We start from the raw sequence: 72,089 nt of genomic DNA, 5'->3' as shown, positions 1-72,089 counted from the left end.
AGGGTGGCATTGCGGGTTTTCTTTTAGGAACTCAAGCGTTGCTATTACGACTGGGGAAAAAACTTGCGTAGCCCTTGACACTTTCATCTTTTCTAAGTGGTTCGGTTAACGTGTGACTGTGTTAGGAACCTCACTGGCTTTACGAGTAGCTGTGACTGAATGCTGAGTAGCTTCTTCAAGTACAGTCCACCTTGAATTAGATTATCTCCATCCATCATCTCTCTTTCCACAAGATTATTTCTGAGGTTCTTGATGAGGTGATTCGAATCAAAAGACAAAAAAAGAGGAGCACCTTGTCGCAATGGATGCGGCACTACATGCGCAAGCATTCCGTCCTCGGAAAGGCTCTTGAAGAGCGCAACATTTGACTGGTGATTGTCGGTAACAATCTTCGTTACACGGAAACCCACATCTTCGACTGCCTTCATGACATTCATTGTCATAGAGCGAAGTTGCTCACTCCTGAGGCATTAGGTAAAGAAGTACCCAACTGTTATTACATAGGCAGTTGATAGCCCTCGCAGGACGAAGCACAACAACCTGTTCACCACTTCAGGCGTTGCACATGATTGCTGCTCAGGACCCATGTCAACGAGACCGAAAACCTTATAAAGTTGGCGATCGTACATAACTTTCTGCTGTATCGCCATTTCATCGATGATTAGGGAGCAGAAGATTTCTTGTTCGACTTGTAGCGCTTGAAACTCTGCGCGGAAGCGTTCTGTTATGAGTGATGTACGCCAATTTCGTCTGTTGAGTGCCCGATGTACTTCTGTAGTGTGGCACGACAAGGCAACTTGAACAGGCCTCTTGTTCTCACATACTCGTAACCTTTGTTGGAGCACGCTTTCCAGAGGACGCACTCCCTCAGAATTGATGCAGTGTACGCTGGCTTCTTGGAAGTGAAATTCTACACTTGATTCTTGATAAATTCGGCGGTTTTATGGCCTTCGTCTGCGGCTCTTAGTACACTCACAAAACAGGCGATTTCTTTGTTGCTTTCGAAAGCTTGAAGCCGTTCACGAACCGTATCGTGCTGGCTTTGGAGCGTCTGCAGTGACTTATTGAGGCGGGAAATTTTCCGCTGCAGGCAGCTCATCGTTTTCTTCGCATCCTCTATCATCCGCTTAAGGTCACGGTCTGTTTGAGACATTTTATTAGTACATGAACTGGTTTGGCACATACTATCAGCAGGCAATGAACAGTCCCACGTTCCGTCCGAAGACCCGCTTGGTGCAACATGTTCTTGATCGCCGAAAAGATCAGGCTCGACATCTTCATGTCTGCTCTCATCTGGGCCATTTCGTGCACTCTTTTTCGCGCAAGCTGATGAACCACCATCTGGTACTTCTCTTCGAGGCCACTTTCTTATCCTTGGAGCCCTTGGCTTTTGCATATAGGACGCGTAATTGGGGAACACCGTCGAAATAGCAGTTGGCAGGAGCATTCGCAGTTTGGTGCCTTTCTTATAGTCATTTTCAGTGAAGTGAAAGGAACAAACCGAAGAGCGGTCACTGGGTACCCACCTCGTTTCTTTTCTGCCAGATCCCTGCCGGGAGATGTTGGTGAGCCATGCTTGTCGTCGTTCAGCGCTCGATGGAAATTCATGGTAGCTCAAACCGGGATTTTTCTTTGCGTTCGACGCACACAGTGGAACACAGCAGTTTTTTGGCATACTAACTGGCCACTCTAACTACCTAGCTGGACTGTGAGGCAGATCGCATCAAGCTGAACACGACTATATTTGTTTGGAGTGTCACGCAGTTTATTCACGTACAGACCTACTGGAAGGCCGAGGAACGCCAGAAGAGCGAGGAACGCCAACAGGCCGAAAATACAAAACAAACGCAAGCTCGGGTCGCGCGTGCACCACCGCTGTGGCTTGCCGTTTCATGCTGCTTCTTCGTCGTTCGCATAGTTCCCTACATTGGCCCCCGGTGAATAGCGTAGCCAACCTGGCGACTTAAGGCGTAGTCACTATAGCGGGGTCGTAATACGGCTTCAGGCGACTCACATGCACAATTTCTTGGCCACGACGGCGTAAGTCATGAGACTGTGTCAATGGCTCAATCTCATAATTGACGGGTGACGTACGGGCGAGAATGCGGTAGGGCCCGTGGTATCGTGCCAGTAATTTCGACGAAAGGCCAGGAGTGCTCGGTGGAACCCAGAGCCAAACGAGAGCACCAGTCGTGAAAGTAGAGAGATGTCGGCCGGTGTCAAGCCGTAGCTTCTGGTGGCCTTGGTCCTCGGTTGTCAGAGAACGGGCCAATCGTCTGCAATCTTCTGCGTACCTGGCAACATCAGAAATTTCAGTGTACTCAGAGGAGTCGGGCGTGTATGGGAGGATAGTGTCTAGCGTGCACGATGGTTCGCGTCCGTACAACAGAAAGAAAGGGGAGAATCCTGTTGTCGCGTGCGTAGCGGTGTTATACGCATACGTGACGAATGGAAGGACAGTATCCCAATTAGTCTGGTCTGAAGCTGTGTACATCGTCAACATATCACCGAGAGTGCGATTAAATCGTTCTGTGAGGCCATTCGTCTGCGGGTGATATGCTGTCGTCAGGCGATGAACCATGTTGCACTGAGCGAGCAACGCTTGAATGGCGTCAGACAAGAAAACACGCCCCCGGTCACTCAAAAGTTCGCGGGGAGCACCATGGCGAAGAACAAAGTTGCGCAAGATGAAAAACGCAACTTCCCTCGCGGTTGCTGCGGGTAGTGCTGCTGTCTCCGCGTAACGCGTGAGGTGGTCCACGCCGACAATTATCCACCTATTTCCAGAAGACGACGTGGGAAGTGGTCCGTATAAGTCGATACCAACGCGGTCAAACGGACGCGCTGGACAAGGCAGAGGCTCAAGTGTACCGGCAGGGCGTTGAGGTGGGACTTTACGTCGCTGGCATGCAGTACAAGCACGTACGTACTTGCGGACAAATGTGTACATTCCGCGCCAGTAGTACCGCTGACGTAGACGGTTGTACGTTTTGAGAGCGCCAGCGTGAGCGCTTTGCGGGTCGTTGTGGAAAGCAGTACAGATTTCCGAGCGCATGTGGTTGGGTATCACTAACAGCCACTTCCTACCTTCAGACGTGTAATTCCGCCGATAGAGTAGGTCGTCTCGAATAGCGAAATGTGTGGCTTGACGGCGGATAGTTCTTGACACTAAATTAGCTAACGGATCAGTCAAAAAGGCGAGGAGTTGGGAAATCCACACATCTTTGCGTTGTTCCGATGCCATGTCTGTGAAGTCGATTGGTGTTATGACAGCTGAAGAAGGTGACGAGGAGGCTGGGTCAGCCGGTAGCGGCGAGCGGGATAGCGCATCAGCGTCGGAGTGCTTGCGGCCGGATCGGTATACAATACGAATGTCGTATTCCTGTAGGCGAAGCGCCCAACGACCAAGGCGCCCCGACGGGTCTTTGAGCGATGATAGCCAGCATAGAGCGTGGTGGTCCGTAACGACTTCGAAAGGGCGGCCATAAAGGTATGGGCGGAACTTCGTCAAAGCCCAGACAATTGCGAGGCACTCTTTCTCCGTGACGGAATAATTACACTCGGCTTTCTTGAGGGTTCGACTCGCGTAAGCGACCACGTATTCTTGGTGCCCTGGTTTTCGTTGAGCCAATACAGCACCAAGACCGACACCACTGGCGTCGGTGTGGACCTCCGTAGGCGCATCAGGGTCAAAATGTCGTAGAATTGGAGGTGATAATAATAACCGCCGAAGCGCGGTGAAGGATTCGTCGCACTCTTTTGACCAAGCAGAAATGCCTTTGGAAGTTGTCAACAGGTTGGTAAGAGGCGCGATGATGGAAGAGAAGTTGCGCACAAATCGACGAAAGTATGAGCACAGGCCGATAAAACTTCGAAGCGTCTTAATGGAATTGGGCTTCGGATAGTCGGCCACGGCGCGGAGTTTCGCCGGATCCGGGAGAACACCTTCTTTGCAGACGACGTGACCCAGTATGGTGAGCTGACGTGCGGCAAAATGGCACTTCTTGATGTTAAGTTGAAGGCCAGCAGAGGTGAGACACGTGAGAATAGCACGAAGACGAACAAGGTGAGTGGAAAAGTCGCGAGAAAAAACGACGATATCGTCTAGGTAGCAAAGGCACGTGTTCCACTTGTAGCCGCGAAGGATGGTGTCCATCATCCGTTCGAAGGTAGCTGGGGCGTTGCAGAGTCCAAACGGCATGACGTTAAACTCATACAGCCCATCAGGTGTTACAAATGCAGTCTTCGATCGGTCAGGATCAGCCATTGGAACTTGCCAATATCCTGAGCGTAAATCTAAGGAGGAGAAATATTCTGCCCCTTGCAAGCAATCGAGAGCGTCGTCGATGCGTGGCAACGGGTACACATCCTTCCGAGTTATCTTATTGAGCCGGCGGTAGTCGACACAGAATCGGATAGACCCATCCTTTTTGCGCACAAGTACAACAGGGGACGACCAAGGGCTCTGCGATGGCTGGATGACACCACGCTTGAGCATATTGTCGACTTGTTCGTTGATAATACGGCGCTCTTCCGCTGAAACTCGATATGGTCGTTGGCGTAAGGGAGCATGAGTACCGGTGTCAATGTGGTGCGTGAAGTTCGCTGTGCGACCCAAAGATGGTTGAGCGCAATCGAAGACAGAACAGAACTCTCGAAGAAGGGACAAGAGTTCGCTTCTTTGTGTCGGCGATAGCTCAGCGGCAACAGAGGGCTGGAATGAGTCTGGCGCGGGCACTGTGGCCACAGGTGGCGTCATAGCATTGAGCTGGAGGTGAGGTGCGTGTTCGGCGAACTCTAGAGGGCGCAAGAAGTCAACGTCTTGTATGTTACCCAAACATTCTCCGCGAAGTAAGGTAACTGGCGACGATAGCGAGTTCGCTACGAGCATGGTGGTAGCACCGGATTCCACGGTGAGTACGGCAAAGGGCAGGTGTAGGCTACGGCGGCGGGTAAATACGTCAGACGGAGTGAACAAAACAGTTCCGGCTGGAGCGGCCGTACAGGTCAGGGCTACAAGGGCGGATGTTCTCGGTGCTATTTGCGTGTCTGCAACAACGACAAGTTTGTAAGGTTCAGGAAGAGAATCCACAAAACAAGAGGTTGGCAGTGGTGTAAGGGCAACTTCTGCACGTGAGCAATCTATGATGGCCCGGTGACGCGAAAGAAAGTCCCATCCAAGAATGACTTCGTGGGAGCAGGATGCCAGCACAAAAAATTCAATGGCATAAAGTTCACCTTGGATAATGACACGTGCAGTGCACACAGCTGTAGGTTCTATGCACTGCGAGTTGGCCGTGTGGAGCATCAGGCCCGAAAGAGGCGTCGTCACCTTTTTCAACTTGCGGCATAAGGGCTCACAGATTATGGAAACGGCGGCCCCTGTGTCGATAAGCGCTTGTGCGGCGGTCCCTTCAACATTGACGTCAATAACGTTTTGCGGCGAGAAAGATGGAGGCCTTAAGCAGTTCGAATTGTATGCAGCTGTTGCCTCCGGAGCTGCAGCGATCAGTTTCCCTCTTCCGTAGCAGGTCGGTGACGCATAGGTGACAGGGAGCGTCGTCGTGGCGATGGTGACCGTTGGTTTGCGCAGGGTCGAGGACCGTCAGTGGTGTACCTTGATGGCGTCCTAGACGACGACGCCATTGGCCGGCCCACGGCATCGACTGGAGGGGGATCTCGGCGACAGTGGCGGGCGACGTGTCCAGCGATACCACAGGTAAAACAGATGGGCCTAATATCTGGCGTCCTCCAAGCGTCTGAGCGACGATAAAATGGAGCTGGAGATCTCGCGTAGGGATACGGCGCCGCGATTGGGGTTGTAGGCACGACATAGGGTGGCGTGGCAGGTTGAGCATACGGCATACGCTGTTGCGTAGGCCGAGCAGCGACGGCGGCGTACGTGAGAGGCGTTGTGACTGGTGGTTGCTGATGCACCGGCGGAAGGGCTTCAGCGACTTGGGTCCGAATGACGTGTTGGAGGTCCGGTGCCAAAGCTTGCGTGGGCTCATGTGTCAGTGGCAGCAGTGACAGCTGGCGCGCTACCTCTTCGCGGACGAAGTCCTTGATTGTCGAAAGCAGCGGCTGCTGGTCGGTAGGATGGGCAGCCAGGTGCAAGCTTGCGAGCGTGTCTGGCGTCGTGATGGCTTGACGAGCAATTGCGCGCTGCCTACGCAATTCATCGAAGCTTTGACAGAGGGAAACGAGGACAGCAATGGTGGGGGGATATCTCGCGAGCAACATCTGACAGGCGCCGTCGTCAATGCCTTTCAATATGTGCCTGATTTTTTCTTCCTCAGGCATGGTAGAGTTGATGCGGTTGCATAGATGCAACACATCTTCAATGTAGCCCGTGTAGGTCTCGCCTAGTTGCTGTGCACGGTGACGTAAACGGTGCTCGGCTTGAAGCTTGCGTGCCGCAGGTCGTCCAAAGATGTCCGTAATAGCCGTCTTGAATGCAGACCACGTAGTAATGTCAGCTGCGTGGTTATTAAACCACAGCTGCGCGGTGTGCGCAAGGTAGAATGTGACGTAGCCAAGCTTACTTGGGTCGTCCCATTTGTTACTTGCGCCGACTTTGTCGTACCTCGCCAACCAATCTTCAACGTCCGACTCAGTGGAGCCCGTGAAGATAGGAGGGTCTCGTTGAGGATACACGGCACCGCAAGTGACATGAACGGTCGAAGGTCCCACCTGGAGAGGCGTCTCGGTGGCCATGTTCGTGTCACGTAGAGGGGGAAGCTTACGGGAGCGAAGTTCCAGGTTTGTACGGGAGTCCACACACCTCCACCAGATGTCACGCAGTTTATTCACGTACAGACCTACTGGAAGGCCGAGGAACGCCAGAAGAGCGAGGAACGCCAACAGGCCGAAAATACAAAACAAGCGCAAGCTCGGGTCGCGCGTGCACCACCGCTGTGGCTTGCCGTTTCATGCTGCTTCTTCGTCGTTCGCATAGTTCCCTACAGGAGCATGTAACCTCATTCCGCGGTCAGAAAATGGCGCGAAAATGCCGCATTCGCCGTAGCGCACCCGCGCGTCTCTTCGGTGTGTCCCCTACTACTAGAGCCCCCCGCGAAACTTGCGGCCGCAATTGTCAACAACGCTCGTCCTCCCTCACCAATGCGCGGCGGCTCCACGCAGCAGGCCGCACCCTGTGCGCTTTGATCCAGCGGCCGTGATTGTGGTATACTTAGCCCTTTCAGGATCTCTCTGCCAGACCGTGCTTTGCTTAGATGGTTTTCTTGGGAGATGATAACTGCGGCCATTATCATGGCGGAGGTATTGTGCACGCCGAGCTCAAGTAATTCACTGGTTGGCGTAAAACAGGTACCACCTAGGCCGCCTTCTGACCACTTAAGATTATGGAATCCAGTTGTTCTTCGCTTTTCTTTTGCGTGTGAAAAAGCAGACCGTATGTTATCTTGCTCATTACGAGCGCCTGTACTGGTCGTAATGTGTCTTTTTCTTCAAATTTTGACGGTGAAATGTTGGCCTTTGGTTGATTCTTGCAATCTGTATTGGTTGTGGTTTTGAATGTAGTGATGGTGTAGCTTGCTCTGCCATTGTTTGAATACCGAATCCCAAGATTCTTGCTATGCTAACCTTCCGAATGTTGTTCCCTTTAACTTGAATTTTTACACTCCCATTACTTTTATATTGTTTGCCACGTAATCGCATAATTTATTTTCTCCAGGGCCCAATCGCACAAGCAAATTTTAGGACAGCTGTGACGACTTCCTGCCGAGTTTCCTCTTTCGCTACCAAATATGCTCATGTGGCCCAAAGAGTTATGGCATTCACCTATAAGGTGTACGACACTCGGGGCATCTTCTCTAAAGAACGGGCGAGTGTTCGCATTGCAATAACAAAAAGGAAAGAAGAAACGATCATTCTTTGGGGGGTGCCATTGTTGAGAATTTGAATTGTTCGGGTTTTGACTTGACCAATGCTCATTGTAGCCTTCGTTCTAGCTAAAAAAGCCTTCATATAGTTGAATGTTATCTCGCAACAACCTATTTCATTCAGTTCACGGAGGATGGCGTCGTGAATAGATGTTGTCAAGAGCTCCTTTTAAATATAGCACTGTAGTTAGGTGGTAAATGCCTTTAGGAATTCTCTGGAGCACTTCCTCCTGCAGGAGAAGAAATACATCCTGCGTGGAGAGACCACAACGGAAGCCCAGCATTGTGACATTGGAGAAGTTTTCTTTTTCAGTGTAATTCTGTAACCGTACTTGAGCAACCTGTTCAGAGAGCTTTCCCATGAATGATGTCACCGACTTGGGTCTTCATGCATCTAGGGTAGGCTTTTTCCAGGGTTTGGTATAGTAATTAAATTTGCTTCTTTCTAATCACCTGGAACTTTTCCTTCGTTCCAATATTGTTCAATGATATGTTCAATGAGACCTTCTATCTGTTTCTCCTTTCGTGGACAACGAAACGACAATTCCTTTGAAGGCTGCACGCAAGCTACAAATGACTTATTCGCTTTTTACATAAGCTTTATTGGTTAAATATGTTCCTTCGAAAGAATGTGCATCGTTGTTTTCAAGGGTGGTATATAGGTAGTATTATATTTCATAGATCCGCCTATAACAAAGAAAGCATTACCTGGCTTTGAAACTCTGGTATGTTTGTGCTTCAAAATAATGGCATCACAGCGCACGAGGTAAAAAGAGTAAGATGTAATTATTGGGTAATTACTGTTTTTATGGGTCTACGATGTCTATTAGTCTAATGCTGCTAGAATTCAAAAATGTCGCTACACCGCTTTTCTTATGGCCAAAAAGAATCGTGTTTGTGTTTTGACTGGAAAAAGAATTTTTCCTTAGTGTGTTCTTTTGGACACACTGCACTGTGCAGAAGTGCCGTCATGAGATTAGTCGTCCGGTGAATTGCAAGGGCAACTTGGGAGGAGCTGGTCAACTACGCGTGCTAGCACTTGACTCTGACGCAGAGCAACACTTCCAGATATGCGATAGAAACAGAACTCACGCCTCTGCAGCGAAGTGGAAGCGGAAGGTCTATATTTCGAGTGACAAGTTACCCCGAGTACCTCACATACGATTATTTCATTCAGCTGTAAAATTATGTTCCTCCTCAGTGTGTGCGGTAATTTTGTCATCGCTGTGCCTTCAGACGTACATAAACAGCAATGCTGGCAGTGTAGCACTTTCTTCCCGCCCTCACACTGACAAGGGAACCACCACAAATACTTGCTGCGACACTGCCATTGGAAGTGAGTGATATGCTGACGGAATTTTTTCCCGGCAATTTCACGTTGCTTTTATTCAACACAACACTGCACGTGCTGGCGGTTTCATTCAATAACTTCCATAGTAACGTTATACACATTCGTTACGATACTAATTACCCTTGACTATATTTTAGTATTCCAGCTTACCACATATCGAGTAACAAGTAAGTGAGAAACTGAATGTTCTGAGTGAAGCAATGATAGAAAACGTTTTGTGTGGCACAGTGTGTTTCCAATTTTAATAATAAGACGTCCTTGTCAGTTTGTGAAGCATGATATAAAAATACTGCATTAATGTTTAAAAGAAAGTTGGCAGAATTATCACAAACCTAATACGTTGAGTGCCTTTCAAGGATGGTCAACTTTGGCGTATGATAAATTTTTCGAGGCACGTCATCCATATTGCCAGTTGCATGCACCCGTCGATGTGACAGGTGCACCATGCGCGGCATGGTGCGCCTGTCATATCGCGCCGAAATCTCGCTTCATTCAGCCGATTCACTTGAAGGTGAAAACATGTGACCTCACACGGAAATGACCTCTTGAATGATCCTCCTGTGTTTCAGTCCCTGAATGGAGGGCCAGCCGAAATGCTTGTGATTGTGACCTCTATTGCTTAAAACATTCATAGCTCCTGTCCTAAGCAAATGTGATGGTTCGTGGGGCGAGGAAATCAGACGCGTAAAGCCATGACAGTGAACATAGAAAATTACTTTATAAAGCCAGACAGAGCACAACTGAATGACATAAACAACTGACACTATACATGTAAACTGAATACTTCTAACTATGATATTGTTTTGCCTTTGACGATATACCAAGGGCGTCCATACGCGGCATGCATGGCACCGCACGCTATTTGCCAAAGCTTAAGCCGACGACCACTTACTCATGCCGTTAGACGAACACAGACGTCGGGCAGCACGACGAATTAGGCCAGTAAAACTAGGAAGCATCGACGTCCTGAAGACGCCGACAATCATGCCGTTGTGACGAACACAGACGCCGAGCAGCATAATCATCTGCTTCAAATGGTCGTGCAAGATGCCACATCGCAGATGCTCATGATGGTTACTTCTCCTCCGGACACGGCAGTGGTGTGGCACCATTGCGTCATTGTTGACGCTTGGTGACGCCCACTTAGCGCGACTGAGATAGAACACCGAGTTCGCCATCCCGAACCACCCGATCGAGAGCGCTGATGGCCGTCCGCCCAGCTTCTTCTCAACAGCATGAATGCTTGTCTTTGGAATATTATGAGAGGATCAAGTTTATACGCAGCCACCCGAGCAAATCATACGCAGTAGATGTAATATGCAGTGAAACAATGATGAGTGAAGTATTACGAAATATCGTGCAGCGAAAGTAGCTTATGCTTTACAAACCCACGTGCCCTGTAAAGATTCCTCACAATGCAACATGTCACATCGTAGTAACAATGCGTGGCACAAGCTTAAATTCCCATCGGTTCTTTGGTTGTTCCTCAAACTCTTGGCGCAACCCACCACAGGGGACCGGCCATGAAAAGGACGGTACCATATTTTTTAAATAAAATTGATATACGCAAGCTCCAAAACCAAGTTCCTTGAGTACGTGGCACCCATACACGATGATGAATTGGCCAAGAACCAGATTGTTTTTTATGAAAGACTTTTTCACTACAAGTTAGGGTTGGTTTACTTACAGGAAAGAAAAATAAACAGGGCAAATCTGATTATGGAGTAATAAAGTGTAGTGGAATACGAAGCAGCGCATTTGACTAAAAATGAATCTTGAAATGTAACAAAAATTTCAGTGAGGATCGATTTCAAAACTTCAACAACTTTGCACTTTTGACCAACTCATGCAATGCGTCAACCATCTTCCTGTGACTGTGGACAAGGAACAATGCGCGGAAAGAAAGCTCCGAGCATATAAATCTATTTGTAGGAGACGAAAACGGCACCTAAAGTGCTTTTGCGTAAAGAAGAGTATCCAATACACGAAATAAGGTAATTTTTGGTTGACTCATTCACTCCGCAAAAACAACAATTATGCGAGGCTGCCAGACCAGCTCTGTTTAAATACAAGTTTACCTGCGGAGTCTGACAACGCATTCCAGTGATTGCGACTTCAATTACTCGAGTTTTACATACTTTACAAATGCAGTGTTATGAAGAGTCAGAACAGCTGGATATCATAATGACTTCAAAGTTTGAAGCCAAAGACCTACCAAAAAAGGTGCACGTGTTACGGCACTTATTCTCTTTAGGTCACACAGTAGAGGCACCGCTAGTTCAAAACGATTTTACACCCGTGGCTTTAAATATAGCCTAAAGCCCATGGTATAAAACATGCTACCAGACGCACCGAAAGCTGCATTGTGCGTAAGCTTCACCGACGTAAGCCACTTTCAAGTTATCGATTGCATTGTAGGAATCCACAAGTGAAAGAGCTCGAGTAAAATCATACAATAGAGAGTATGCAACAAGTGGTTCCAGTATAAACTAAGGACAAGGTTCCGCTGTAGCTTTCAATTAAAAAATGCGGAAGGTAATGATCCCCCCGTTTTAGGGTCGAAGCTTTTTAGGCCAGCGGTCGTCCTCTCTTCCGTATCTATGTATGTACTCACATCTAGTTGATGACTTGCTCTATAGATTACGTTGTGTGTATATGTCTTTGGGAATATTATAAGTAAATGGCGTTAATGGTTTTTACAGCATATCCACGGAGTGGTTGATGACTAGTGGGGCGAAGGATTCATCCGTCCGTCCATGTGATTTGATTGATAGGTATGTGGGGTTTAACGTCCCAAAACCATCATATGATTGTGAGAGACGCCGTAGTGAAGGGGCTCCAGAACATTCGACCACCTGAGTTTTTTAAAGTGCACCCAAATTGCCCGTCTGTGTGTCCAACCGTCCAACCGTCCATGCGTCCGCCCGTTCGTCCATTCTTCCTTGCTTCCATCCGTACGTTCATGCTTCTCTTAATTCGTCCATCTGTCCGTGCGTCCGTTCTTTTTTTCGTTCAGGCTTCCGTCCGCACTTCCGCCAGTCCATGCTTCAGTCCGTCTGTGCTTTATTTAGTCAGTTCGTCTGTACTTCTGTCGGCCCGACCGTGCTTCCGTTCATCTGTGGACCTGTCCTCCGTGCTTCCATTCATGCTTCCATCCGTCTATCTGTGAGTCCACCCATTTGTCCGTCCGTGTGTTCACTCGTCTGTCGAACCGTGCTTCCGTCCGTGCCTCTGTCCGTCCTTCTGTCAGGACGCATGAACAAATAAACACACGGATGAATGGATGGACGCTTCACCCCACTCATTATTATTCACTCTGTGGATATGCTGTGACTTTTCACTTTTCGGACACAAGTTAATCCAAAAAAGTTTCTGTATTTCCCAGCTTATAGCTTTGTGACATGGCTATTGTAATTCAGTTACTGTGAATATCGATCGTTTATAATGTCATTTGTTTGCTGTCACGTGGGGAAACGAATTCCACTTGAGGAAAATGACATTTCCTGTCGAATGAGTTTCCGGAACTCAGTCGCATATTATTTCAGACTGAATGAGTAATCTCCATACCAGAAACTTTCGGGGAGATGAAGTTTGACTTACGTATACGTTAACTACTATCATTTGTAATGTGTTATTTTGTACTAGATCAACTTTTACTGGTTTGATGACATACTAGCATGCGCGAAAGTTGAAAAAACCACTCTACACTATATGGCGACAGGACACGTGCCATGTGTCTTTTTAGTCTTTTGTCGTTGCTGCATGTATCACGGATGTTGATCGTCTAAATGCACGTGTTGTATTGATCAATATCGTTGCCACACAAAAACGTGGCAGCCATCTCATTTCTGCCGCCATGAAGTTAGTCATGCGTCCCATTTCAGTTCATTGCACTATAACTGCCTGGTCATGTCGTCAGCCATTTTGGTTTTCGAGCATGTTTTCGATAGTGTCGTGCAGCGGCAGCTAGTTGTGTATTCTGGGAGCTACTGGGAGCATTGTGTCTTCTGGGAGCATTTGTATTCTGGGAGCATCTTTTTGCCCATAAAATTTATTTTTTGTGGATGCACGCATGTGACATGCAGGTTTTCATATAGATTTTTTCCCGAAATCTTGGGCTCAGGAGGGCTATGGTCATGGCCATTATTTCAAATTGACATTTGTTTTCATCGTGTGGTAGCACGCAGGTGAAAAGACACTAGTTCTGTTTATTATCATTTGTTGTAAATGACATTAACTTTGTTGTGTCACAGGGTTATTAGCTCTCGCCTGCCTACAGTGCCAACCACGTGGAAATATTCAGCATGTCAATATGCCCTGTTTCATAGACTGTGGACGAGCAGTGTCCCTAGATGGGCCTGACCATGAACTCTCCATGCACGGTTTCTGTAAACCCGCTGTACAGACTTAGGACACGTATATGAAACCCAGGATTTTAAATCATCACTGTTCGAAAGAAGGGCGAAAAACGCGCATGTCAGCCTCTCAATTGAGTTGAGCCCTTATTAGGGGCGAAGCTCCTTAGGGCGTGGGCTGTGCGTCCCCTGTAGCCTGTATGTAGCCACCTCTCGTTTAGTTCTTGCAGTGTCCACTAAATGGCGGTACCGTCTCCTGTATGTCGCCTCTTCTCGTTTTGTTCTTGCAGTGTTCACTAGATGGCGGCTCCGTCTCCTGCATGTAGCCACTTCTCGTTTAGTCCTTTCAGTCCTCACTAGATGGCGGGACTTGTAGCTGATGATGAAAAGATTCAAGATGTTATAAACTAGACGGCGGTACTTGTAGTTGATGATGAAAGATGCGAGATGTTATAAAATAGGAATGATGTCACATATGGCACGTGTCATTGGTGGAAGGCAATCGTTCGATTTAGTGCGGCGACGTACGCTAGGGGGAGCATTGTAATAAAATCGAGTAGGCAAAATGTACGGAAGATTCATGGTACACCAGGTTTTCCTCCAGAGCTTCGCCCACTCATCATCATTCACTTCGTGGATATGGCGGCACTTTTTTTCATTCAAGTTCAAGAGCGCTATGAAAAGTATTTGTTTTTCTGTATTGTGAGCGTTTGCAATCGCGAGACCCTAGTGGGTGAAAATTCACTACTACCACACACTCACATAAAAAACTTTCTTTTTTCTGGCATGATATTCAGAAGGATTCAAGATGTGCAAATCTTGGTGAAGTTTCATTTGAAAATTCAATCTTTTCTAATGTTCGAACACACACTCACATGCACGCGGAGAATACATGTGTCGTACAAAAAATGGTACCATGAGTGAAAAGAGTTGCTGCGTTTTTTTTACCGAATTGCCAACGTTATCAAGTATGGGTGCACCACGAAATCTTATATGTCAACCCATTGGACAGACAGGCCAGCTGTGTCGTTTTTATAAACGCAATAAGTAAAAGGTGTACGTCACATTATTCATATCTGATTTTCTTACTCAAGCCCAGTGAAATGTTTCAACAGCTGTGGCATTGTAGTAAGAAAAAGACATGCTTACCGGCCGTAAGAACTATATATTCACTTAAAGAAAAGCAATGGTGTGACTCACCTCAACTATGAGTGACAGAAATCATTGCCGACAGGCTAGTTAGCTTAAAAAGAGACTAACTATCCTCCCTTACCCTCGTATATCTGTAACAGGAAGTTCATCGGACGGTTTGCTTAATGTATAGAGGGCTCGGAGCAAATCCTACAATATTCATTCTCGTAACAAAATGAATCATTTCCTGAGCGTAGTTTTAGGTGCAGAGGCTGTCGTGCTTCTAACGAGATGTGACGCTGGCAAAGGACCCGATGTTCTGCCACGCGAAACACCAGACGCTTTCAAGGCAAGTATTCACTTTGACGTTTTCTAATGGCACAAATGGAGGTTTATGGTATTGGGTCACTACTCCGCACTGAACTAGTACGAAACTCTGCGCTACCAGTGGTTCCTGATAGAATAAAATACATGCGATATTTACTCTACAGAAGAATGAGTATCAAAAGGATCACTTATTTGAGCAAAAAAGTGTTGCAGCAGGCTCTGTACATACTGAAGCTCCTGAGTTAGAACAAAAAGTGCAAATAGACACAACCTTTCCTGCAAGTACTATAAATGTCACATAAAATCCAAACAGCTGCAAGCCTTGGAAACGGTACAGTGCGCGCCGTTCAGTTATGACCATTGATAGGCGCGCGCATTCTGTTCGGCAGCTATTTGAATTTATGTATGGTTGTCCATGGTCAGTGGGTGGCGCGCACTGTACCATCACAAATGCTCGTCGCTGTTCCGGATTCATTTGACACAGATAGAAGATCTTAATTTATGTCCGAAGAACGCTTCGACATGTTGCATTTTTGTTGGCCCATGATACCAACATTTACGCAAGTCTAATAACCAAGAACCTTCCGAAACTGTTTTTGAAATGGCTGCAGCACATACAGTATGTAAAAGTTTCTGATAACAACATGGTTCCAGAGTTTCTATCAGAACTAAACAAACGCACCCACATAGAAATGGTCTTTAAAAAATTTCTTGGTAATCACGCTTTCTTGCGTGTTTGATTCTTTGAAAACTTCAAGAAATACAAATATCTACAATGAAATTGGGTTCTTTACCTGCACTTATGTAGAGAATATTTAAAGGCAGTAATGCACATACAGTCAGGCATGGTGTCTACAACTTGCCCTGTGGCCACATAGTGCCTACTTTTAGCACAAAGAAAGAAGGGGTTTCAATGATGTGAAGACGCCATTGCTTATGCTCCTCAACATTCCGTTTCCTAGACATAAATCCATATATCAAGATTGATAGACAGGTACAAAGTACAAAAATCTGTGTTTTTCTTACATTCAGGTCTTCACTGCATTTCCTTACGCCGTCGGTATCTCGGACGCTGACAATGATGTCATTTTCCAATGTCTCACAGCTACGCGCAAAGACTTTGATCCGGAAGCCAAAACGGTAACGCACGTGTGGTCTCTCAGTGACAGTCCTGGGAAGAGGTAAGCCCTGCTTCATGTTGTTTCAACTTATGCAGAAGAATCACAGTTTCAGTGCAAGGACTAAACAATGAATACAAGAAACATGCTTGTAAGTGATACGAAAGAGCTACCTCCCTTCTGATTCACCCCAAGGGAGTTACCAGTGTGCTGGCCTCAGGAAGCGAAGCTGCTGCTGCTGCGGCCAGCCACGACTTCAGTAGTGGTGTCATCGCCCCCAAACAGTGACTTATCTTATATCACTTGCGCGCAAACCAAGTGGCGAGAAGAGTACGTGCAAAACTATATGAGCTGTCTACAGGCCTCCATTGAGATTGCATTTTCCGCCAGACTACAGATACTGCCAGAGCGAAGAAGCTCCCTTTCCACCGACCTCGAATCATGCACCCTAATGCGACGAAGATTTACGGCGCAGGCCATATCTTCGTAACAGTGAGTGGTGAAAGCCCTTAAAAGATTGCGTTCGCCCGTGGAACATAAGGAGCGATCCGGACCGTTGTTGATAGGGCATTATGTGCAACGTCATGGGGAAAGCAGCAGTGTTCCTTTTTTGTACACCATCCTGAAACAGGGTGTATAAGCTCTCTCACATCCGAGCGTGGTTGTGAGAAAGATGCGGCGAGGTGGCTGATTCCAGAAACCACAATAGGCAACAGTTTCACAGCATGACCACAACATGGATGCTTCGCTGTCCAGCTCGTGCTGCTTCTACCAATTCGAGCTTCAATTGTACATCAACGCAGCACGCGACGAAATCATGTTGCATGTTTTTACGACTATGAGGAAAGAAGAAACTTCTCTCTGCTGAGATGAGGTGATTTGGATGCACTACTAAGGGTCATGGAGCAAAAAACTGCTGGCGTAGAATGGTATGCTCATGATGCAGAGGTCATTGTGCATCTAGTTTGTGCAATCCATAAAAGCTGAAACCAAGGGTACGTGAAGACGTCAACATGAGTGGTGAACTCTTCAAAACTGGAAATGAGAACGAACTAACTACCATAAAAAGTTTGAGGGGAAGTTCTAAGGGAGCACCGCACCCTCATCATCAACAAAGTTTGACTCCCTATCTATGAAGATGACCGTACCAGAAAAGGTCAAACACAAATAATTGTGTAAAATAATTTGCAAGCCAAAAAGAAGCCTCCAGTTCAAAGAGACGCAATTCGAAGAGCATATTCCTACAAGAAAAAGTTAGAGGCTGGAGACTGCCTTCCACTCTAACCGTAGGCGACTTCTCCAGAAGAGAAGCGCGAGTGAGCCAGGAGTTCAAAGAAGCATGAGGGAGTAGAGAACATCTTAGGAAACCAGTATGACCGAGTCATAACCGAATTACAAGGGCAAACTAGATAGATTGACTTGGAGGTGGAAAGAGGTGCGCAAGCGGCCACTTGAGCCAGAGGAGTTGTTCAGACTCATTTTTCATCTGCTGCTCACGATGCAACAGTTAGGTGTTGAACAGTGTCAGGCTTGGTTGGAGCAAAAGAACAAACAAATATAACATGGTGTGATACATTGGCGCCAGCAAAAGAGAAATGAAGAACTAGATAGCCTTAGGAATTATCCGAAAGAAACGTCTGAAAGAGCAAAAATTTGCGTTTGCGTGTGCATGCAAGCGTGTGCGACCATTCAGAGGCGGCAAGACCATGTTTTACAGATGTATCATGAAAACTGATTCTCAACAAGTAGTATTGGAACCAGATCACACAACACAAGGGCCTTATTCACACAGAAAATCTACACTTGGGGACATCAATGGATCGTTTTGGAAAGAGGTGGCCACAGCTCAAACAGATGATCAGGTCTTGCCTACAGGACCGTCGACCTGATCAACTTCATCTACAAACCAGCAAGAAATGAAGTCATATGCCTGCATGCTAAGTGGTAAGAGAAGCTGTAATAAGAAAAGAATGAGTCGAGAAAGGAAGGCTCACACTTAAAGGCCGCATCGAGAAAACGGAAGCAGGAAAACACAAGGAGGACTTTTGCATCGAGAATGCAGCACCAAAAGTGCCTATTCGTCCAGACGAGGCAGCATTGCATGGGCGGGATTGTGTTGAATTTCTGGCATTCAGCCTGAAAGAATAAAACAACGCGCTTGGCGCCAGCGTGCCAAAGAGGGATCGTGAGCCCGTTGCAAGAAGAGAAGCCATCTTTCATGTTCTGGAATCTTGCGGACGCTGATAAACGTCTGTCTGAAGTGTTATTCCGTGTCGGTTGTTCAGTTAGCAGATAATTGATATCCTCATTCACTTCATGAATACGTTTTGATGTTTTTCGTTATCATTTTGCCATTTTGGCATTATTAACCACATAATATTTTAATGATGTCTGTAGTTACGGCCTTTTGCACGGTAGATTCCGGTGAAGACACGATCTCAGGACGCGCTTTCACGAGAATTTTTTTTTTCAAATATAAAGGAATCAGTTGCTATCTCCCACAACTATTCGATCGTGATTCTACCACCACCCATCCCCGTGCCACACCACCACCGATTCCATGGACTCTGCACCGTCGACACGCCGCCGCAGGAGGTCGAAACAACGGCGTGCCACCACTGGCGATTTTGGTACGGGCGCACAGCTCTATTTGCAGCACACGCCATCTTTCTAAATGCAGCAAAGACTTGTCATTTTGAATTCAGGGGAACTAAAAAACGGTTCTCGTAGAAAGGACAGATAATATGTGGTGAATTAAGACGCTAAGATGCACACTGAGAGACAGATACTTGAAAAAAGAGGACGAAGTCACAAACATAAGCTATTTGGCAGGACAAAAGTAAGTGCGGGTTGAGCCAAGTTCCTGGGTTGTATGCAGAATGTTATTTTTTTGTAGGAGGGGGGGTCAAGTTTATGATCAGAAATGGGGACTGGGCAGAACAAGTGATTGTTTTGCGCTATGTATGCATTGCGAACATAGGCGTATCAGACGGGGGGGGGGGCAAGGGGGTTGAGAGCCCCTTCCCTGAGAGAAGTTGAGGGGGTGGGGCGGCAAGCCCTCCTACTTACGACAGTGGTCACTGTGGGCTTTACGCTAGGCAAACCAATAACTACAGCGAAGTTTTCATTAAATACAGTAGTTACTCAATGATATTGTTAGGAGGAAAGAAAAACTCTGCCAAGGAATGTTTCATTATAGTGAGAAATTTCCAACATATCTGCTGTAAACTTTGTTCTTGAAGGCTCATTGCTGTGCAGGCCGCCTATGCGACACTTTCGCGCCTTGTACTGTAGCATTGAAAGCACGCTACAGTACAAGGCGCTAAAGCATCGTGTGATGTAGCCTGCTTTGTTATGAATGGGAACGGAGCAATCGTTTTTTGGACCAGTCAGAGTATTTTCTGCATCAGTAAAATATTTTCGTTCATCGAAATTGAATAACATAACCGCTGCTCTGTCGAAGCTGCTGTGAACCGACGATTGTGACGAATATACTTTAAATGTTTTAGCATACTGAAAGTGCCAAAGGAAAAAGGTTTCAGCTTTATTCTCTCAAAAATCTGATCAGCCCTGCTTATGGTGACTAGCAGCAATAGCAGCAGTTTGAAAACTGGCGACGAATAAAGCAGTGGACTCGAATACAAGAGTACAGTGAAAAGCTCAGCTTGGAAGCTTACCCCACAGCTTGACCCACCGGACAAGAAAGAATATATATATATATATATATATATATATATATATATATATATTGCAGCCGATGGCAGCAGTTAGCAAAGTGGTAGGTTTGCCCCCCCCCCCACCCTCTCGCGAAAGAGTTGGTACGCCACTGATTGCGAAACACACTTTCAGGGTGGGGAGGGGAGCATGGGCCTGCAGTCTCACCTCCTGGCTACGCCCCTGCGCAGTCTACTTATTCAAAACAATTCTGACAGGGACACATATATTTTAGTGAGTGAAAAGATGGCGTCCAGACGTCTACGCTGCTTTCCAATCTTCCATAAATAAGCAGGCAGAACGACTGTGCTGGATTCTGCATAGCGTCACTTGCTTAATGCAGAACATTACCTTCCAGGAAGCACATTGAATTTCCCCACACAGCCGGTGCCACTCTGAGGCCACGAACTTCACAGTTGGAAAAAGTACGTGCACTTATTCTATTTGAACTTCAACGATGTAGGTACGGCTCTATGCATTCTAGGTTATTTTGGAGTCACGCCAACATTAATTTGTCATTTAACGTTAAGCGAATGCAGTTTGATAAATTAATGAGTTTTGTAGCTATTTCTCCTTAAAACGAACGATTTATTTTGACGATAACAGCATAGTGACGTCGCCAAGATGAAGAGTATGGGTCATTCGTTAACACACTGGTCAATACTGCGTAATAAAGTGTGCTTTAAATATACAAGCATAAGTGTTGCAGCTCGGGCGTCTAGGTTATCCACTAACTTAGCTTGTGTCAGCTTGGCACATAAGAAATTAAAAAATGAAACAGACGACACAGACGTTAAGAAAGGCATACGGTATAAGTGCATGCCCTTAACATCGATCTCACAAATGTGTAAAAAGACAACTTATCTTGTGGGTGGTCTTATACCGGGATACGTAATTTCTGCATCCGTCAGTGCAATTGCAAACCAATTCACACAAATTTTTCGCATATATCTGCAATTGCTTCACCTTCTTTAATTTCACGTGTCAGCTTATTCCGTGACCAGCCAATAACGATGCAGCTGAACAGATCAAGGGAGCAGCCACCACGTTTGCAGGGCGCTGCTAGGAAACGTCCCGCTGAAAGTTTATTTCTTTTGTTATAGTCATGTTCCCGAAATCTATCATTAAGACACCGCTTGGTCTATCCGATATAGTACTTCCCACGTGATGATAAAAAATTGTAACTAATGCAGCACTCACATTCTATTTATCTAACGTAGTGTATCTTATCACAGACTATTGAATGACATTAATTCTGCAAGTCAACTTGCAAAGCTCTCTTATTCTCTGGGAGGCCAAACACGCTACGCGTACGTTATCCCTCTGGGCTACTTTTTTCCAGTTATGGTAAATAGTGTGCATATGGGGAATTACACCTACTTCACTGGCCGCACATTCTAACACTTGTTGCCCGTCTTTGTGTAAATTTTTCGGGAAGCGTTAGGCTACAGAAGCCGGCAGCTAAATTGGATACCATACTTTGGTGAGTCTCTTGCTTTGAGTCTCGAAACCAGACGCCATTTTGTGATGACGTCATTTTTCAGGGTATTTATAAAAAAAAACTTCGTGCCACCTCACTTTTGAAGCTTTCAATGCGCCGAGACAAAAAAATAAGTGGCCTATTTGCCCATGGCTCTTACGGTCACTATGTGTACTTTTATAAAAGAGAGCAACCAGATATCCAAAAACCAGATAGTGCCCCCTTGGCAAAGTTCTCAATTTATTTCAAGGGGGGCAAGACCTTCCTTAATCGAAAGACACACTTCGCCAACCATCAATTTCATGTCAAAAGGAGCACAGTCCACTAAACATAGGATGTAATCAACAAAGTGAAATGTTTGCACACTGATGTATAACTTAACGTTGTAGTCAAGGCACCAGATAAAAACAAATTGCTAAGAGTAGGTTCTTTAAACAAACCGATGCACGCACCCTTTTTTGAAAGTACAACACGTTGTCCCAAGAGATAAAAGTGGAGGATAGGTGAAAAGATAAAAGTTCTCAAAAATTTCTCGTCGACATTAAATATTCGATTTGAAAGCGCGTGGCACAATATTCATCTATTACATGTTCAATAGCAGGCAACAGAGCACCGTGAGGGATGGAGTAATATCAGTCTTTTATGTCACTCGAAAAGGCTTCGTAACTGCCATGGGAGTGGTCATTCAAGAATTCAATAACATGATCGAAGTTCCTATAATCGCGAAAGTATACTTAACGGGAAAACACGCAAGATCAGCGCTTCATCGCCAAAACCCACAAACCCTACACTTGCTGCCTGTTGCGGCGCTATTATCGCTCTGCGTCGTGCTCCTATCTTTTCGTATGAACGTAATTAAATTTAGGTAGCTGGCTGCTTATAATGATGTATTGAGGGAAATAAGCTTGGCTCCAGTTACCCGATCTATAATATGCATATTTTGCTATCGACGATTACCTGTGAGCAATTTAGGTATTTCCTAACAACATAAACGTACGCTGGCAACCTGCGGCTGTGCTTCTCGTGGTAGCTAAAATGCTTACGGTCGTCACAACCTGGAAAATGAAATCTTATGTGCCTGAATTTCTACTACAGCTTCTTAAGTTCGTTTTAAATTTACTTGGCTCACCCCAGTTTCTTTAAAAAACTATCAGTTTCGTTACGCCACCTATTTTTCCACTTTGCAAGCTATCACTCACAGCCCATCGCCCTACTCAGCAGAGAGAGCGACAAACCGACAGACAGACGAAAAATCAGACCAACCAACTGATACATAGAATATCTATTTATCTATCTATCTATCTATCTATCTACATATATATATATATATATATATATATATATATATACAGATAGATAGAATGATAGATAGATAGATAGATAGATATTTCATAACTTGGAAGAACGATGGAGTGTGTCAAGTGTATTTCCTACACTGATAATCTACAATGGAGGTCACTAGCAGCGTGCATGGTCACAATCCGCGATCCTACCAGAATGACATTAGGCGAAAAAGCTTCAGCATCGGTGGAAAGCTTTCTCCCTTCCCTAGTTGACTCGCCTCGCGGGCACTGCGTAGGATGTACTTATCATCACTCGAATAGCGGCAGAGGTCAGAGCTATGCCAAGCAATCGTTTTGTTCTCGCCACGTGCCTTGAGGACTGTATAGTCACCATTCGCGATTGTGCATCAGCAAGTTCGCTTTATTCACCAGTTTTCTTTTAATGTTCAGAACTGCATTGACGCTGTGATTGTTTGTTTTGCTATCTCAGTTTTGTACACAGAGGACACAGCACTCAGAAAGCTGATTTTAACTTCGGGCAACGTACGTTCAGTGTCATAAAACTGAAACGTAGTGAAGGCAGTTCATAAGATTGATTGATATGTGGGGTTTAACGTCCCAAAACCACTACATGATTATGAGAGACGCCGTAGTGGAGGGCTCCGGAAATTTAGACCACCTGGGGTTCTTTAACGTGCGCAGTTCATAAGAAAGAACTTTGCTACAAAACGTACGCTGACATAAGTGTAATTTGCTGTGTTGTGGGGTAGAAACGACCAGTTGCTGACCATTATTTCAGCGAAATAAATTGTAATCTGTGCGTATTGGTATTTTTGCTGTCGATGACTAATGAACGAAAGACGCAGAGCACAGTTTAGGCTAGTTTAGACACAGGGCTCTCACGCTGCCTTCCAGTGTGAACGTTGTCGTGGGATGATAAAAACTTTGCATTTTGCACAGCTCTTAAACAAAATAAGAGGTGATTTCACGCTTCAGTCTTTTGACGCAGTAGATGCTTTCTTATTGCCTGTTACTTTTCTTCAAAGATTTTTGATAAATTGCGTTTTGTTGATTAGGGCCTCTCCATCAGTGCCAAGAAATCTGAATTAATAACGTTCTATGACATTTGATTCTCACTAATCAAGAGCTTTTTGAGTTATAATCGCTGCTATGGGACACCAATCAAACAATAAAACAGGCACAATTGCTGTGATTGGCGTCTCTACTTCAACAAGTCACGGTAGTCTATCAACTATGAAATTAATTGGGACGCAACGAAACCCACTCAACTAGTGCAACGGAAACTGCTCTAAATATTAAAAGAAACTACTCATCATGTGCCAGAAGAGATAGAAACTGTGCTAGTACGATAAATTTTCACTCTGATGAAGACGTTTTGAACTTTGTCTCCAGCGATCATTTTCGATTTCCCTTCTACATTTAGGACACGCGCACTCATATGGCTGGAAGCTTTTATATGTTTAAAGAAGCGACGTATTTTGTGATGTATCTATTTCACTGACTTGTCTCATTTCAACAGCTACCAAGATCGAAGTCGCGTACGTAGTTTGGAGTGACTACAAAGACTGCGCTATTACTGAAGTTTCACACTTTTCAGATCGCAAGTAAAGAGTCAATACCTTAAATTGAATACCTCTTCCCGAAAAGAAATGAAAGTGTGCAACTTTTTATTCGAGAGGTCGTTCTTTAAAAAATATTAGAAGACAGTGCCGAGCAGATATTTGTGACGTATTCGTATTGCGAATTTTGTTTTCGTTGCGGAGGTTTCTGTAACCTAGTGAATCGCCCAACATATTTAGAGCACCGTACTCACTGCGCTTGCTTTTCATCTTCGCCTGTACATAATCATCATCACTGTTAGCGTGTTCCTTCTCCGAGGAATCTGTCTGGTGGCTCCGCTAAATGAACAGTGTCAAGACCACGATATCGCGTGGCGAGTGGTCTTGCGTGGCGAGTGGTGGAGGCTGCTGTCGGTCCTCAAGTCTTTTTTGACCTTGAGATCTCGTGGAGCTTCGTTCGGGTCGCCGGTTGCTACAGTTGTCTGCTGTCATGACCCAAGAGACACTGCCTGGACCATCTGGTATCCCCGCCCAACGAGCCATACTCGCGTTGTCTGTGACCGCCTGGCAGCAGGATTCAGCTATCTTCACCGGTCTTCAACGCGTAGATGTCGAAGTGTGGCTGAGGAAGTATTACTTGGCGAGTGTGTACAAACAATGGGACGCGCCCCAAAAACTTCGTCACATGGCCTTCTGTCTATCCGACGTCGCAAAAACGTCGTATTTTAACAACGGGGGCAGCTTCCCTGAGTTATTGGTCTTTGCTCAACAAATCCGCAAGACTTTTGGAATGACAAACGTCCACGCTGAAGCTTCGAAGATGAAGCTCGACGGCCGAGTACAACACCCGGGTAAAACGTGCACCTCGTACAACAAGGATATGCCCGAAACTGGCGGCGTTCGGCACATCCTCAAAGGGGTCGACGACAACGCGTTTAACACTCTGGCCGCCAGAAACCCCAGTAACACTAAGGATTGCACTAAGGAACCCCAGTAACACTAAGGACCTGCCAACATCTCGATGAACTGTAGGTCATCTGGCTTCACCCACATGGTTGTTAAATCCGGCCTTCCTCTGATGCGGAGTTGCGTACCTTAATTCATTATTTGATTCGTGAAGGAATTCAAGTGCAAGGACTGTCATCTCCACCAGCCCTTCAGCCTCGATCAACGTCTACTAGTCTGTGCGACTTTATCTAAGAGAAGGTCTCTTCCATGGTCTGCTTTCTCTCGCCTGACAAGCTCCCACCGCTGCCAACTTCGCCCGTGACATATGCGCAAATCACTACCTTGCAACCTGCAGTGGCCCAGTCTGTGTACCCTGTATTTGCTATAATCAACTTAGAGGCATTAGCCGCACGTTTACCTGTCTCATTGATGGATGGATAGATGGATGGATGCATGGATGGACGGATGGATGGATGGATGGATGAATGAATATAGCTGTACCCTATAGATCGGGCAGTGGCTTGAGCCACCAAGCCGTAATACTTAATAAACCAAAAACTAGATTTATTTTTCCCGTTTAAATATTGAGGTTGAGGATTCGTACTTTGCGCTGAAGGGTTTCATTTTCACTCATGCCTTGACTTTAGCCACCAATCAGATAACCTCCTTCTAATTATTTCTACCCGCTTAATGTCTATTTTGCCCTCCCTGTCCCTAAACCCCAGTGCTTTGAAGAACTCGGCGCCATCATCCTGAACTATAGGGTGAATCTTTTTACAGAACATTATCAAGTTGAGCAGTTTATTTCTCTCCACACGCACTGCATACCGTGTCTACCCCTTCGTATTTGGCCCGATATATCTTGGTTCGCAATACTCCCGTCCTGGCCTCAAACAGTAGCGAACTACCCCGAGTGTTATCATAAATCTTTTCCTTGGCAATTGCCTGCTTAAAAGTTCAATAGATCTCTAGTGTGGACTTTGTAATCATGCCAATTCTCCACATGTCGGTCTCAGCTTCCTTTACCTTCTTCTTAACCAATAATTCTTTTTGGTTTAGCCCCCTTCTGTTTTCTAAATATTTACCAGTCAATTTTTTGGTTCGCTTCCTCCATTTTGTATCGACATTCTTCATGTACAAGTAGATAAAAAGCTTCCTTGCCCAACGCTCCTCCCCTATTTCTCTCATCTCCTTCGGCATTCAACGCCTCCTGGTGTTCATTACTCTCAGGGTGCTATTAAGTTGGCATTCATGTCCACGTCACAAAATTGTCGCAAACGCCAGCCGGACGAACGCTGCTTCTACGACTTTCAATAAAGAAATTTGATGTTCTCTACTTGTCAGTACTAGCAGCACCGCTTTTGACCGCGTTTGCTTTCCACATCTTCGCCACCCGACGCACCTCGGAGTTACTGTTAAGGGTGCCTCCGCTCCACTTCTCTTCTTTGACACTCCACATCACCTCGACAGTTGGTCACCTCTGGCCCTGACTCCCACTCGGAAATCTAGCTGGTGCAGTTTTTGAAGGAAAAACTGCATCACCCGGACAGACATTAACGCCTCCAGAGTGCCCGGCCACTTTACTGTTAATGCATGTTGAAGGGGTGCCTAATTAATCATTGGACACCGGGACCGCTTTTACTGCTATACATGCGAATCTGTGGTGTCTGCGTAAGGTTCGTGCACATTATACAGGCCCCATCTATTTAAGGCGAGAAACTTAACGATAAAGCCATCAGCACAGTGAACCGCTCGAGTTATCATTGATGGCATCCAACACCATATCCAGTTTACCGTGTTGACTTCCTGCGTCTATATGCTTACCTTGAGATGGGCCTTTTGGCGGCTGCCACTTCAATTTCTTGAAGCGAACGCCTCTTAAATATCCAAGAGACGGACGTTAGCGATGCAAAATATTCGTCTCGCAACCACCTAAGAACCATCGAAGATTCTGTACTGCCGCCTGGCCACAAACAATTTCTTACAAGTGCCTCAGCCTTCGCACCACAGTGATATTCCACTCGCTTCATGAGCCTGTTGTATATCTCAAGGCATAGCCCTAGGAACGATTCTTGTTCGTTTCACGAAAGGCACTGCCATCTTCGGTGTACGCGATGTCACAAATGAGCCCATTCTGCTTCCTAAAGGCGCCGTTGAAGCTTGCTGCCTAAAACACTCAAAAAATCTGTCGTGGTTGCGAATACTAGTGCGGTGCAAGCAACCTCAGCTACAGATGATACCCTTGCTGCGGTTATCGCCAACGCAATCTGCAAGGACCTGACTGCGCCCTAAGAAGAGGAACCACTTGTGTTGTTGTTCAAGTATCCTTCTTTCTGTGACACTCTTTCTACTATAGTCGGACAGACTTCAGCAGCAGCTCACCTCATACACACCGATGGAGCTTCTATCGTCCACCACCGACCGTACAGGGTATCTTCTAACGAACGTGAAATTATTGACAAGCTAGTGGCCGACGTGCTCAACCAAAATATCATCCGCCCTTCCTCAAGTACTCGGGGCTCACCTGTTTTTTTTGTCTGCAAAAAAGACAGTTTGTGTGAATCTGCGTTGACTACCATGCGCTGAGCAAGATAACCTGAAAAGACGCATATACCTCGGATCGCATTGTTGAATCTTTAGGTTCATTGCACGGAGCAGAATACTTTTCCAGCAATTACTAGTGCTAGGGTTACTTCCAAATTCCTATGCATGATGATGACAAGGAAAACATTTCCTTTACCGAACCCGGCAGACTTTACGAATTTAACGTCAAGCCTTTCAGCCTCTGCAACGCGCCAGCAACCTTAAAGTTAATGGTGGGAAAGGTACTGTGGGGCCTCAAATAGAGAACGTGCTTAAGTTACCTTGACGGCATTGTCCTATTTTCTTCAACATTCGAGCAACACTTAGAACGCCTGGAATAAATCCTGATATGTCACGCAGCTGCTGGTCTCCAGCTAAATACCAAAAAGTTCCATTTCGCAAACACAACTATGAAAATGCTTGAACATCTCGTTAGCAAATACGGTATTCGGCCTCATTCCGACAAGATTGCCGTTCTTTGTTTCCCAACACCTCACCGCTTCAAAGAGCTTGGCAGCGTCATGGTCTCACTTCTTACTTTTGGCATATTATGCGCAACTTCACCACCGTTGCTGCATCGCTTCACCAGCTAGAATGTTCGGGAACACCATACAACTGGTCCGACGAGTGCCAAATGACTATTGACGCCTTGAAGCGTGCCCTTACTTTCGAGCCAGTGTTTTGTCATTTTGGTGAAGCGGCATTCACTCTTTTCCATACTGATGCCAGTGGTCATGGAATCTACGCTGTTCTTTTGCAACGACAGGGCTGTTATGGTGAGCCTTTCATCGCACACGCAAGTCGGGCCTCAATACCAGCCGGAAAACTATATTTACTGTCATGACTGACTACCACGCTTTTTGCTGGTTGTAGACGCTAAAGAATTTGTCTGGACGTTTCGGTTGTTCGATACTTCGCCTTCAAGAGTAGGACTTCAACGTCTCCTACGAATATGGCAAGAAACACAATGATACCGATGCCCTTAGCCGTAATTGGTTGCCTGCATCGCCAGCTTACCCGGCATGTCCACATCCATCCATGACCCCGTGAACGCATCTTCGACACTTCTTTCGCTCGCCGCTCCCAATATGCTTGCTTCCTTTCACAACGAGATGCTTCTGTCTCACCAACGCATCGACACGTACTGCCACTACTATATGCAACGCCTTAATGACTCATCTAGTCCTCCTAACACCCGCATCCCTCCCCTGTTACGGAGCTTCAAGGTTGAAAACTCTATCCTCTATCTTGCATCTTTCACCCCGACTAACAGCGCTCAGTCGCCATTCACTGAGACACAGACATTTGAAGCATTTCACGACGGCCCCAAGGCTGGTATTCCTGGCGTTCACATCCGCATCCGCAGTCACATCCGCTTACGCATCCGCAGTCGCTTTGTCTGGCCTAGGCCTTCCACTAGAGTGGCTGAATACGTTGCTTCAGGCTTGCTCTGCCAGCGCCACAAACGACCCACATCATCTCCACCCGTACTGCTACAACCTCTTTCATGTCCTAAGGTTCCATTTGAAGTTATTGGTAGAGACCTTTACGGGCCACTCTCCATGTCGGCAAGCGGAAGGCAGTGAATTATCACTGCCGTCGATCACGTGACGAGGTATGCCGAAAGAGCTGCACTGACTTCAGGATCAGTCCAGGACATCGCGACATTCAACTTGAAAGCCATCTTTCTGCAACACGTAGCACCGGGCGTCTTTTTGAGTGACCACGGCAAGGCCATTCTGTCAAAACTAGTCGACAACCTTCTCCGCGCATGTCACGCCATTCATAAAATGACCTCCAGCTACCAACCCCACACTAACTCTTTCCGATGGGATATTCATTTGCAGAAACGACGACCACACCAACTGGAATACCATCCTGCCATTCATGAAGTTTGCGTACAATACTGCTACGCAGCGCCCCACAGGCTATTCACTTTTCTTCCTTGTCTACGGCCGTCAACTGACATCTCCCGTCGCCGTTTCTTTTTTGATGTTCCCATCAATTCATCGACGCCACGTAGCAGACACGTACTCTCTCGCCTTGCCCATTGTCGCCACCACGCTCACATAAATACCGAGGAAAGCCAGCCAGATCGGAAGACTCGCGATGAAGAATTTCACCATATTGTTAAGTTTATTTCTGAAAACGAAGTGTTGATGTATGCCCCAGTGCGAGTACCCTGCCTGTCCGAGAAGTTTCAGTCTCGTTTTATCGGCCCCTACGCTATTGTTGAGCGAACCTCTCCTGTGAACTACGTCGTAACCGCGACTGTCATGCCTTTCAAGAACTGTTCCTATGATACCGAGGATACCTACGTTTCTCGGTTAAAACCCTTCGTAAGACGTAAACCGCCATAAACAGGTATCACGTAGGTCACCTCCACGGGAGGGGGAAATCAGTGCGAGCAATGCTTTTGTTCTTCATCATCCTCACCTGTACATAATGACCTTACTGGGAGCATTTTCTTCTTTCGAAGAATTGGTCTAGCAGTCCTACTCAATGAACGGCGCCGAAATCACAATATCGGCACTGGCACTGTCTAGCAAAAAGCACGTTTCGGCAATGTACGTGACAAGCAGGGCTGGGAAGTATCGCGATACAAGACTGTAGCGAAATTATGTTAAAGGTAAGTTTGAGTATCTATTTCTTCAATACGAAGTGTTTCAAAGATGTATCCCTATTTTAGCAGAGAAATACTTTTGTGAAAATCTTTTAAAAGATGTGTTGGCTTAGAGTTGCAATAATGTTTTCCTTTGAAAACAGACTATTCGCAGGTCAGACGTAATAAGCAAGGGAGTAGGCTGACTATGGTATTTCATATTGCATTCATTGGAGGCGTGGAGGCGTTGTTTTAAGCAATTAGCGAGATATATGCTTCGCCTATAAATTATTCCCGAGAAAGCAACTACATGTTTAAATTCTATTCCCGTCGGTTTCTATATAGAACAAGTACTTTTCCATAGTCGATATAGACTGAGTAGCCTAGAGACTTCAGGCCCCATCAACATGTGAGCACAGTGACATAACCAACAAATACACAGGGCTAGCTCTGTGAAAAAGAAACCTTCACAAATAAAAAGGGGTAGCTCAGCAAAAAAGAAAGCTTCCGCTTAAGAGTGGGAAGGTGGGCGCGGTATTCGCTACCAGCACCTCTGATTAGAATTTATATGGATAAATGAACATATATGACCCATAATAAAGAAGAAGTGATGGCCACTGCTATAGCTCCGTTGTCAGTGTACCAGATGTGTTATTCAAAGGTTGCAGGTGCCACCCCAGCCCGGAGCAAATAATATTTTCGTCCACTTTTTATTCTTCACATTTACATTACATTTATTTTCAACAGCATCTCCCATACTTTCTGTATGTTAGTTCTCATTACTAGTAATATGAAGCGTTTATGTTTCCTTCATGTTTATATGTCAAAAACAGACCGAGCAACAACTGGTAATTTGAGCTTTCACGTCATGTCAACGTTGCAAGTTACGTACGTGCAGCATCAAGCGCGTCTGCAAGGATAAGGCTCTCGATGTCCAAGTACAAGTATGGTATACGGTGTTTGAAGCAGTGCTAGCCCGGCGTTCCGCATGGTGAATTCGCACGGGAATGGGCCACCTCGTCATTGCGTGCCGTAAAAGCCTCACCAGGGTAGAAAACTTACGCTTACCAACTTAACCTTGCTCAATCCATCCGGGAAGGTTGGCAAGCTGTTCTACTCGGCTGCTTGGACCTCCAAGCCCAACAGCCATTGGTGTCTATAGCCTGGGCCTGCGCGGCAGCTACAAGCACAGCGCTCTAGGAATCCCTCCTAGTGTTTGTTATCCTCTCCTCATCCATACCACTATCAGTGAATAGATTAATGAACGTTTTCTATCACCACCACCAGGAGCCGTTGAAACAAAATCAAGAATCCCTATCGGAAAAAAACGAATGGTGGGCATGGTGGAAACCACCACCCACCATTATAGTGGATTAATGTAGTGGGTGAATGGTGGGAAACACCCACCATGGCGCATGGTGGGTATGGTGGGTGCTGCAGTGCCGGCAACACTTGAGCGCAAAATGACGTCAGAATCACCATGACGAGCTGCCACAAAAAATAAAAAAGTATTCTATAAAAACGGTATAAAAAAACACCCGTCCCATAAAAAAGAAAAAAGAAGGCGCCACGGAGGATCGAACGTGCAACCTGCGGATTCCCATTCGAAGACGCTAACCACTGCGCCACACCAACATGGCGGTGGTTGCGTGTTAAGTACTTAGTTGGCGTACAAACTTAAGGTTCAACTTAAGTTATGTTTGTCGTGTACACAACATAGACAAGATCTACACCTGCTACTAAAAATTGCACATTTATTAAACACAAGCAACTGCGCCCTGTAACGATTGCCACTATGTTATTGGCACTAGTGCTATTTTTTTTTACAATTCACAACCTAAAGGAAAAAAAAAAACAAGTGGACTGGGGAGCAGCAACAGTTTACCGGCGGGGTCGGCCAAGTTTAATATCCGTTTCGCGCTCGTTCTAAAGGGCGACATTTGCTCACGCTTTATGGTGCTTTTAGGCTCATTCCATAGATACGCCCGCCTAATTTATTTGATTGAGTATTGGGATGCTTTTCGCGCAATGTAGAAAGCGGTCGTGCCAGCGCAATGCTGTAGCTCTTTCACTAAAGCAACAACTACATAACGGCTTGGCCAAAACGAATGCAGTGTGCCGGAAACATTACGCTATCATATTGGTTCCTCGAGCATATGAATTGCCACGTCTGAGTTCTCGCACAAAAGCTAGAGAAGTGCTGGCGAGTGCGACCGGCGGCTGTCGGTGAGAAGAGACGTACGTTCTCTGGGAGTGCTTGAATCGTGTCGCATCGATGTTTGTTGCTTCTTGAGCGGACAACATACACAATGAAAAATGCTTCCTTTAGGTTAAGTGATGCCATAGCTGCGCTGAATTGTCATTCTTAATCGTCTAAATCGTGTATTCGGAAACCCGGAAGCACGGATAACACAATTGTACGGGCTCGGTTGGTAGGCCTAACCTTTGGTGGAAATCATGGTGGTAGAACATGTAGTGTACAGATCCTAGTTTGGTACACTATATAAATTTCCTGCCATTATAAGCTCACCCATCAACTCCTTACTGCTTCCCAGCATTATCGCAATGGTGGGCAGAGCTTCTCAGCTTGGTACACCACGTGGTCCACCATAACAAGCAGCACCCATCATCTGCTTAGTGCTTCCCAGCATTATCGCAATGGTGGGAAGAGTTTCTCAGCTTGGTACACCATGTAGCCCACCATAATAAGCACCACCCACCATATGCTTAGGGCTTCCCAGCATTATCGCAATGGTGGGCAGAGTGTCCCATTATTGCCCACTATCTAGCCTCTGCTTTCCACCATCATTTCCACTTTACCCATCTTCTGTACACCATACCACCCAGTATGTCCCGGCATAACCACCATATTTTCCACTACGTCCCACCATAGCCATCATAATTTCCACCATGCCCACTATTATTTCCACCATGCCCACTATTATTTCCACTACGCCCACCATGTTTTCCAGTATCCACCATGGCAATTTTTCCAATAGGGATGTTACTCGAAAGCGCACCCTTCACACTATCTCTCGGTTGGTACTGAAGGCGCCGAAGTTCCTCCAATACCTTTTAGAGCCAGCGGTTAATTGCTCGCTGCTAAACTTCCAAAGAACAGATGGCACGTGGTGGACATGTCTAAAACGACAAGTTGCCGAGTTAGAATTCACAGGCTCAAATCGCAATTCCCCACTACGAAGATTTCTTGTTGTGATTTATAATTATCCGTGGTCCTATTTGTACTTCTACACATACACGCACACTATTTTCTCGCGTTTTGTTTTACTGGCCCTCTACACGCGCAAGTGTGACGGACGGGTCACATGAGTGGCCTTGCGGAAATTGCACCGTAGTGTGTGGGAGCCTTCCTCATCATTTTGAAACCATCGAATAGGTTTGAGCGCACCCACACAAGCAGCGGAGTGTATTCCAGAAAAAACACAGCCAACAGCCATGACTCTCGAATCTTCGATTGCGTATTGTATATGTCGACGCCCCTTGTCGCGGAGAACAGGGTTCACGGCCGGCGCTCTCTTTGGTGGTTAATTAGTCTATCGCCTGTACTTCCTGTATAGTGATGTTTTCGTCTCCAGGCACAAGCTAATCTATATAAATTGTTCAGTTTTGAAAGCACCAACTCCTGTTTTTGACATCGTTCCAATCTCATGGAAATGTATACTTGCATTGAAAACTCTTTGATTTGTTTTCGATGCCGTATCGATGTGTGAGGGCGTTGAGTGCGATAAATGTGTGCATCCAATGAACTGCGGCGGAACTCTCTACCATATGATGAAATTGAGACACGCGCATGGTGTCTTCGATCCTGTGTGATCTTTTAAAATTGCCTTTGATCCACGTTGCATATTTCGAGGAGCATGAAGGTACTAGAAATGTTTGAACGCTCTGCAATGCATTGATTATTATTATTATTATTATTATTATTATTATTATTATTATTATTATTATTATTATTATTATTATTATTATTATTATTATTATTATTATTATTATTATTATTAATATCATTATTATTAATATTATTAATAATAATATTATTATTATTATTATTATTATTATTATTATTATTATTATTATTATTATTATTATTATTATTATTATTATTATTATTATTATTATTATTATTATTAGTCCATTTCCGTCAGGAAGCCATTCAGACAGTTGCGTATATAACCTTTGATTTTCACTGCTGTTCTAAGGTTCCCGTCTTGTGATTTATTTGTCCAAATTTGCACTGATTTCTTTTTGTCTGTGCGTTTTCGCTCTTCTTAATACTTATTTTGTGTAGAATGTATTGCATCGCTTACTTTCATTGTTTTGTTTTTGCCTGTCAAATACCTTACGATTGTTTCCTGGGCACGTTAAACAAATTATTGATTGACTGGCTGATTGATTATTATTATTATTGATATATTATTATTATTATTATTATTATTATTATTATTATTATTATTATTATTATTATTATTATTATTATTATTATTATTATTATTATTATTATTATTATTCGTAATACCTTGTCAAGCACTAGAAAGATGTCTCCCTGCTCTGTTGCAGAGTGCACCCTGTGGGTTTCAAAAGCGGTGGAGGACGTTGTGCCCCTCTACTGCCTGGAGCAGTTTTACGACGTCTGCGGCGTCGCGGTGCCCCTTCATGACAGCAACCTCTGCTTGGATGATGACAATGGTGAAGAACGCGACAATGATGACAACGCCACCGATGCATGAAAACTAAAGACAGGCACTACCAAAGTCATTGGTATTATCTCCACGATGGTCAGCGACGAACGATGCACGAACAGAAGGTGTTAAACGAATTTGTGCCAATAATTTTTGAAAGACTGCGTAATTTCTCACTTTTACGTAGGTACGTGATTTATTCACGCTTTCTAATCATAAATGTACAGGAGAATTCTCGTGGAGGTGGTAGCGCTAAAAGTTTGTAAAACACAGCAAATTATGATGATGAATTTTTCCAAGTGACGGAGCACTTGTAACAAATAAACATATTGACAGGAGGTGTGCTGTTCTATTAGGAAAGTCTAATGACGAAGGTTTAATCGAAAACCAAGGATGGTCAGTTCAAAGAGCGTGTTGTTAGAATCGAAGTGACAGAGAGACAGGCTCATCAGAGCTGACGAGAAACACCGCGCACTGCGCGCATAACGTGCGATGTCTCCAGCGCACATGACCCACCTACCCTTGAGGAGCGAAAGGTTCTCCAGAAAGCATTTTCACACACACATTCTGAAACTTCCTATCCGCACCGCATCACATTTTTGCTGAAGACGAGCGGCTAAGACCCGTATTGAAGCACACATTCAACTTATAACGTACTTCACACAAGGAAAAAGTTTTGTTGTGTGCAATATTGTATTGCATGAAAAAAAAGAGACGTCTAGACGACTTTCCAAGCACAAGGACCTAGTAGAGCAATTGCATGCCGCTACAACAAATGTATCTAGAGTGCAGCACGACACGGAAAACTAAGTGTAGATCATAACAAATTTTCTACAAGTGTTACACTAGATTAAGAAGTTTCATGCTATTGAGTGACTTTATGCAGTACCCTTTGACTGCAGCCAGTGAAAATTAATAATTGTGAATAATGTTGTCTACAATACTCCGCACGACTGCACACTCTTAGCAAACGACTGCTTAAAACAACGCATGTAAGACGGAAAACATGCCAAATTTCTGGTTCCTATAAATGGCTCTTTAGGCGACGCTTTTATCCGTCTTTATAATGTGGTCCATGGCTATGCGGCTTTTTTGGGCGGCCTCTCTAAGTGGCTCTTGTTTTATGTGGTCTAAAATTATTTCGCTCTTTCATAAGCAAGGCCATTATGTTGCGATGAGACCGTTCAAAACTGACTGTTTGAAGTAACGCATACTACCGATCAGGTGAAGTGATATTTCAGGTCACAAACGTATGGCCCAGTTAAGGCCAAAATATGTGCGATTTTTTTCACAACTTCTTTGAGAAAAAAATGTTATTCTTTTTTTGATCGATTATTACTTCCTTATTTTTACTTTTTTCATATGAGTATGCATAATACATCACAAGAACACTGCACACAGTAGTAATTAACTGAAGATAAGCAAAACACACACTCACGTGCACTTCACTCCCGAGATCTGAACCCAGGCGATTGGCGTGACAAGCAGAGATTGTATCCACTACGCCACCGCCCCACACCATTCAAGGGAACTTGCGTAACAATCTATATTCGCTTAATGTTACATTGGGCGATTTGAGTTTCTGCTACATATTAACGCTGAATTTAGGATCTGTCCACGACCTTTTGCGAATTCCCGTGGGCAATCAGTCAGTTTGTGTGTTTTTATATTCCGAAGGTGTACGCATTCCGCACGGCGGCGGGGGTGAACGACAAACGACGCGGTTCCAAGTGCATTTGATTGATTGATTGATTGATTGAGAGATTGATCAATTGATTGACTTATATGTGGGGTTTGACGTCCCAAAATCAACATATAATTTGAGAAACGCCGTAGCGGAGGGCTCCGGAAATTTTGACCACCTGGGGTTCTTTAACGTCCACTCAAATTTGACCTCGGAGTGGCCTCCGAGCAGCAAAACCTGCCCTGATGTGCAACCAGCTGCTAAAGGAAAATTTTTTGTTATGTTTGAAGAAGTATAGGCAGGACGGGTAGAAGTCAGCTGATGGGTATTGCTACAGCATCACTTGGCGAAGTACGTTCATTGTACATTCTGTTTCGTCCTTCGCGAGCATCATGTTGTTCTGCGTGGTTTTACACGGGCAGTATTTCGCAGTATTACTGTCCGCAGAAGGGCCAGCTTTCAGATCACGAGCGCTTGTTTCTCTCTGAGAGGTAGGGATAAAAAACTTCGTTCTTCATGTGAAAGTACAATGAGCTTTCCCGAAAAATATAAAGAATGTGGTCTCCTGAGCTCGAGGATAATCGCATCCGCAAGCGATGCTATGGCATTGTCATGCTGAGGAGAATTGCACGTCAAAAATTGGATTGTTGTCGTGTTTAGTCATTGTTTTTAGTCGTAATTAAGTCAAGCTCTCCATAGCTTCGACAAAGATTAAAACGTAGTGGCTGAATGTCACGTGGAAAGAGCGCACATCAACTCGTGTACATGACTCCATCGAATAGACTTGCTTTCTGCCAAGCGGCGCGTCAGTGTAGGTAGCAATGCTTGAAATAAAATCAACTGGGGGTGTGATCCTGACTTCAAGAATGAAGTAATGCCCACTCTTTAAAAGTGATAAGTCTTCTAGCATAAGCGTGCGTAGTGTTCCCCTTCATGAGTGTGGCGGAAAGGGGGAGTGTTGGCGTGGGGCCATAGCACCTCCTCCCTATTAAGTGAAGGTATCGCCAGGGTTGAGTCTCCCCGCCCCTCCCTGAGTTGCAACGTACCACCCCCCGACATGCTATGCCAATATATGGAGCCGCCATTGCGCCCTTTCCGCACACGCACACCAATGTGCCCTAATATTCAGTATAATGCAACAATTATGCAGTATGCAAAAGTAGAAACAAGTGCAATGATCCTCTCAAATACCGCATAAAATTTTCATAGCACGCCTGTGTTGTGTGAGGCAGGATAATGATTACAATACACAGTAAAGTGATAAAGTTCTTTCGTTTATTAAAATCGTGCAATGTTCTTATTGCGCACGCCCATAATTTTGACACGCTCTACACTGTGTTCAACAGTTCTTATAGAGCCACAGTTGTCGCAGATACATAATCGCCCTTTGACCGAAGCGATAGCGTAAGCTGTTTTTAGACGCCACCCACAATGAGCTGCTATCCACTTACATGTAAAAATTTTCCTGCGTTAATGGCCACGTGGTGTAGCTATGCTATGCCGAATCAAACGTCGTCACAATTCATTGGCATCAGGAGGTTTTATAGACTTCGGGGCATATTGCTTCACCCACAAGTTATCTTTTAATTCGTAGAGATGCACTCATATTTCTTCCTAATGCTCTCAACTTAAAATCACCAATGCATATTTAAGCCGTCCTGTGCTTCATATCAACTGTGAATCGCCTTCAGTGCGTTCCGCCTAACTACCGTTGATCTTAATCAAACTTGACGGCTGTTGCGTACTAGTACATAACTTATGTTTAAAAATTGGATAGTCATCACTTCATTCCTAATGAATGCTTCACGAACAATGCGGTATATCAGAAGCGCAGTTGCTAAGTCTGGCGTGGTTCCCTGGTAGAATACTTGGTTTTCGCTCAGATCGCTGGGTTTAGATCACTCCTTGGACTCTGACATTTTTTGTCTACATTTGGCATATAAACGCGGTCCATGTCAGCTTTTTCTTAATGATCACGCAATAAAAGCACCCATGCGTCTGTACCGGCGTTGCTACCGCTTTTGAAGTTGCATCTATCATATATATATATATGACATATATACATACATATATATATATATATATAACGGAAAGGAGTGTATACCTATAAGGGCTCGTTTTTCGGTGTTTTGACAGAATATTATTGAGATATAACAGACAGTAATGCCAAAGAATGTACAGGGGAAGTTATTAGAACTAATAGAATGTAAATAAGAAAAAAAGTGGGTGAAAAAATAACCAGCCATGAGCAGGAATCGAACCTACGACCTTCGAATAACGCGTTTGATGCTTTCTCTCTCTCTCTCTCCCTATATATATATATATATATATATATATATATGTGACGCATGAAGCGATGGTTGGTAGAGGCAGAGAAGGAAGAAGACAGAACGGAATAAACATGGGGTATGAGCCAGGCCACGTCAACCATTCATCATAGCGTCACATATATATATATATATATATATATATATATATATATATATATATATATATATATATATATATATATATATAAGGAAATGAAGTGTATTTCTAAGGGCTCGTTTTCCGTGTTTTGACACATTATTATGAGATCTAACACACAATAATGCCAACTAATGTATAGGGGAAGTTATTAGACCATTTGTAATGTAAATGTGAAGAATGAAAAGTGGGTGAAAAGATAACTTACATTGGGCCGGAAACGAACCTGCGACCTTCGAATAATGCGTTCGATGCTCTACCACTCAGCTACCACAGCGGCTATCCCCCTAGCCACTTTATTGAGTTTTTGATGGGAATTTTTTTAAACGTGGGAGTGTCAGTCAGCGCCAATTTAGCCATGAAGGCCATGAATGCACACTCTTTATGAGCCTGTTTAAATTCTTTTTTGATTCACATATAAAACCCAATTGAGTGATTGTAGGGTTGCCGTGGTGGTTGCTCAGTGTTTTTTTTATCTGATGAAGGCCGGTCCCCGGTTGAAACGTAGGAAAAATAAAAAGTTTTAGTTTTGCCCGTCCTGCACTTCTTGGTGTATATATATATATATATATATATATATATATATATATATATATATATATATATATATATATATATATATTATATATATATATATATATTTATATATATATACATATATATATATAAATATATATATATATATATATATATACATAAATATATTTATATATATATATATATATATATATATATATATATATATATATATATATATATATATATATATATATATATATATATATATATATATATATATATATATATATATATATATATATATATATATATATATATATATATATATATACACATATATATATATATAAATATATATATATATATATATATACATAAATATATTTATATATATATATATATATATATATATATATATATATATATATATATATATATATATATATATATATATGAGGTCGAACAACAAGTTTTGTTGTCTTGTTTGCTCACGGCAAGAATTTTTTTTCACCCACTTTACTTTCTTCTTATTTACATTACAATGGTTCTAATAACTTCCCCTATACATTCCTTGGCATTATTGTCTGTTAGACCTCACTAATATTGTGCCAAAACACAGAACAACGAGCTCTTAGGTATACACTTTTTTCCCTTATATATACATATATATATAGAGAGAGAGAGAGTTAGTTATATAAAAAGATAGATAGATAGAAAGATAGATAGATATATAGATAGATAGAGAGATAGATAGATAGATAGATAGATAGATAGATAGATAGATAGATACGTACATATATGCCAAAAGGTAACAGTACGCAAAGTATTGCTTCACATTTATTAACGCAACACAACAAACTTACCTGACTCTAGTCGTCTGCAGCACCCTCTAAATAAATAAAAAATAGGCTGTTGCGTGGTCACAGCAACTACTCGTAATCCTAATAACTGTTGTTTAATGTTTCAATACAAAAACATGATTATGAAATACAACGTCGTGGAGGTCGTATTTTATAACCTAGGTGCTCATATATGCCAGCCAGTACCAGTGGTTCTTAAATGTGTAGTGTGGAATTTACAGCGGTGGGATAATTTGCCCAATATTCTTCTATCAGGCGCTGACTGGACAGCGTGTCGGGGACAAAATCCTTCAAAGAGCAGCCGATGGCTTTGACAGTCATGTCCCGGTGTCACGTATTTCACTTCTATGGTATCAGTAAGATGGGCTATGAGCACACCCAGCAGTCCTGCACTAAGTAGAATGGGCGCGACTTTTTTAAATAAAACAATCAGTTGTTGGGCTGTTCATTGGCAGGCTAGGTCATCTAATTTCGCGCCCATGAACTTTTTTCCCAGAGGTCACATGATAGGTTGTGCTCACAAGGCCGAGAGAAAAACCTCACTTGAGGCTGAAAGAATGGGTGTCTGCAGAAAAATCCCGCATTCATCCTTAAAGAAGTTACTCAGGGAGTTGCAAAGTGGACTCATACCGTAGAGTTTCAAAAACGGGACATATTAATAGGCCCCTTTTTTCAGGTAAGCAATATGAGCTTTTAAAGATCTATCATGCGTTAACTCGTACTTCTGCCATCAAGCTAGCCAATCATCAATCATACGACATTACCCACAAAAAAGCAGTGTATCTGCCAGATGCTAACACTACAGTGCACCTTTCATCCTTTTTTTTTCAAGACTGCACATGATTTAAAATAGCCTTCCTCCAGACGCTGTGCCCCACTTCAGTTTCATCCGCTTCAAAGCTGTGTTCGAGCATGTAATCCTCTCTGACATTGTGGTAGCCCACCCCTAATGTAAAACCTCTTCAATGTTTGGGCCTTTGCGTTATGGCAAATAAATAAGTTATCTTGAACTCGTTATTTAGGTGGTATCTACTTTTCAATGGGACTTAATCATGCACAGATTAATCTGTCCATACGCTTAGTTTATTCCATGCTTCTATTTTGTCTTTTTTTTCTACGTATGCAAAGTTACGAGGTGAGTGTAATTCACTTTTATTGTTTTGCCTACAGTTTGTTTTATTACTGGTAATCGTGATAAATCAAACTCGCCCTTTGATGTGGCTTTGTTCAGGAGCAAGCTCTTGGCAGACAATATAGCAGCACGTGCCCTCTTCCGCTGCGGTGCGAGCAGAATTGGTGTTCTGATATTTAATACGACCATTTTTTGGTTGATTTTGGCGTCAAAATGGTCGTGGCAGCAGCGCTCTGACCACGTCATCAAAGACCATATGTGTCAACGGAGTCATTTCGTTGTTATGAAACGGATAAAATGTAGGACGTGTAACTCAACGGACCAAATTGTTGCTTAGCTGGGACACTTATAACTTCTTCCAAACCTTTGGTAAGGCACTATGGAAAATCAATTGCTTTCAACTAGCTTGCTTGAGGATGCTTTTTATGATGTGGTTGGAAGTTCTATCAGGTGGCTTTTTTCATTGTTCTTAGGGTTTCATCTTAATTAGGAACGGCGCACAATACACGTGACACAAAACAATCGAAACACGAGGGCAGGTAGCGGTTCATCGTTTCTGTTCTCCTTTTTTTGTGTCCCGAAATGTTTGTCGTTTTTAAATATGAACCCAGACTAACTTGCTTGACTGTCAGTTTCTTAACAAATGATGAGCACGCACGTAAAATAGTCTAGAAAAAAGTGCCGTTTAATGTTCCACGTGCACCTACGAATGTTACACTTACATTTGCTTGATTAGCCCCTTAATTGCTTTGGACGAGCAGAGCTAGTCCTGCCCAAACTGTCACCAAACTGCTTTGGGTGAGTAGAACACGTCCTAGTGGAATAGGTACTCCCATCTAGCGTTCAGACGAAAAAGTGCGCATTTTCAGGTTGTTTCGTGGGTCATCCAATAGTTTACAGCATTTTCTCGAGGGTTTAGTTTTGTTTTAAGGCAGTATTGCAATTTTTGTATGGAAAGATGGCATGCGTTTGCGGCCACCTATTCATAGCTAACCCATGAACACAAACTCGATGCTATTTGTTTTTGTCATCTTGTTTGAGTGATCATTCGAGTACAGATATGTATATTGCGTCCGTATGTGAAGACAGCGATGACGGTGAATGAGTAGCTCCTCTAGTGATGGTGAAGACAGCTTGGACGCCAACATTGCAAGTGCCCGCCAGTGAAGCTACCTTGCGTTATTCCGCGTTTTGAAATTTACCGCACTGCCCCGAAGCGACCGAAGTGAAATAATGATTGATTGATATGCGAGGTTTAACATTCCAAAACTACCATTTGATTATGAGAGACGCCGCAGTGGAGGGCTCTGGAAATTTCGACCACCTGGCGTTCTTTACCGTGCACCCAAATCTGAGCACACGGGCCTACAACGTTTCCGCCTCCATCGGAAATGCAGCCACCGCTTTCGGGAGCGAGCCCGCGACCTCCGGGTCAGCACCCGAGTACTTTAGCCACTAGACCACAGCGGTGGGGCCCAATCAAAATACCCTAAGAGTTCTTAGCCTACACAAGTGAACAAAGATGCTGCATCTGTAAGTATTTTGTGTTTAAATTTTTTATTCTTATTAGCAGCAGGTATCATTTCATAATTATTGCTCAAAAATTACCTTTATATTTGATTGAGTTGAGTCAGTACGTGGCGAAAATATTTTTTCAGCATAGACTAGCTACTTTTTATTACAACCAGAATCAAAATCCTCAATAAAAATGTATTGTTTCACTGAAAATTTTAAGAAAAAAACCTGAGAAATTAAGAAACTAGAATAGTACTTTTCAAACTTGTTTATTGAATAAAATAAATATTTACATTTCTCGCAGCTAATTCACTCTACTATGAAAAATTTGCACGAGGTTTCATTTCTGTATTATGGTTCTTCTTTGATGTCCACCTTCGGGATAGTTCAGACACCGAGTATTTTAAAGCGTTTTTGTTAGTTATAGAACCACGGGTAAAAAATTGGCTTACACAATTAACAAGCATTCCTGAACAAAAGGGTGTTTATTGAACACTATGCCAGTCTACTTCTTCAGTTCTCTTAAAGTGGGTTTTTCCCACGTCTACCTTTCAAGCCTAATAGCCGTCGTCATCGTCTTCCTCGTCATTCTCGTCATCTTCGCAGAGGTCACTGTCGTGAAGAGGCACCACGACGCCGCAAACGTCATGAAACTGCTTCAAGCAATAGAGAGGCACCAGATCTTCGACCACCTTTGAAACCCACAAGGTGCACTCTGCAGCAGAGTAGCGAAGAATACACTTTCAGTTTTTCAATGCCATAGTAACAGTAAGAAATAAGCACTAGAGTGAAATAGCGACTGCCCTAAATTGGTAAATAAGACAGCGTGAAGTCTACCATCATTATTTTTGGCATCATAGCTTTATTTATAGAGGAGAACACCTACTTAAACGCTTCATTTTTATAAAGTGGCGCCGTAATGTGTATGCGTGACGTTACTAATTTCAAAGCAAAGTAATCGTACTTTGGCGCCAATAATACTACGAAACTTTCTGAAACTTCTTAAGTATGTGGTGCTTACAGAGTACATTTTTTTCATTATTATTGAATAATAAATAAGTAGACCAATATATGCGCCGTCAAAATCTCTAAATGGAAAGCGAATAGTGCAGAAATTCAAAGGTGGCATAACCACCAAAGTTTTCTTGCTTAGTAAGAATCCTTTCACCAGGAATGTGAAAGAGTTGCTCGCCAATGTGAGAAATGGTATTTTGCTATTCAATACATGTATTAGAGACTACAAAAAGTTAACACCATCTTCCTAGAGGGAACCTTGATGGCATGTGAAGCAGCAGCATTGCGCGCGGGTAGCGTCACGGGTTGAATGGCGCTAACACGGGTGCTGCGGTGAGAGCAGGAAGACTCGTTTGAAGCGATGGCTGGGGTAGGTCATGTAAGTGACACTACAGACATCATTCAACGCGTTCGTTAAGCGCGTGTCAGGTTTATTGCGCTCAAATTGACGAGTTGGCTGTGTAGAGAGTGGTGGTCGCGGCAGAGTGGTGGGCAAGGCGGCAGCAGCGGATGCCACGGCAAGTGTGGGGCAGGTGAGGGAGAGAGTGACGGGAACGCACACCGCGGGGGAAGCGTCACATCGACGCACAGCAGTGGCGTGGCCAACTTGGCACCGCACCAAAACCAGGGGCGCGCTGCGCGTTCGTACGGAGGGACCACGTTACACAAGCTAGTGAAATAGCTCCTTCGTATCTATAACAGTTTTACCGTCACTGTTATGGGAAGGATCGAACAAAGCGAATATAAAAGTCTCACTGGAACTGCGCATGCAGAAAGCATTTGCACTTTGAATGTGAGACGCCGTCCCTTACTTCGTTCGCGTTCTGCAAATGCTACTAAGCTGTGGAGCAGTTTTAGTGCAAACGTTAAACGCTGTAGACCCTATCACTCAAGCAGATGGTGTGAAAAACAGTTATCACAATTCTCATAAAGACCCAGTTATTCTTTTTTGAAAATATTATATGCTTTAGGACGTAGTTCAATTAAAACCTTTTGGCGGGTGCCTTTAGAAACTGTCATGGCCGTAAAATTTCAAATGGTGAACTCTCGTTCATATAATTTATATGCATTTACCGTTTTTTATGCCAAAAATGCTTCGAAGCCCGAAGGTGACGGTAGGAAACGACTGGGAAATCAATGAGTAAGCATTCTATGACTAGGCTAAAAGGTATGCTCATTTTTGCAGTACCAATCGTGTATATCTACTCAATATAAAATGCATTGTAGTACCACCTTCTTTTCTTTTTGTATTTGTGAAAACTTCCCAAGCGTGACAAAGTGTGTGCCCTTTTCATTCTTCGAGGACAGTTTCTATAAGTACTGACAATATCCTGAGTAGAATACAGAGAGAAATCAGTTCTTATATAGCGTACTTGTACGACAGCAAAAACGGTAAAGTAGCCAACTCCGGCTTTTACAGTTTCGCCCGACTTATCATGTGGCCCACAGCTTTTTACAGCAACAGTTGTGAATAAGCAGCGTTCAGCTTCTCAATTCCGCCACGAGTGACAACTATCTACATTCATAAATAGTTCATAGTACATCAGTGATTTGTAGCTCACTGCTGAGAGTTCCACAACTGCTCCAGATCTCTGTGCTATCTGCGCATTACAAGGTCAGCTGGTTGAAGTGATTTTGTTTTTCAGTGCGTTCTTACGTTCGGCGAAGTGAGGAACGTCGGTTATGGCGCAGTCCTTGTAGTCGCTCCAAACAATATAAGCAACTTCCATGTTAGTGCCTGCGAAAAGAATAACAGAAAAGAGGAAAAGACTGGCATAAGTAAGCCTGTCGAAGAGTACAATTAAGTAGACAGATCTAAAGAAGATGGCGCCGTTTTCTCTGCGTCACGTTTGACAAAAGTATGACAACGTAGAAAACTGCTAAGTGATGGAATACTTTAAGGACCGAGAAACAATTAGGCTGAAGAAAGTTTTGTAATCTAACGGGAATTCTGTTCTGCGAAACTACTGTGATAACTGTTCCTCCCCTGGCCGTGGTGGGGTGCGTTTATTAAGGTAACTTTTGAGACGTGTTCGTTCTGCTCAATGATTGCCAAATAAAGCGTCTTTTCTAAACAGGGACACATGCAGCGGCACAACTTCTTTACCTTTTATTTGTGTCTTCATCCGAGTAAATGAAGTTTTTCTTTCAAAGTGGGCTGAAATCATTGGGAATAGTTATAAAAATGGGAAGCGATTTCAAGGAATAAGAAATTTTTGGAAGTTCAGGGATGTTGGTCTCTCACTCTTTACTCTGTCTCAGATGAATTCAATGGAGCCTATGCTACTTTGATGGAGGACATGCAAGATCAACAAATGCGAAAATTAACCATCCGAAGTATTACGTAAAAAGCATATAAAGAAGCATAGAGGATACCTCCATTAGAACACGATGACCAACAATATTTAAAAAGACTCTACAACACGTTTTCAGCACTGTCAATAAAGACGGCGGCTTGTTAGTCCATGCTCCCGAGAAAACACCGGCTTTACAGTGCCGTAATGAGCCTGAAATTTACAAATATTTCTCAGTGTAGCTAATTATTTTGTGATTTTTCTACGAACAATATCATATGCTCAAATTCACGGCCATTGACTGATTTATTTTACTGCGTAATTTATTGATTCAATTTATATTACTAAGCTTTATTGAACTATATACAATGTGCTCTTGCTTCTTGACTTCGTTGGAATGACATTAAAGAAAGGGAAATAGCTGGTCTGAAACTAGTTAGCCTATTATTGCTGGGCAACAGATGGTCGTCGTGCGCGTGCAATCGTACACATGCTGCGCCAGGCTGCGTTGAGTGAATCTTGGAGTATCTAGCGGGTAGTATCTTCCATGTCTTACTTCGTCAGGGTGGGGCGAGCTGATGTTGGCCTCATGTAGTTTTTATAAAAGCAGCTGGGCAGGATTTGTTTATTGGGCTTACTTAAAGGGTATGCTCTATCGTTCCTAGCACTTGGAAGTAGTCAGAGTTGGGGTCATAATATTAAGTCCTCGGAGGCTTCACCCTTAGGGTGGCCGCCTTGCAAGGCAACCACTTGCTGCGTACGCTTGCTATTATGCACAAAGTAAGCGGTGTGTTCGATGAACTAAAAAATAACTGCTCAAGGTGATAATTTGCGCCTGATGCAATCATTACCTTCCGTGTCCATTCCTGACTGCTTAGCTTGGAGCACACTGACACGGCCGAGATAAGGGAGAGAGAGCGATTGAAGTGTGGACAATTATCAGTAACACCACTTGTCCTTGACAAATTATAAAAACATTTAGGTGAAGCATTCGTCAAGCAGTAGGTTTACTTATTGAAGCTGTTCAGTGGTTTGTTAGCAAAGCGTTCCAGGGCTTTTATAAGGAGCAATCATGTCCATTGATACCGCAATGTAGCAATGCAGTTGCGTGAAATGAGGACTCTCAGAAAGGTAGAAAGCAAATGATACCGCTAAATCTGAAAATAAAACTAGAGCACAAAAAGACGAGAGGCACGAACAAAATATCTCTGACTGGGTAGAAGATTAGGACGTAGAAATAGCTCCAGCCAAGCTCGTATAGAGCCCGACAATTCAGGACCGCATCAGTTCCTTCATAAGGATCGGAATGTGTTGCTGACGGAGATGCGTCTATGAGCAACATAAGCACTCCCTGAGGAAGAGACCACTTTGGTGCTGAGACGTCGTGGGGTCAATACGAGCTTGGCTGGAGCTATTTCAACCTCCTAAAATTTAGTGTTGCTTGTGACAATTAAGCAATATATAATCTTGAGCTTAACAGTGGTGTGGTAGGGCCTGCGACGTACAGATGTGAGCACTTAGACAGGCAACTCTGAAATTACCCTGGGACGGCTATACTCCCCACACGCACTTCACCACCTAGAGAATGGTCCCCACACTCACTAGTATAGAACAGTATGTATCCGTTCAGAATCACTATGCTAGCATAAGGAATAGTTCCTGTCTTCTTGCCGTCTCTGTCTCGTCGTTTTCCCACTCTTGTTTTGATTTCAGACAATGCAACAACTCGCACAGCAACGCAGTCTATTAAGATACCGCTAAGTGTGCCTCGCATAATTAAGCTTGGTTGCGTCTGCATGTTTTTGTAGAACATATTTAACTAGAACTAAGTAGTTTACTTGGTAACGAAAACGTATAATAAATACGTCATAATAAATACGTCCAAATACGTGCAAAGCGTATATTAAATACGTCCAGCGTAAACGTTTAGAGCTACAAAGGAAAACCGCTGAAGTGCGTGGTACACTAGCGTCCTCATTTCGCTGGAACCGCTGCAGCTCTTACACGAATAAATGAACTGTATTTCCCGCTAGTAAATCTACTTAGGATCGCATGACTGACGCATGTACCTTTAGAAGCTTCAGACCACCTCCCTTATTTTTTAGGCAAAGGAAGTTTGGTTAGGCGACTCCTGTGAACCTGATTGCTTGCGCAGAAGCTTATCCTCATACAACAAAAGAAATTTAGAGTACGCTCAAGTATTGCCTTCAAGAGTGTAACGCGATATCCTGATCGCGCACTGGGCTCATCGTTTTTCACCGTGCTGTGGGCAAAGTTACGTGTTTGTGCGTGTTATAGGCGGTTTGAATCTACCACGACATGCCTGCTCCAAATCCAGTTGCGAAGGACCACTACATCATAATTTTTCCTTTGCAGTATGAAGAAGTATGGTGCGGGAACCTTCGCAGCTGCACGCTTTTTAATGAGTGGGCAGCATTACCTGCCACCCTCGTTACTCAATTCACATGTTTTGACATCTTGTGCGATTGTACAATTTTGCTACGTTATGTTTTATCCATTAAAAATGGTGCTTTTCGGCCATCAGTTGGCAGTTGCCCCTTAAAACACCACACATAATCATCAAGAAGACTTAACCCACTGCACAATAGTCTTAGACTTTGATTTTAGAAATCAGTTTCATGCATAGGCGTAGCTCTGAGCTTGAGCACACATTTGCACCGCAGAAGGCGCTAGTTTAAGCAATCAATCAAATCAAATGAAATCAAATGGAATGAAACCTTCAGTTCTCATATTATGATTAAAACACCTTGGATATTAAGAAGAAGGCCCCGAGGTCAGAAAACGGCACCGGAACTCTCTGTGTTTGTTTATTAAGTAATAGTAACAAAATTAGCGCAGAAATGAAGAAAAATATGTCAACTACAAACGGCTACAATTAGAACAAATACTGCGATGGTAGGAAGCGTTCTTGTCAACCTTTATAAGCACATAGAACTGTTTTCTTATTGGAGATATATTGAATAAAGGCATATATGTATATTTATATACACATTATTTTATGTTAGCAGTCAAATATGCAAGGAAAGCTGGTTCGCTTTTCACTCAAACCTAACCCTTTGTGTTATTTACTTATTTTAATCGATGTTAAAAGAAGAGGGGGTGCCACCAAACTTTGAGGCGGAAACACAGTTCGTGGGTTTAGTCTGAATGCTAGGACACTTCGCACGAATGTTTGGACACAGCAAACGTTCAAAATATGTTTAAGGTCACCCGCAAGTTGTACCTAAATAATCATTCTCCCTACCAAAGCCTACCGCAAGTGCGTTCCGAACTGTCGCAGCTCTCTGGGAAGCAAAACAAAAGATGAAGTAACGTCGCACAAGATTTGTATACTCTGTTTTACACATCAAGTGTGACGTGGTGGATCCAAGCGCGACTTTTTGCAAACAAAGCGTTCTCAACAAAAGTACTTCGACGTTGTTACTACCGATAATGAAATTTTTATTTCGTTATTATGACAAGAAGTAATTGAAAACATTACGTGCCTTAGAAAAAAAACACCATTAAACGTCTGTTAATATTATGTGGCTATATAGCTTAGTTTTCACGTGACGTAACAGCCCCGCCATGGTGGTCTAGTGGCTAAGGTACTCGGCTGCTGACCCGCAGGTCGTGGGTTCAAATCCCGATGGCGGCGGCTGCATTTACGATGGAGGCGGAAATGTTGTAGGCCCGTGTGTTCAGATTTGGGTGCACGTTAAAGAACCCCAGGTGGTCGAAATTTCCGGAGCCCTCCACTACGGCGTCTCTTATAATCATATGGTGGGTTTGGGACGTTAAACCCTACAAATCAATGAATCAATCAATGTGACGTAACATACAAGTTCTCTACTCTGGGTACGTCACAATGGCAGCCACCTAGATTTTTAGTGACAGTGCAGGACAGGACACCACAGAGTCATTCGGTACCCGCGTTCTTTTCTGCTCGCCCCACGTTTTCTTCTGTTCGCAAGTCGATCCAAATGGCAGCTCGAAAAAACGCGAGGGTGCTCGGGCATAATCAGATGTCACGTGAACGACCACAAAACACGCGCAGTTAGACGTTTTGTTGGCCGAACCTTTTCACTGGCTTCCACAGGGTTGCACCTAATGTATGAAACGAAGTATAGTGAGCGTAAACGGGAGCAAGTTTCCCCTTCAGCGGGGAAAAAGGTTTGTCCCAGCTCAACCTGTTTCCATCTTGTACCAGCCTGACTTTGTTCGCATTCGGGCAAACACGCCTATTGTAGTGAGGTGAGGGCACGCCTTTTGAAATGAGGTGAGGGACCTCCAGACACCTGCACTACGTATGCACCATCAAAGCATCGCAACTACTTCACGTTCCTTTTGCAGGTCCCTTTGTGGCAGGTCTGTGCGAAAGCAGACGAGAGCCAGCGCGACGTGCATCATATTTTTGTATGTTCACGTGACTAAGCCCTCTACACTGCCACGTCACAGCCCATTTCGGCGCCCAGAAAGTGAAAAGAAAAATTATTCACTTAAATATACAATAATTTTATTTATCAAGATTACTGTATTCTTGCTGCATGTATCATGCTTTCTGGAACTATAAAAAATGCTAGCAGCAAAGAACGCACAATTCACAAATATGGTGGCACAACCCCTTTAAGGTTTCGTTCACCAAAAAGGCCATTTTTTTACTCGCCAGCAACGATGCTGACTCCTACGCTGGATTATCTGTGAAACGAACATTTCAAAGATTTAGCGCGAAGGCTCCTGTGGTGCTGCTGGTCGGGGAAAACAATGTTTTTAAACGCGAATGCATTTCTTAGTCAGGCTATGTTATGCTTTCGGCAGCGTGCGCGCGCCTGGATGTGTTGTCTCCACTCTCACTCCCTCTCTCATAGACAGAGCTCCGTGCGCGCGTTATTCTCACCGCTAGCAACAAGAGCAGGTTACAGTGTACTAGAAGGGGCAGTGGAGCGAACGAGGCGGCCGCGCTGCATCTCGGCTGATTCTCCGGCTGGTGACAGTAGGGGCAGCGCTGTTGTCCCATGGTACCGAAGATCTCGGGAGCATCTGCGTTGGGAGCTTGTGCGCCGTAGCCTGCGAAAGCGCCTAATTGCTCGTTTGTAAGACGTTTAATGCGTTTCTGTGCCTTTATCGGTAAACGCCCCTGCTACGCGCCATGGTGCACGAGTGAATATGCAGGCACGCTTAATTGCGTCGATACAATCACTGTTTAAATAGCCTGCCAACCCACACAAAAAATAAAATATCAATCGGACTTTGCACGGATCCGCCTAGCTTCTCACTGAAGCAGCGCTGTGAGCTGCGTTACGTCATAAGTGGCTGCTGGCGAACTAGAAAGAGAGGAGAAGTATCAATACTGCTATTAAATGATACGCTCGTTTTGTCGGTAGGCTCTACGATATGCAGAGCACATCGTTCCTTATATGAGTCTACAGGCACTCGATCATTTCACGAGAAACCCGAGTACAAGCAACGCTGTTACGGCATTTATATCGGTGACGACTCAATTTTATCATGCCTGTTTTGCGGAATATAATAAGTATTGCTTTTGGAAAGGCTTATTACTTATTGAACATAATAAAAAACACACAAACATATTAAAAAGTGCCAATTGTATATATAGCCTGTCTACTGATTTGTGTAAATTCATGGTAACCAGTTCTCATTTTGTATCAACAGTTTAAATTGCGCTACTTTCCTAATAATCTATTGGCGTAACGCCATTGCAAGTCGGAAAAATTATGGCGATGTTTTGTATTATAAGTATAGTTCTATTTTTAAGTGTCAAAAGTGTAAGCAGGCAGTGGTGCATCTTGTTTTGAGAAATTTACTTGTACACACACACACACACACACACACACACACACACACACACACACACACACACACACAACCCCGCCACGGTGGTCTAGTGGGTAGTGGAAAGTGCAGCAGAACGTTTGAAATTGGTGGTCGCTGTGAATGCATGTAAATATTTTAGTATACCCTAAAAAGTTAAATTACGAAGAAAAGGTTCTCCCTCGCTCCTCTCTACTAACGGCCTCCTGGTTCTGCATGCGTTTGAAACGCTATTTTTGAAAAATCTCACAGCTTTCTGAGCGCAGCTAACTCCCAATATATTGGCTAAGTTGTTCTATATATTGTAGACGCGTAACCAATGAAGAAAGAGTTAAGACAGAAGAAATCAGTTTAAAACACCCTCTTTCTGAATTATTTTCGATCTCTACAAGGGCTTTTATGGAGCTCAAGTTCAGTAGATTGGCCTGTTATATTTCAAGGACAATGACATATGTGATAGACATCAATGATGGGCAGGTACGAAGAAATCTGAATTATGAAAGCGCGACGGAGGAGCCGAAACGCATAGCAGTTCCTGCACGCGGCCCGCGGCTCTTTCAGTACTATTCGGCGGGAGCGCCACCGCTACGGGCAACGCGGGAGGGATCAAGCGGCGAAGCGCGGTCTCGCCACTCAACACTTCTAGTACACTCTAAGCAGGTGGTGCGGGCAGAGTAGCGCAGAGTGAGCGAAGACGAGGAGCGCGCTCTGGATTGTGAGGGCGCTAGCATCGCGGGAGCTCTGCGGAGATCCCGCGTGTGTGGAGGCAGTGTAGGGGAGGGCAGATGCAATGCTTCGCTGCTCCTCCCACTCTCCCGCCCGCTCTCTCGTACGTATATAAAGAGTAAAGCGGCGCCTCACTCTCAACCGTTCACTGCATTATTAATGTGTAAATAAATGGTTACGGTACAAATCCTTGTCAGGTTATTATTTTACGCCATTAAAATTACTACGGCATGTACTCTCGGCTCAAGAATGCATTTCCTGGCGATTTGTTTTTGGGCGAGGAGGCGTTTTTTTGCTTAGCGTTACAATAGATGTCTCAGTCTTGAATTGACATCGAACCCGAGTCTTTTGCGTGATAAGCGGATGTTCTACCACACGGTAGAACATCCGCTTATAAGTTCCTCTGCTTGGAAATTCTGTGAAAGTAGCTTTCATGCTTCACAATTACCCATGCCCTATATGCATGCTTCACAATGGAACTTGGAATATTACAGTAATAATGCATGTTAAAAGCATATATTGTCAACGGGCGTCAGAATATGCGATTATCATTATGCATCCATGGTTGAAAGCTAGTACCCCACTACAAAAGGCATACACGCTACTGCGCCTACTCTCGCAAGGCCATTTAGTGGGTGCATAGCAAATTCTAGAAGATTTCGTGACTAACTGTTCGAAGTCCGCACTAGAAACGGGAAAAGGCTAATGCGTTCAACTCCTAAAGGTGAAGGTTTAGGGTCCTCTAATTTTTCCTAATCATCGCAGTTATTACATCTTTCTCAACTTAATACTTCATTTTTCTTGCAAAAATGTAGTCCGCCAGTGTATTTGCCCCCCTGTATAAGGCCACAACATTTGAAGATGAATAAACGAACAAGTAAGTATATATTTCGTTGTATTCGTTGAGACCCACTCGAAAAGTAGACTTGCGCAACAACGACAATGAAATAAATGTGGCATATATATGTACGCACTTTTGCCAACTGTGAAGTTTGTTGCATCCGGAGTCGCACCAGCCGTGTGGTGAAAACCAACGTGCTTCCTGCAAGTGTAATGCTTGATTGATTGATTGATATGTGGGGTTTAACGTCCCAAAACCACTATATGATGATGAGAGACGCCGTAGTGGAGGGCTCCGGAAATTTAGACCACCTGGGGTTCTTTAACGTGCACCCAAATCTGAGCACACGGGCCTACAACATTTCTGCCTCCATCGAAAATGCAGCCGCCGCAGCCGGGATTCGAACCCGCGCCCTGCGGGTCAGCAGCCGAGTACCTTAGCCACTAGACCACCACGGCGGGGCAAGTGTAATGCTTGGTATTGAATACATCGTCCAACGCAAAACGACATAAACTTGTTATAAATACTTTACACTACAAGTGCAGAACCCAGACAATGTATATTACACACTACATTTTGATTTACAGGAACATTTAGAGTATATACTGGCGTATTAAAAGAGAGGTATGACCAGAATTATGGTCATCAGCTCTTCCAATCGACGCAGCTGTTTAGCATGTAGAGAAAGTTCAAAGACTGGTGAAGGTCGCCAATGCCCGCTATAATTTGCCCTGAAATGTGATTGATTTATTAGCGCGAACATGCAAATCATAAACCATTTGCTGGACTGAGAAATATGCCCGCCTCGACGTATCCTAAATAATATATGATCCTAAATAGTGCATCTCTGCTTGTTACTTATCTACAGGAGCCCAGCAACGAAGTTAGCAATTCTATCAGCTTGGCTTTTGATCCCTCTCTTTAAGTTTAGTTTTACACTATACTCTCCGTGAAGTGCTTTCAACGTATTTCAGAGTACATTGTTCGCAGTTAAATAATTGTTATGCTGCAAAAATAAATTCTATACTGTTAGGGTGTCTCCTAACAGTGTGGAACATCGCTTTAAAAGCATGGGGTCGATGACTCTTAAAGCCTTCCTAAACAACGTTTCGCTGAATTAACAAAATTATCTCAGCGTCTTTATCAAACGTGAAACTCGCCTGGCATCACGCGTCGTTAATTCCCGTCGGCGTCCAGACTAGAGGGCAAACCCATCAGCACGCCATTACGTTGCAGAATATGTCATCGTGCCATCACAGAACACTGAAAATGGGGACGTCTGGTGACGTCACATAGCATCAGAACGTCACTGCATGCATGTTCGGCATAGTTAATGGTGGGCTCTTCACGAAGGCAGTGCAAAGCGCGGTGAGAAGCTTTTGATCGTGAAGGCGATGCAAAAACTAGGTTCATTGCACAAATAGTTCGGAACGTGGCGGCACATGACTGAGTGGAAAGAACTCAACGTGTCTCCATAAAAAAAATCATGACAAGTGCGTGCAGGTAGGTCCTAAGGTCCGTAACGTCTGTGCTAAGGTCACCGACTTGTATAACTTGGTTTGGTTATGTCGGTGTTTTATACCATTCTGTCACACAGTCATTCATATTTATTAGTCTATTATTAAACTTTTTTGGTGCCTCAGATATGTTTTGGCTAAAAACGTGTGCTTTCATGCCAAATGCATCAAAAACCTTGCCCTTAAGACGACTTTTTCTTTAAAAGGGATTCTTTTGCCTTCCTGTCATCCTAGGACTCCACATCCACATTCACACTAATCCAAGATCTTGCATAAGAGGATTGTTGTGGTCATGTTCTTGGTTCGCTGTATACGCCTATTTTTTCGTAATAAAAATAAAGTGTGTCTGTCGGTTGTATCTCAACAGCTGGCCAGAGTGCAACAGCATTGAGTGTCATTAATCATTTTGGCGCTCCACAGATCAGAAGGCTAAGAGGACTGGCTATATTATGAGAATGGTTGGAGTAGCAAACAATACAATAAATGTACACTTCTTGTGCTGTGTAACATGCCAATTTAGGTATAACTGTTTCAAGTGGAAGTATGCAATTCAGGTGTTTGGGTGCGCACTTTACTATAAATATCGTACAAAAAGTGATAACCATCGGTCAATTTTTTAAACGATTAGAAGACTAATCACTCAAGATGGCTGATGGCAGAAAATACATTAGCAATAATTGATTTTTCAAGAAATCAGGCTGGTTTTATCACCTTTTTATGACAAGTAATTACAGTTTTGGGACTATTGCATTTCAAGGAAGCTTCGAAGGCTGCTGTTAAACTCAAAAGATGTAATTATTACACTTGATAGTACGCTGAGCAGCTTATCTGATTCAGAGATCTGATTCAGAGATGTTGGCGTCGTGCTAAAAAAATAATCTGACCAGCTGCACTTCGCCAACACTGCGGAAACGGCTAAGCCAATTCTTGCCAGTTAGCAGGATATATCGCGCTTCTACATTTCAAGGACTAAAATGTTTTTAGACCTATCTTTATCTTCTGTTTTCGTCATGGTGTAGGATTGTTGTTGTGGTCAAAACATAGGTGACTCAATTAAAATGTTTTACAAGACTTCAGCTCATACATAGGCCAACTAGAATTTGAGAGAGCGTCGTTTTCGCTGAAAATAACCTCTCTAGGAGGCTCTTATAGGAGTAACTTTCAGTTAGAATGTGCCTAGATGTTGAGGCTTTTCAAAGAATGCTGTAACGCAGCCACACGTTGAGCCATATTTGAGACAACACATTGACATAATAAAGAGGTACATTGCCACTGGTTTAATGAAAAGTTTTATGATTCGCTTTCAAGGCATATCCACCACTCCAGCTATTTTCTAAATCCTCGTTGAGTTGCCAAAGAGACCTAAAGGTGGGGTAATTTCTAAATGAGGTGGAATAATTTCTAACAATAAATAGAAGTTATAGTAACAGGCGACACTTTGCTGGTGTGAGACGCCACAAATTCTATGCACGTTCAATCTCGCATTCCGAGACTTTTATACCTAGAACAGATGATAATACGTCAAGCACTCTCTGCCCAGTATGTTGCCAAGTTTCCAGTGCGTCTAGAATACCGTGTAGACAATACCGTGTAGGCGCCTGGAAGCTTTCATGATCGCTTCGTTAACAAGGTTCAGACCTTTGGGTTCACGTTAAAGAACCCCAGGTGATCAAAATTTCCGGAGGCCTTCCCTACGGTGGCTCTCGTATTCATATAGTGGTTTAGAGAAGTTCAACCCCACATATATTGCTCTGCACGCTTTTCTTCACCCGGTGGCCCCCTGCGTGAACGCGTGACTGACTATTTTCCCTCCCTGACAGTGCCACTGTGCAAAAAATCTGCGCAATGCGTCGCTCTGGAGCCTGCGCGCGCATGCATTTATTTAGCCTTTATGCAACTAAATTTCTTGTAAAGTAGCCTCTTTGAACCCTGGGTACCTAAGTGGGTGCCGTTGTTTTAAAGGCAGCAGATCATCACAATTCAATATCTGAGTGTCGAAATTTGTCTTGGTACAATAAGGATGAGTCACTTTCACGAAGCGCCACAAAGTGGCGCCATGTTTTTGGTCAAATTCCGAAAAATGAGTGCACGTGATGACTGAGTACTGTACGAATGCTCGGATGCGTACTGCATGAGAGGTTGTCTCTGCGACAAGTGAAGGCTCTTTTTCCTACTTGTCGCGTGAACCACACCATCTATAGTACATTCTTTGAATGTGGATGCTCTTTAGATAATAATTATTGTAGTTTTGCTCTGATGTTTTTGTTGCACTCTATTCTAGAGGCTTCAATTTATTATTAGTACACAAAATGTGTATCATGACATTTTGGCACAGCCATTCAGTTTTTCGGGTTCATACTTTCAATGCGTTTTTGTCTAAGAGCAGAAAGTCAAAAAGTATACATTTGCAAAAGCTTATATTTCATTAGTGCATTCTTGGAACTGAGGAGGATAAGTAACACTCGGGTAACGAACAGATGCTCGCCGATATGATATCGAGAGCTTTGCCCCCTCTTGATAAATAATTTTGTTCAACTGCGTGGACTTTTCAAGTCTTCCGTTACATAGCGCCTGGCTTCAATCATCTTTGCGCGAACATCGCAGTTGGCTCGGCGACAACCTTTGCGTTCTCGTGTCAATTCTCGCTTATGCTCACTATGGGCGGCATATTCATCAGAAAAATGAGAAGTGTTTGCCACTTTGAAAGCGGGAGCTCCTGAAAACTGAAATTGACGCGTCATCTTACGTTTCACAGTGTCTCACCACCACCCCCCTTTTGGCGCTTTTCTCGAAGCGAATTTCTCACTTCGACACCCTCCACCCACACCTGTCGTAATAAGCCCACGTTTTTTCAGACATAGCACAGCCTTCCTCATCATACCAACACCAACTTTCGCCACAATACAAGCGCACGTGATCGGCTCTACAATGACCTCGGACATTAAAGCTTCCACTTAGAACTGCTCAACTGTTACAAAGCGTTGCAATAGAGAGTGCAAAACGAATCCAGCCTTCGATAGTGCACGAAAACATTCATCATCGTATACGCTGTTTTCCAATTATAGTTCCTCTCAATGTCGCACTTGTAGGTTACTTCTGGCGCAAGTCAATTGAACTTTTTATTGAGGTCGAATGACATTCAAGTGTTGCCTAATAATGAACGCTGCAGTTCGTTGTGTACGGCTGGAGTTAGTGTTGTGCTGCTAGGCAAGTTCATGAAGGTATTATTTCCAGCGTCGAGGCGGAATATAAATAGGAGAAAGCATCGCAAAATGCATAAGAATGCGAGAAATGATGAAACATGTTACGTTAGACATACACACGCAAATCATCAATTAACTATTTTTTCCGTCTTGGACTTTGTCACATTTTCACTCAAGCCGAATCGCGCAACGCTTACCGCTTGCCTGGTCCATCGCTGAGTGACCACACATAGGTCACCGTTTTAGCCACAGGATCAAAATCTTTGCGCGTCGCCGACAGGCATTCGAAGATAGTGTCGTTGTTCGTATCAGAGATACCCACAGCGTAAGGGAATGCGGCGAAGACCTGAACGCAAGGAAATGCAGATTTACTTGCAATGTTTCTTTATCATATAGTCTCAGCAATACGCATCCCGTTCAGGAAGCCTCGCGCACGGTGTAACGTGCAGAAATGCCATACGTGCAGGTTATATGTTACCCCACCCAAGACTGCATACTCTCCCAACTCATGGTGTCACCTGTCTTCTTTCAAATGGAGACAGAGTCCTAAACGACACTATCATAGAGGTTTATATCAAGAGAGCCGAGTCTACATTTCTCACGACATAGCACAAGAAATTAGCACCAACATACAAACTTCGCAGTATGCTGATAGCCACCATTAGTAGGGTAAATGACGTTGCAGAAAAACGAACTACCTAAAACTAACTATAAAAATGGCCTGCTGCTGACGCTCACCTTATTGTTTTTATGCACTGCTACACGTTTACTGAATTTGTACGTTCTGGAGCGTCTCAAATCTAAGATAATAATATTTATTTGAAGTTTCTTACGTGGAAAACGCACATTATTATTACGAGGCAAGCCACTGTGAAGAGATGCAAAATTTTCAAAAACTACTGTGTAACTTAAGGCTGTGCACAAAATTAATGAAAAAAATACACACTCGAGATCCAGCAACGGCTACGGTGAACAAAGTGATATACACTATATGCCCCAGAAGCATTTCAGATAAACCTCTTTTTTTTTGTAGGATAAAAACAACACTATAGTTGCCAAATTCGGATTGTCGGTAAACCAGCACTCTTTACCTCGAAAGCGTCAGGTGCTTCGCGTTGCAGCAGATGAGGTCCATTGCCAGCATCAGATCTGGCTACAAGCAGGACGGCCACTGCACCTAAAGCGACACTCAGAGATTCTCTCATTTTTTTTACAATGGCTTCAAAGCTTTATTGCTGGCAATATATACCTTTTGTGGTACGCCTGATGCACTTATTGTCAGAACTTCTTCCGGCCTTGTGAAGTTGGTTGATTCACTTTACTGATTACATATCATCTGGGTTATTACTCTTGATTGTCAAGCGGTGCAATTGAATTCTTGACTCTTTCTTTCCCTCAAACAGTAGGTATGCACGTTTGTGTACAAACGGGCATGTGTGTGTGTGTGTGTGTGTGTGTGTGTGTGTGTGTGTGTGTGTTAGCAAACCAGGAAACGCCTCATATCGAGCACTACACTGCATGATGAATGCTAAAACCAAAAGCACTCAATCTATCCCGTTCAAAAGCAGCAAAAACTAACCCAATTGTAAGAGCGTAGACCCAATAAATTTGTCACCCATGGGCCGTTAAGAAACAAAGCTTTAAAACAATTACTTTTTTTTTGAGAACGTGTTTTATAAAAAAATCTACTGAGAGAGTTTATTGCTAGAGTGACCAATATGACCACCTCTATTCGGAACGCCCTCATTCAAACTTATGTGCACGTGTGCTGAAACTGATGTCTGGTTTGTTCTACAAAAACAGCGCACTCAAAGCTGGCTGTCAAGCACGCTTCATACGAGGACATTAAATCACCTATGACCTGTGCGGTAGCCTTCCAATGCTGCTTTATTTGAAAATAATGTTGTTTGATCACAAAAATTAGAACAATACAACTACGAAACTACGCCTTGATATAGAAGAAGACTTGCTGAATTCGCCAAGAGTTTGCCTGATTCACCGAAGTTTCAGTTGCGGTACAACAAGCTCATTGTTTAAATTAATTACTACAAGTTTAACGGTACCAGAGTTATCGAACTCGGCGAGTTGTCACGTGGTCGTGACGTGGCCGAAGACAGGAGACTTCGTGTTGGGATTTAACTGTTTATTTGGGCGAACCTGTGCCCGGTAAACGGAAAGTCCAATTACAGCAGCAGTCTCGCACAGATAGCAATCTCGGACTGATAGCGGCGAACGGAGCGTCGGCTGTCGATCAACTAGTGACAAGCGGCGAAGCGCGTCGGCATTTATACTCTTGCCGTCGAATGTTCTAGCGTTATCGCTGGCGGTGGCATAGGTTCCAGAACAATCTGTACCTTTCGCACAGTGGGCGTGATCTTATGGAAAGATCTACTACAGTCCGGAACCTTCCCGGCAATAAAGAAAAAAAAAGTCCGGAACCTTCTCGAAAACTGCAGGCGCGGTTTGCGCTGAGAATTGTGTGGTGTTTTGGGACGATAACAAAAACTTCGGAAATGAAACGTGGCAATATGTAGGTACGCGGGAGGGGTTATGGTGATTTTTTAGCACCGTGTAGTGTGTATATTCTTCTGGCAAATGTTAGAAGCGGAGTTAACAAGCATGATTCACTTGACTCAATAACTGATACGTGCGATTTAGGAAACAGTGATCAAGCTGGAATCTGTCTTCCCTCAGGCTTTGCGCACAACAAAATATTTCAGGACGCGCACAGTTTTTCCATTTACCGCTGCAATTTAGAATCTCGTGTTGTAGGCGGTGTCATGTCGGCTCTCTCAAGATGTATTCGAACTTGTTTTCTCCCACTTAAATCTGTGCTTGTGGTGGTTTGAGTGCGTGAACACATATGCTACAAAAGCTTTGTATTGGAGCCCTCCTTTCGTCCTCTCATCAACTCGGCGAGCTGTGTTGCCGATTTAGATGAAGCCATCAATACCATCACTTCACGTCATCCCAAAGCTTTCAATTTTCTGCTTTGGGACTTCAGCTTCCCCAAGATTTTGTGGTCCTCTGATCATGCAGTATCAAAACTATTTTCTTCGAAAAGCTTCAGTTTCCTTAAACTCTGCTCAGAAGTTTCTCTAAATGACATCATTTCACATCCGACTAGGTTAGCTAACAATTCTAGGAACACACTCGTCGTTGTGTCAACAAACTGTCTGGACAAGGTTTCGAACTCATCATAGCTACCTGGTCTGAGTAACCATTTAGCCCCAACCTTCAATTAATGTATGTCAAGCCTCCAAAGCTTGAAGTATAAAAGAACCTCCGTAATTTCAACAAAGCCAACTTTGCGGCTATTAAAACGAACTGTCGAGCTTCGCGGACGCTTTGTTGGGTTTTGAAAGTCGGAATACAGAATCTAACTAAAATATGTTTGCACCAAAAATCCACGATTTAATTTACAGATATGTTAAAATGCGCACTATTTCCTTTCATTAAAACACATCTTGGTACACTCACACATACGACTCTGCAACAGAAATAAAAAAAAATGATTCTTTCTTTCGGCCAAACACTCTTCCTCTGAAATGCGGGGAATCGCATACAAGAAGGCAAACAATGCATACGTTTCTGCGCTTAGGACAGCCCACAATAATTTTCTACATATCACTTTGCCTACAATGCTTTTTAATGACCCAAAAAAGTTCTGGCAGATCATCAACTCCAATCGAGATAGGGAAATTGTGTTATCAAATCTTTCTGGTCGAACGATTCCACTCGCCGACTGTCCTACAGTCTTAAACGAAGTTTCTGTCATAACATTGTTACGTAATTGTCTGCGATGTTTCCTTATTGGCAGTGCTTTAACCTTTTATTATTGACCAAATTACCATTCAACCCCTTGGGTTAGAAAAAAATATCGAATCTCTGAAAGTGGCTTTAAGCCCAGGAATAGATTTCAATAATGCTAAGTTTTTCAAAAGTACCACGGCAATATTCTGTCAAAATATTCTATCAGTTCATTGGCGAATCAATGATGCCACATGATTTGAAAATTCGAAATGTGGTTTCGGTGCATAAATCTGGAAGTAAAACTATCCCTTCAACTACCAGCTTATTTCAATAACCAGTATCCCGTGTGAAAACTTTAACATATGTCCTTGTCACTAATATTGCAATGTTCCTAGATGCGAACTCATTTTTTTTCAAATGCTCAACATGGCTTTCGCAAATCTTTGTGCTGTGAAACACACCTGGCTTTATTTACCCATAAATTACACACCATACTTGATCATCGTTCCAAATCTGATTGTATTTTTCTCAATATTGCAAAGCCTTTAAAAGTTGGCCACAAATTACTTTTGATAAAATTAGGCAGAATAGACATTGATCATAAGCCCCTTTCTTCAATTGGAAGTTTTCTGAACGATTGCTCACCATATGTGTCTGCTAACACTTGTATTCCCAACAAAGTCCCGTTCACTCCGGCGTACCCTAATATTCGGTACTCGGTTGCCTTGTTTTTCCTAATTATAGTATTTACTTACCAGAATTTAAAACCTCTAACACTCATTTGTTTGCAGATGATTGTGTAACATATCAAAAAACCTCTGACCCAAACGACCTAATAATACTTCAAAATGACCTTACACTGTATCTAACTGGTGTAAAACCTAGCTAATGATACTTAACACTACTAAATGTAAAGTCTTACGCGTTTTCCGCACATCTTCCTTCTCCACTACTTATCTGCTTGACAACTCCACTCTTGATTTCGTGACAAAAATATCACTACCTAGGTGTTCACATAACTCTCACCTGGTCTGTTCACAATGACAAAATTATTAGTAATGCCAACCGTCCGCTCGGTTATCTCCAACGCAAATGTTCTTTTGCCTGTGTCCCCTTAAAAGTTCTCGTTTACAAAAATTTTATACGAAGTAAACTAGAATATGCCACATGCATTTGGGACCTGTGTACTAGTGTACAAACATCTGCTCTCAATCTAGCCCAAAAATAATTCTCTCCGCTTTATCCTTGGGAACTACAGTCACACCGCAAGTAGCCCTTCAATGAAAGACTATTTAGCATCCGTCACTTGCCTGTCACCGTAAGTTCTCCCGCATATGTCTTTTTAACAAAATATATTGTAGCCACGCCATGCATGATAACATCATTCTCCCTTCATTATACTTGTGCATCAACCTGACCATCGCCAAAAGGTTAGGATCTTGCAATGTTCACCTCGAACATGTTGTGAGTCACTCATTCCTCGAACCTCACAAGACTGGAACAATCTGTCAGGATCAACCACGTCCGTTGCCCATTATTATCATTTTCATGAAGTTTTGAACTGAAATGTATGGTTATAGATTTAACCAATTATGTTCTTTTTTTCTTTGCAAACTGCCTGATTCTTGTGTGTTCAGTTAAAACAGCTATGGTTACTTCTTTTAGTATGTTACTATACTTTCTCAACAACAATCTGATTCTCGTTTTTATAGTTACAACTTGTATTGTTATCTTTTAGCTAACATTTCATTTACAGAACAACGTTTGTATTGTGTTTTTTTAAATGTACCACTTCCCTCCTTATGGCCTCCGGCCCTGACGGTTATTCTAGATAAGCAGATAAATAAATAAATATATATCACCTAAATAAAAAACAATTTTCAATCATCATCAACTAGGTCTAGACCAAAATTCCTGTTGGTCAGTATGACATTTTTCTAAGTACGAGAGAGAAATAGAGATAAATAGAGAGCAAAGACAGGGAGGTTAACCAAGCTTGGCTTGGTTTGCTACCCTACACTTGGGGTGGGAGAAAAGGAGAATAATAGAACGGAAAGAGATAGAAAAGAAGAGGAGTAAGAAAGAGAAGCATGAATAGTCACCTCGAGACTACACAGCATGGTCTCGAACAGTTTTTCACAAGCGGTCGTGAAGTATGGTGGTCCTTAAAAAGTACAAGAGGGCTTTTGTGGCTTTGCGCGTATGGGAAGACGTCGGCCAAGGTCCCAGGATCTTCTCTTCTGTAAGCGGCCGTGAATCCAGCTGACAGAGCTTGGCTTCCATAACACGTCGTTCGGTCTGGTATGCTGGGCAATGACGTAGAATGTACTCAAGCGTTTCCTCGCAGGCGCAGATGTTGCATGCCGAAGTGCTCGCCATTCCAAGGAAACCAGAGTACGAATTCGTAAATGCCCCGCCCAACCTCGTGCGTCACTGTAAAGTTTCAGCGCATCGTGGGAGCCCGGATGGCAAACGAAGTTGCAAGTTTTGGTCGATCGACTACAGGTGCGTGTTGGAGAAACCATGCGCATTCCGTTGTCGGAGAGATATGCGGCGAGCAAGTGCTTGTAGTAGCCTTGCAGCGTCAGTTCTCAAGAGTGGTATGGGCGTGCGCTGGTCTTGGTCATGAGCCGATCGAGCAGCTTCATCCGCGCGGTCATTGCCGACGATTCCGCAATGACCTGGCAACCACTGAAATACAATATCGTGACCTTCTTTGAGCGCTTCGTGGTAGTCGTGAATTATCTGATATACTGATTGTTCGTGTAACCCGTGCTGCATAACAAACCGTAGTGACTGTAAGGCTGACCTGGAGTCGCAAAACATGGCCCATTGGTTAGGTTGCTGCCGAAGAATGCACTTTACTGCACCTTGGAGTGCTGCGAGCTCTGCTGCTGTCGACGTCGTGGTGTGAGAAAACTTCTACTGAAGCAACACATTTTCAGATGGAACAACCACTGCTCCTGTAGAGCTGTTGGAATTAGTGAAGCCATCGGTGTAAACATGTATGCGGTCGAAGTACTTTTCGTCCAACAGACGCAAAGTCAATTGCTTCAGGGCTAGCATTGACATGCGTACATTTTTAAAGATTCAAAGAACTGATAAACGCACGCCGGTTGACGAAGACTCCATAGCGCAGCTGCTGGATGCATCGCAAGTTTGAAGCCAGGTGGTAGTATGTCTTGATGTATTATCACAATACCGCAGTACGAAGAATGGGGCCTCCGAGCTGTCAAACACGCTAAATTATGTGACGGTAGCCGTTATAAATGCCGAATGTGCGCTCTCAGCGTCTCGACAATGATATGCGTTGTGACTGGTTGCTCTTGTGCACTAACAATAGTTGACACTGTCGATGAGCATCTTGGAAGGCCAAGGCATGTCCGAAGTGCTTGGGCTTGTACGCTTTGCAGTGCACGGATGTTAGTCTTGCACGTGTTGGACAGGACAGGAAGGCTATACCGGAGAGTTCCGAGGAAGAGGGCTGTGTAAAGCTGCAACATGGAGTGCACGAATGGGCCCCATGATTTTCCGGTGAAGAACTTGAATACATTCTCAATGCCAATTAGCTTTTTCTTCAGGTATGTGACATGCGGGCTCCAGGTTAGTTCACGATCTACGATGACACCTAAGAATCTATGAGTGCTCTTTTATGGGATTAATCTGCCATCAATGCACGATGAGTAGAAAGACTTCGGTTGGCGTGTAAACGCCACCGCTGCGCATTTTTCGGTGGCGATAGTCAAACCGTGCTGGCGAAGGTATGTTGATGTCATCGTTGCCGCTTTCTGTATTCTTGCGCGCACTTGAGGCCGTGTCACGCCGGACGCCCAAATGCAGATATCGTCAGCGTAGAGAGATATATAAGCCGTCTGTGGCAGCATTTTGATGAGCCCTGCGAGAACCAGGTTGAAAAGAGTCGGACTCAAAACACTGCCTTGTGGCACCCCACGACTTGTGAAATACTTATTCGTAGACCCATCTTCAGTTAGAACGAACATCGATCTCTTTGTTAGGTAGCTTCTTACCCATCGAAAGACACGACCTCCAAGTTGAGCTGCTTCAAGAGTATTGAGAACAGCCTCGTGGGTCACGTGTCATAGGCACCCTTTACGTGTAAGAACAGAGCTACCGACAGCCGCTTCTGAGCTTTCTGATGCAGAACAGAGGTCACTAAGTCAATAATGCTATCAACTGAGGACCGACCTCGTCGAAAACCAGCCATAGCATCAGGATAGATGTTATAATGTTCCAGGTACCATTCCATGCGTGTAAGCAGCATCCTCTCCATGACCTTGCCAACGCAGCTTGCTGGTGCTATAGGCCGGTATGATGCCAAATCGAATGGAGACTTTCCGGGCTTCAGCAAAGGCACCAGGCGACTACACTTCCACTTATCAGGCACCATACCATAATGCCAAGACTTATTGAAAATGTACAGGAGACAGCACTGTGCCTTCGGGCCTAGGTGACGTAGGGCAGTATAGGTCACTCCATCCGGACCTGGGGACGATGAGCGTCAGCATGAGTTGAATGCCGCATGAAGTTCTTCCATGGTGAATGCAACCTCCATTTGCTGATGTCGTGCGACTGGAACATCCTGTGGCAATAGATCGATTGGTATAGTGATGTCGCCGGCAATCTCTGCGCAAAATTCACCAGAAACATCAAGCTGTGAGCGACGTTGATGTAGCGCCGGAGCGGCGAAGGGATGAAGCTGTTGCAGATGCGAGTGAATACCTCCAAGAGTCCTGCATACGGGAGACAAGGGCTTTCGAGGGTCTATTGAGTCACGAAAATTCTTCCAGCGTTGTTCATGAAGTTTGTGCATTCGACGATGGATTTTTTTCTGAATGCGTCTGGATTTTTTGAGGTCAGAGATAGATTTCGTGCGTCTGTATCGTCTTTCGGCACGTCAGCGGACCGCTCGAAGTTGTTCCAACTCTTGGTCGAGTGCCGTGCGTCTCGATTCTTTTGGACATATCTTCGTGGAAGTTTCCATTGCACAACTAATCACTTCTTCAATCGATTCCGGTGGTTCGTGCATGCACTTGCTTTCCACTGATATCAATCAATCAATCATTTTATTTCCTTTAGATAAGGTGGAGTACAGGACTAAAAGCTCAAGAGCTTGACGAGGTCCTGACCCCGTTCACAAGTTGACAAAGCAGCAGGAATGAAACTCTGAAACTCTTCCCAGTCAATAAGTCTTGAATGTCAAGGAGAAGGAGAATCGACCAGACCTCTGACTGTCACGTACGTCGGGATATGGTCGCTGCCATGTGTTTTTATATCTGTGAACCATTGGACTTTCGTGACATTGCTATGCGACACTAATGTCAATTTCAGGCAACTGCTGTAAGTTACTCCTCGGAGATAAGTAGGGCTGCCATCGTTCAGCACTTGAAGCCCGTGCTTTCATGCGAGATCAACTAGGTTCGTGCCTTTTTGAGTTGTCCTGATGCTTCCCCACAATGGATGATGGGCGTTGAAGTCACCCATCAATATCCAAGGTGCTGGAGTCATCGCAAATATACCATTTAATATCTGTTGATCTAGTCGACGCGATGGCGCTATATATGCGCCTATCAGCCTAAACAACAACTTCTTCTTTTTAACATATAGACACACGTAGTGATTTCCATTGTCAGACTCTACTCTTTTGAGAACGTAAGTCAGTTCTTTACGGATGTACACAGCAACTTGACTTCGCTCAGTGCACGATGAAGAAATGAACGATTCATAGCCCGACAGTCGAGGTATTTTTGAAAAATGCGGTTCACAAACAATGATGATGGGAAACTTATTTATAAATATGAATGCCTGGTCATGCAGTGTCCTGTGTGCAATAGTCTTGTGCTGCTCTATCTATTTCTCAAGGCAGTCTAGGCATTCATTAAAGCCACACTGGCTGCCCTTGGCACACCTTGGCCGGACTAGAGGGCAGACATTACGCACTTCATTCAGAACGCATGACGCGTCTCCCCATCAGCCTAGTCTTGACCAACTGTAAGACGTAACGCCCCTTCAGAGCGGGAATTGGCCCGCTGTAAAAAAATCAGAGTTTTGGAACAAGGCCGAAGCAATGAATAAGTTGCAACACATTGCGCAGTTGTACGATAAAGGCTGGCAGATTTAGGAACCATACGAAATTGAGTGAAAAGGTAAATTTTGCTTCAATTAAGAGTAGTGCAGTAACCAGAGTATCTAAACAGGTGTTGTTAGTAGTTGACTGCACGATGTCAGACAGGAGGTGAAGGCCAAGTTTGTCATCACGTCGAAGTTCATCAATGTACAAGTCTCCAGTGTCTATATCACTCACACATCCTATAAGTGCGCCATATGAAAGTTGTGTAGCAAGAATTTCATGAGGTCCGTTTGCAGCGCTCCTGGTGACATGTACACCTTTGCGATGTTGACGCTGCCCGATGTATTAACTGCGCATGGGTCACCACAGCTTATCTCGCGTAGCGAATGGAGTTTGTCCCTCTAGTGTTATAATGATGGTGCGCACTTGGATGAAGCCGAATTCACAAGCATGACAGTACCACAGACTCCTCGAATGGTTCAAGACTTGATGCGAGAAATTTTTCCTGTTTCTGCAAAGTGGAGCCAGAGACATTTTCTAAAGCCTCAGTCATCCAGCTGTACGTGCTTCATTGAACCTACCCCGCCATTAATAAGGCATCGGACACGTCATTGATCATGGGAATCATGTATGACTTGTCCAAACAAACTATATGCTTTGTTCAGGTATGTTTCTTTCAGGTCCATTGATAGTAAGCCAGTGGCAAATAGTGTAAAAACATAGCTCGCCACAACTGAGATGGACAATATGTGCATAATGGATTAGTTGATTATTGCAGCACGCTGAAGGGCGACGAATCTCTTGATCAAGTCTCCGGGAAGGGGGGGGGGGCGGCTGTCTTGAACTCTTTTTCATCAGATTTACTTTATTGTGCCTTTAATGTATTGCGCGAAAGGAACGACAAAAGAATTGATACGTATTGAACGGGTGTTTAAATTAAGCTACAGCTGCCTCCAACTTCTTCCTTCTAAGCCTTTGCTGCCCCTAGTGCGTGGCATCACCAACGCCCCGCTAAAAAATGCTTGGTCTCTATACCCTGTATCTTGAAATAGAAATGAAAGCTGAGCCGAGAAAGTTAGTGACAATTTGATTAGTGCCAGAGATCGCCTGGTGAACTTTTCTTGAGGTAGGCCACGATGCAGTCTTTGTAGCGCCGATTCGGAGTCCGTCAGCACTACAACATCTCGCGCAGAAAAAGATCGCAATTTTCGCAAAGCCACCGTGATTGCAGCGCTTTCTACCGTTGTGGACGAAACCACGCGATCCAGGCGGCCCGACCATGACACGCCAAGGCAGGGTATGCAGAAAGCCGCTGCGCAGCTATCCGTTTGTGTGCACACTGTTCCGTCGGTGTACACTTGTTGGTGGCTGCGGTACATGGTGCTCAAGTGGTCCAGCGCAAGAAATTTTGCTTCCGCGGCCTGAATGGTGCGCTTCGCTGGTAGATTCGGTACGCTGAAGTTACACGCAACATCCCCAAAAGACCATGGCGGGTCCATAGAGCGCCGTTTAGGCAGTTTTAAGCCTAAATATTGAAATGTGTTTAGTGCCGCGTTGAAATGTGAGCCAGGTCTTGCTTTTAGCCGCCGGAGAAGCGCCGTGCCTGCGAAGGACTCGCCCAGTCTTGACAGCTGCGTCAATAAGGCCTGAGACGCCAAAAGGCGGAGCGGAAGAGACTCGGCTTCATTGGTGACCGTCGTGTTTGAAGCCACCTGAGGGACTCCCATCGCCAAGCGAAGGCCCTTTCTGTGCACTGCCTCTAGGCGTTCGAACTGGCTTGGTGATGGTCATATCAGGGGCAGCTGATAAAGAATGCGGCTCGTTATAAGCGCATCATTCAGTTTAAGCATGGACGTAGGATTGTTGCCCCAAAAAACCCCTGCCATGCGACGAAGAGCTTTAATACTTTGCACTCATGCAGTGACTATACCATCAACCGCACGTCGCCATAATAGCTTGTTATCGATGGTAATGCCCAGGAAACGGACACTTGTTGCACACACAACGAATTGAGTGGCCTCGATTATTCAGCGACAGACGTGTTGACTTCCGTCGCGCTCCCAGGAAGGGCATGAAGGTTGATTTTTCCGCTGTGAAACATAGGCCAAGTGCCAACAAGTGACGCTCAATGATTGAAATCTCACTCTGTGCTGTCCGGGCCAAACGTTTATGCTGGTACCCTGAGATCCAAATGCAGATGTCATCGGCGTAGATGAATATTTTAACTGCTTTCAGAGCTAAGTGCAGACTGTCGGGAAGCCTGGCCATGGCAGCGTTAAAAAGCAGGGAAGATAGAACACTTCCTTGTGGGACGCCAAGGGAAACGCGTCTGTCTTCGCTCGTTACATTTTCAAGCTTAACACGGACACAGCGGTTTCTGAGAAATTCATGTACGAGCCGAAGAGCATTTCCCGACACACCCATGGCTTGGAGCCCGTTCACGATGCCTGCCTGAAGCACACAATCATATGCCTTGGCAACGTCCATGAAGACGGCGAGTGTCGAGAGTCCGCTGACGTGGTGGTGCTCAATGTGGCTTAATAGGTCCAAAACACTGTCCTGGGCACTCAGTCGTGGGTGAAATCCGGTCATACACGATGGCCATCGTCTTTCTTGTTCAAGGTACCAAGTTAATCTTGTACATATTAAGCTTTCCATGAACTTGGATACGCATGATGTAAGAGATACCGGTCGATATGCCGCGAGGCTCGTAGAATCCTTTCCGGACTTTAGGACTGGCACCACCCATGCTGTCTTCCACACAAATGGGATCTCTCCCGTGCTCCAGACATGATTAAATATGTCCAAAAGGGCTTCTTTTCGCTCATATGGTAGATTTGTCAGCATTTGTTTGCTGATCAAATCGGGACCCAAGGCACAGCGTCTTCTTAATTTACTAAGTGCCATATCCAGCTCTCGAAAGGTGAATGGCGTATCCATCGTGTGAAAAAACTGGGGTGACAGAGAAATCGCCGCTTCTGCTGATCTACCAGATGTGTACACGTCTGCGAAATCCTTTGCAAGGGTTTGCAAATCTATTCCTTGTTTCAAAGCGAGTGCTTCGAATGGCCTGTGTGTTCGGATCTTCCCAGAAAGACTATTTATTACTGCCCATATCTTTGTCAAGGGCGTAAACGTTGACAAACTCTCACAGAAAGCGGCCCATTGATTTCGTCTTAATTTTTTTGTATGGCGACGAATCACAGCGTTTATCCTGTTATATTCGGTTTTCGCAGACGTACACACGTATTTCCTTTTGTTCTCAATATTTTCCGCTCCGCCCGTGTACGTGCTGCGCAGAGGTTCTTCAATTTCAAGTCAGGAGCAGGAAAATGGTCAGACAGTTTCAGCAACGAAGTTGCTGCTCGCTTGCTTTGCAACATATTTGCGAACAGCTCACCAGTGGATTTGTCCAACGCTTCTCTGTAGGTGTCCCAGCGTGTTACATTGCAGAATTGTCGACCAGCAGTTCGAAATCCCAGGATATTGGTGAAGATTGGGGAATGGCCGCTGCCCATCCTGTCTATAGCCGTGGTCGATGATACCAGAAGGTCCGTGGAGTGAAGTAC

The 72,089-nt window shown here is 44.2% G+C and overlaps 1 protein-coding gene and 1 long non-coding RNA gene across 2 annotated transcripts; one reads left to right on the top strand and one right to left on the bottom strand.

The window, feature by feature from the left end:
- Nucleotides 1-16,104: 16,104 nt before the first annotated feature.
- LOC119174134 (uncharacterized) lies at nt 16,105-35,240 on the top strand. Its single transcript, XR_005110172.2, has 4 exons — nt 16,105-16,249; nt 20,259-20,325; nt 24,204-24,284; nt 34,955-35,240. It is a non-coding gene; the product is annotated as an uncharacterized LOC119174134 (long non-coding RNA).
- Nucleotides 35,241-43,718: 8,478 nt separating this feature from the next.
- On the bottom strand, nt 43,719-59,884 carry LOC119173637 (uncharacterized). The gene is made up of 5 exons (XM_037424433.2): nt 59,771-59,884; nt 58,877-59,025; nt 54,093-54,160; nt 45,924-46,004; nt 43,719-43,967 (listed from the first exon to the last, which is right to left on the bottom strand). The coding sequence occupies exons 1-5, from the start codon at nt 59,882-59,884 to the stop codon at nt 43,810-43,812; spliced, it is 570 nt and encodes a 189-aa protein (XP_037280330.2). The 3' UTR covers nt 43,719-43,809.
- Between the last annotated feature and the right edge of the window lie 12,205 nt (nt 59,885-72,089).

Source organism: Rhipicephalus microplus, chromosome 5 (genome assembly GCF_043290135.1).
Source record: "Rhipicephalus microplus isolate Deutch F79 chromosome 5, USDA_Rmic, whole genome shotgun sequence".
Classification (NCBI taxonomy): Eukaryota; Metazoa; Arthropoda; class Arachnida; order Ixodida; family Ixodidae; genus Rhipicephalus; species Rhipicephalus microplus.
Note: the sequence above shows the minus strand (reverse complement) of the source record. Positions and strands in the feature narration are given on the sequence as shown.

Excerpts from the sequence above, each read along its gene's own strand:
- LOC119173637 (XM_037424433.2), bottom strand. The coding sequence starts at position 59,884 with ATGAGAGAATCTCTGAGTGTCGCTTTAGGTGCAGTGGCCGTCCTGCTT. Across the intron at positions 59,026-59,770 it reads AAGCACCTGACGCTTTCGAG|GTCTTCGCCGCATTCCCTTA; the intron begins GTAAAGAGTGCT and ends CCTTGCGTTCAG. Across the intron at positions 54,161-58,876 it reads AGCGATGGACCAGGCAAGCG|GAAGCACGTTGGTTTTCACC; the intron begins GTAAGCGTTGCG and ends TTACACTTGCAG.